Here is a 72,089-nt window from a genome sequence, read left to right as displayed (position 1 = left end):
ATAATCAGATTCACAAAGGCGGGCACTGTGGAGTAGAACACACAGCGAGAAGGTTTTGAACACTTGAAACATTTGGGTTGATGTCAAAAGCATCAGATATCACAGAGATTATAAACAAAGTAACTGTAGCTGACTGTGGAGAGGAGGTAGAGAAGACTTTGTTTCGGGCTTCCATAGATTTCATCCAGAGCACAGTAGAAAATATGTTAACATAGGAGGTAAATAAGATAACAAAACAGATTAAGGCAAAGCCAGAACTGCCTGCAAGAACCACTGTTTCGGGAAACTGCACAGACTGGCATGAAAGGCTCAGTATTTGAGGAAAGTCACAGAAAAACTGGTGAATGACATTGGATTTTGTGAAGGGCAGCCTGAACAAGGTGCCTGTGTGGATTGCTGAATATACCAGCCCACAGTCCCACGTGCCACCTGAGATCTGTGTGCACAGCCGTGGGGTCATGATGAGCTGATAAAGCAGAGGGTGACAAATGGCAACAAAGCGGTCATAGGACATGGCCACAAGGAAAAAAAAAACTGTGGCAGCAAATAAGATAAAAAGGAAAACTTGAGCCACATCTTCTCTGATAGAAATCACTTTACTGTCCATCAGAGAATTTAAAACTGATTTGGGGACAGTTACTGAAATAAAGCCAAAATCTAGCAAGGACAAGTTGGCTATAAAGAAGTACATTGGGAAATGAAGGTGCTTGTCTGTTATAATGACAGTGAGAGTTAGAAGATTTCCTGCCATGGATCCCAGATAAATCAGTAGAAAAAGCAGACTTTGCAAGATTTGGAGCTCTGGAGAGCTTGAGATGTCCATGAGGAGGAATTCTGTGATGATGGTGAGGTCTCCCTGGAATTAAATAATAAAATGATGCAGCCTACCAAACTGGATATTCTGACTATCTTCATAAGAAAATTACATCTCTTTAAAAATTTAGTCTGCTGTGTTTAAATTATAGTTTTTTAGTTAATAAATTAGAAAAGTAACAAATATTAGTAAATAATATAAGGATGAGTCTCCATATAGTAAACACAAATTAATGTAAATATATCTATTCACAGTATCTTTTTTCTAATTAATTGAAAAACAAAATATAACTCTCTAAAATAATGAAACACAATGATACCTGGGCACCATGCTTGAAGTGCTGTCCTCCCTCTCTTAATGTTGTTCTCCCTCATAAAATTCACTGATGGAAAGCCCAGCTCAGTGTTTTCTTTAAATCCTTTCAATGAAAATTCTCTCTAGAAGTTTATTCTTTGTCAAAGTTGCATATTTTAACTAAACCTTAAGAAATGATGTGTCTGATGCTCAATGATACCAATTCTATTTTGAAGTATTCTACTGTACTTATCAATTTAAATCCTCGCGGAAAGCTATTAATTGTAGCTTCCAGAAATATTAAGGCTCTTTCCTCATATAAATTCTGATCTATCCATTGAGATTAATCAGAGGCATTTATTTGAATTTTTAAAGATAACATTATAATAGATTTTTCCTAAAACAAGAAATAGCAAAATTTCCCAAAATATATTATAGGTTGAAATTCTTTCTCTTGATAATAGAATTAAACATTATTAAGAAATTTAGAATAATTTGTAGAGTTTTATAAATTAAAATACTGAATAAATATATTTAAGCATGTGTGTAAAGATGACTTATGAAAGGAAGATTGGTGTACTCACTTCAATCAAATACACTATACGTTTCTGAAACTACTTTGAAGTGTTTAGTAATGGTAAATCGCAAGCAATAAACGTGAAAGGTGACAGCAATAGAATGAAACATACCTTGTCTATTATTGAACTATATAAAATTCCTAATAGAAAATTTATACCACTCCCTGACTGAAGCTTTTAAGAGCATAGTAAAAGAAGTAGTAGATGATCTCAAGCTTGAGATGGTCTTGAGGAATCCCAAGATGATTTGAGTAGACACTAGATGGTGTCTGGCAAGCCGTATAATAGGGCCTGGTCTCACAAAGGCTTGCCTTCAAACAAGGAGCCATCTAAGTGAATCATCCACAAAATTATGTGGAAAAAAGCACATCAGCCTGTGAGATCCAAAGATTGTAAATTATAAAATCCCAATGTGTAGAAGGGAGTGGTGTCAGCTGGAATTGTGAACAACTGGTTTGCTAGTGCCATAGAAGACAGTGGAAGCCCAAATTCCATATCCAGGGTCATTAATCAATTAAGTTTATATTGATTTCCTCTCTGGCTAGGGGTCAGAATAGGCTTGCAATCATGTAGAGTACATTAGAAAGTGGATTTTGGGCGGAATATTTGTGGTTTTGGGTGGAATATTTGTGGTTTTTAGGGTCCACATGTTTGATTCAGACCCATAGTCACATTATGCACAAAAGAATGAAACACTGCCTTGCGAGTTGACATCTTTACCATTATTTCTATTCTTGAGCCGATTGTTACAGCCACTGAGTAATTATTTCTCCTTGAGGGATGATCATAAAAGACACATTTGAATTGTGATGCTGGCAAAGAATAGTGAAAGTATAATAGATGGCTCAAAGGCCAAACAGATCTGTCTCAGGAGGGATGCCACATAGAGAAAAGGATGGTGAGATTTTGTCTTACATATTTTGAATACATTGTCCAGAAAAGATCAATCCCTGGAGAATACAGCATGTTTGATAAAGTGATGTGGCACCCACCCCACCCCCACATCCCCCCAAAAGGAATACTATCAAGGAGATGGATTGACTCAGTGGCTTCAACAATGGGCTCACGTACAGGAATAATCATGAGGACGGCAACGATCAAGACAGTGCTTCATTCTGTTGTGCACAATGTGAAGATTGGTCTATATCAAACATGTGGACCCAAACAACAGTACTTCCTGCCCAAATCCACGTTCCAGTGTGCTCTTCATGACAGCAAGGCTACACCGATCCCTGGTCAGAGGGGAGTCACTGTAAGCTTAATCTATGTACTGACCCTGCAAATGGACTTTGGGCTTCCACTGTCTTTCATGGTCTTCTGCAAACCAGATGTTCACAATTCCAGTTGATACCACTCAATTTTTCAGATTTGGATTTTATTATTTACAATCATTCAATCACACAGGCTGATGTGCTTTTTCCATTTGGACTTAGTTGATACTTCACTTAGATGGCTTCTTTTTTGAAGGAAAGCCATTATGACCCCAGCCTCTATGCTCTCTGATAGCCAGGCACCACCTGCTTTCTCCTCAAATCTTTTTGGGAATTCTGGTGATCATCTCAGGCTTGAGACTATTTCTTATTTTAGTTCTACACTCGCAGAAGCATAATAAGGGAGTGTTTTAAATTTTATAGTAGAAGCTATACATATTTCAATAAAAGACAGTACATGTCCCTCATTCTATTGCTGTCATGTTTCAATTGTATTGCATGTGATTTACCATTAATAAATACTTTGAAGTTGTTTCAGATAATGATGGTGTGCTTGACTGCAGTGAGTTCATCCATCTTCCTTTCATAAGTCAATATTACACACATGCTTCAATATATTTATACAGTACTTTAATATATAAAACTCTGCACCTTATTCTATCTTTCCTAAAAGTGTTTAAAGTATTGCCAAGAGATGAGAATTTTGACCAAGAATTTATTTTGGAAACTTTTCCTATTTCATATCTTTCAAAAATTCTATTATACTGTTATCTCTAAGAATTCAATGAATGACTTGAATTACTCCCAATGGAGAGGTGCAAATATATAGGAGGAAGCAACTGTAGAAGGGCTTTATCTTTTCTGAAGGCTGTAATTAGTTGCTTTATCTGAGGATTTAAGGATATAAGTACACTAGCTTACTTCAAATTATAATTGCCATCACTGAACTTCAGACATATCACTTCATATGGTTTAGATAAAATATGCAACTAAGGACAACGAATAATCGACTACAGAGAACTTTCATTGAAGGGATTGTAAAAAGCACAGGGTTGGGCGTTATATCAGAGTACTGTCTGAGGGATAACAACACTAACAGAGAGAGGATAAAACTTCAAGTCTTGTGCTCAGATAAATTTGCTCCATTTTTAGTTTACTGATTTCTCTTGTGACTTTAATTAAATTGCAAAAGGTAATGGAAATACCTATATGGATATTAACATATTTGTATGTACTATATGCAGACTTTTGATTTTCTTATTCACTAATATTTGCTACCTTTTTACTTACAAAATAAAAAATTTCAATAAAATAATTATTTTAAATACATGACATTTTGTCAGAGTTTCAATGTCTGATGAGGATATTCAGAGTATATGTTTGGTAAGTTCCATAATTTTATCACTTTATCATTTCATTCTAGGGAGAGAAAAGAGTGTTAGCAGACATGGGCAACCTCACCACATCACAGAATTCCTCCTCATGGGCATCACAAGCTCTTGAGAGCTCCAAGTCTTGCAAGGTCTGCTTTTCCTACTGATTTATCTGGGATCCATGGCTGGAAATCTTCTAACTCTTACTGTCATTATAACAGACACGCATCTTCATTTCCCAATGTACTTCTTTATAGCCACCGCCCATGTGGATAGAGATAGAGGGGTCTCAGGCAAAACTCCGGAGGGAGGAGATGACCAGTTTAGGTCACCTAACCCGCTACAGGTAGACTACAATTCAGGTCTTTCGATTATCTCCACCAGGTAGAGAGAAGGGAACTACCAGATAAAGGAGAAGCTCTCTTAGGAGAGTGCTAGAATTGGGCAACTGCTTCACAGGTGTTCCACCAGAGCTGTGTGAGACTGCAGTAATTGGTGACTGCAGCAGCAGTGGTGCCTTGCAGGAGCAGCCTAGGTTGCCTAGCTGAGATGTCTCAAGGATTAGATCTCAGAACTGCTGGGGTTCCAGCTCAGGGCTTATGCATGAGATGGTTGCCTCGTGACTGGGGGAGGCACCGGGGGTTGTCGTACAGGGTCTTGTCACTCACGAGAATCCTCCCACTAATCCTCCTGTATACAAGACCTTGCATACATGAAAGAGTTCTCAGTATGTGCTTCTTAGTGGGCACCATCTTGACCCTATTTTTCAGCCAAATTTATTATAAAAACAGATTTATGTGTCCTATCGGTAGCCCATGATACTTTCAATATTGTATCCCAGCACCAAAATTCAAATACATCGATTCTCTTTCAGTGTTCCTGGTTCAATGTCCAACATTCATATGCATATAAAAATGGAAAATACCTTGGCTTGTTTTAGGGACACTTTATTCCTGAAAGTAACGTGCTTGCCTTACAATACCCTGAAGAGCTCCTAGGCAGCAGATTTCCCCATTGCTATGTTTCTCTTTACTGCTGCTTCTGTGACCAATGATTGAGGATGCAACAAAGTCAAAGTCTTTAAAATTTTTATTCTTATCTCAGTTCCTCATGATGTCAACTATTCATTCAGTTGTGAGGATTTTGACCTTCTTTATATTGAGTTGTAATCAATACTGGAGGCTTTAATTCTGGTTCTTCATCAGTGAGTGCTTCAAGTCTTCCTCACTTTCAACAAGCAAGTTTATGACATTTGTATATGGTTGGTGGTTAATAAATCTTCCTTCATTCCTGATGCCTCATTCTTCTTTATATAATCCAACTTCTGTGATGATTTACTCAGTGTATAGATTGAATACGTATGGTGAAAGAATACCACTATGAAGCGTAATGTTCCTGATCATTGAAACACCATGTACACTCTCCTTCTTCTGCTCACACAACAATGTCTTAATAGGTGTAAAACTTCCCCATGTATACAAGGAAGTATTCTGTAATCAGGAAATTGGGATATGCGGGTCAGGGAGTGATACTCAAGGGAGAAATGACCTCCTGAGCTGCTTTACTGGCCAGCTTTTATTTCCTGGTCAAAGGAAAAAAGTTAGAAAAGTTCAAATGCGGAGCCTATATCAAGGCACAACAACTTCAAGCTTACAATGGCATAGTCAATGAAATTCAAATAAATCTATGTTTAGTCTTCTGTGCTTTCAGCCATGATTTATCTGACATCCATAGTGCTTTCATTTTTTCACATCTTCTAAATTTAGCCTGATTCTCTAGCACCACCCTATTAATGCATTGCTGCAACTCTTTTTGGATAATCTTAAGCAAAAGTTTACTTGCATGTAATGTCAATAGTACTGTCCTGTATATTGATCATTCTATGTGTCAACATCTATGGAATGGGTACAAATAAGGATCTCTTCAAGTAAGTTTGTCAAGTAGATGTTCTACATATATCCTGGCACAGGTGAATATTTCCTTTCAGTAAGTAATCAGCTATTGAAACATTTCAGTTGGTATTTTCTGTACATTCTTGGAGGCTTATTTATTAGCTAATACTGTCAGTGTAGGAGGTGGTCAGCGGGTCAAGGTGTTTATTGGTGGGTGACTAGTCTCATGTGCCTCTGTTTACCTTGCAGCTAAAAGCATTGTGAGATAACTCAGTTATGCATGACCTCTTTAAGATTCTCTGGAACCCTGCATGTCATTGTACATATCTTGGAATATAGTGCTGTTATTATTTATGTGTTTAGAGAGTGTGATTAGTTAAGTAATATTTACATAGATAAGAAATGCAGAATGCTCTTTTCCTTAATATCAATTTCCTTGTTAATATACTGAGCAAGAAATTGTGGGATGTTGACTACTTCTTTTTGTTACAGTGACTATTCTTTCCTGCTTCTTTTGATGCTTCTTGGATATCTCAATATTTTGCCTGTCACATTCTGTCATGCTTACCTTCCCAACACAATCGCCGAAAACATAATGGGTGTGTAAGCAAATGTGGTGAAGAAAGCTGATGGTGCCCGGCTATCAAAACATATAGCATCTGGTGTCTTAAAGGCTTGAGGATAAACAAGTAGTCCTATAGCTAAAAAGCAATAAAGTCCACATTGAAGAAGCACAGCAGCCTCTGTGATCATGAGGTGTCCATGGGATAAGGTATCAGATATGAAAAACCCAGACCAAAAACCATCATATCATAGTGAGAGGGGGAGTATGGAGTGGAGACCCAAAACCCATCTGTAGACAATTGGACATCCTTACACAGCAGGGTCACAAGTAAGAGGCCAGTTAGTCAAGGTGCAGTATAGCACTGTAGAAACACAAAATTACTGTAGTTCTTTAATGGTTCCTACCCCTCACTATGATTCCCCATTCTACCTTGCAAATCTTGCTAGAGCAGAGAATGTATAGTGGTACAGGTAAGAGGTAGAAACACAGGGAATCCAGGAAAAATTAACCACCCAGGAACAATATTGATAGTAGTGATAGCAGGAGTGTAAGGGAAAGGTGGGGTGTAGGAGGCTACAAAGAGGGGAGTGATCACAATGATCTACAATGATATCAGGAGGGTAAGGAACAGGTAGGGGGTGGGGAGAGTGGTGGAAAAGAGGGATTGATCACAATAATCTACATATAGTCCTCTCCCTGGTGAACCGACAACAAAAAAGTGGGTGAAGGGAGACAATGGTTAAGTAAGGCATGAAAACACTAATAATTTACAAATTATAATTGGTTCATCATGGAGGGAGGGAAGGAGGGAGGCAGGGAAGGAGGAAGTGAGGGAGGGAGGGAGAGAGGGTAGGAGAGGAGGGAATATACTTAGGAGCTGATACCAAGGAATGAAGTAGAATGAAATGTATTGAAAAGGATGATGGCAACAAAAGTACAAATGTGCTTGACACAATGGATGTATGGATGGATTTTTGATGAGTTGTATGAGCCCCCGATAAAATGATTTTTTAAAAGCATAAACAAAATCCAAAACATAATAAAACAGTTTCAGATACATGAAAACCTCTTTAACGTTATATATATATATATATATATATATATATATATATATATATATATATATATATATATATATATATATATATCTCGCATGTTATTTCTAAAAGCAACAACACAAGGCTTTAATTTCTCTAGAGTTCTTTCAGTGTAAGATATGCTGAGTGCATTCTTCCTTTTTTTTCTAATTTTAGAGCGTTGCACATTTCAACATAATATTTTACATAGTCTTCTCGAGTGCCCTTTGACTTTTTCTCTCCAGCTCTTTGACTTCATCATTTCTTCTACTTGTCTTGACTTATGTAGGATTAATTGTAAGTTTGAGAGTCCCCATCAACATCCACTTTGATCTTTTTTTCTTTCTTATCTTTTTAATGGTTTTCACTTTTTAAAACAGTATTATTGGCTCTCCATCAACAAGTCATTAATTTAATAATGTAATCATATCAAGAAGAATTTTACAATTTTCACCAAATTTGATTCTAGAATATTGTCTTCTTCCTTGTACTCATTGTTATTTATCTCATTATTGTTTTCTAATTGTAACAAAAATTACACAGGAAAATTCTCCAATTCCACAACTTCTACATGCACAATCCATTGAAATTGATTATATTTCTCATTATGTCAATCGTTATTAAAATCCTTTTCCAAATTTTTTCACCCATAGTAACATTAACTTAATGTTTTGTAAGGAACAAATCTCTCTCCTTCATGCGTAACTATTGGTCAAGTTTGACTTCCTTTCTTATGAATGATGCTCTAGATGCTCTCCCATGGTTCTCCAGGTCTTCGGTCATTAGAATTTTTTGAAGTAAATCTCTTCTTGAGAAGTTCTCAAAGTTCAGGTGTTATAAATTCTAGATTAAATTTTTACTTTCATAGATTTGTTTTAGTTTTTTTTTTCAACTTCAAACTGAACTTATATGTGAACAATTGTTACAGAGCTAACTGCCGGTCTAGTTTTAGCTGTTGATATTAAACTTCTCCATCATCTCGTATTTCATCTGGAGAGGTCCATATAGAGAGTGACTGTATTTTTGGCAAAGGATGTATGTTATGAAGAAATATTTGACCATGCAAAATTTAATCATGTGACCTCCACTTTCATTGCTATCATCAAGTTTGATTTTCCAACTTCTGTTCCATTTTATCCCTTTGCAACATTGGCATTCTAACTACCAATTATTATCGATGCACCTTGATTGCATGTTCATTCAATTTCAGATTCAAGTCAATAGAATTCTTCAGTTTGTTCTTCACTAACTTTTGTGGTTGGTGCATAAATTTGAATAATTTCTATATAGATTTCATGACTTTGAGGGGAAAAGTTTTATCACAGACCACATTAAACTTCAAGATTAATTTTGCAATGTCCTTTTGACAACAAATGCTGCCCCATTCCTCTTTAGTGTGTCATTTCCTGCATAATTTATCTTATGACTTTCTGATTCAACATCAGCTCACTAATGTCTGGAATAGCCCATCTTGATGTGTTCCATGTCATTTTGGTGACTATTGATGTTCCTAGATTCATACTTCATATATTCCAAGTTAATAATTAGCAAATTTTTTCAACAACTTTCTTCTTCTTAGTTTGGAAACTCTCCTGAAGCTAGTTCACATTGGGTGACCCTGTTGACATTAAAAATATCAGTGACATAACTTTCTGCATTACAACAACACAAAAGTCACCACTCTGACAAACTAACAGACAAGTAGTAGAGTGTATTTATAGACTATATATATTTAGTACAGGAGTAGTAAGCTATTTAATGTGATTTTTCTAGTCAAAGTTTCTCACTCTGACCAAATTACCTTTTCCTGCATGGAATTAGTAAGAGTGGGGAGAAGATAATGATAGAATCCGCCTGTGATTAATTGTGAACAGGAGTTCCTGGAATGACATCTTGCTGTGTGTAATAAGAGTCCTCTGAGAAGCACTAGCATTACTAGAGGAGTCAGGAGTGGAGCAAGTCCTGTGAACACCGCATCCCTGCACAGTGAATTTTCTGGATCAAGCAACAGCTTTAACATCAGAAGAGCAGTAGCAGAACAAGGAGCCAGAGCATGGAACAGAGCCTGGGCTTCCCAAACCTTGGAGCAAGTCAAACTAAATGCTTCTGTGCTAGAGGCTGGTTTGTGCAGTGGAGTGCCTCTGGACATTTAATTGGGAAATATGAGCTGTGTGCCTTTGTTCTGAAGCTTACTGGAGTTGGGTGTTTCTGTACATTTAATACAGGGACTTGGTTTTCTTAACCCAGGGAGCTTCAGCAGAATGTCTTTCAGTGGAGGTTTGCAGTACAAAGATTTGTTCCTTTGTGAGATCTGAAAGAACTTTTCAATATGTCGTGCTCAACAATTTTCCTGAGCACTTCCCACTGATATTTCCATGTGTTAGCTTCCATAATAGAATTTTAAATCTTGGAACTTATCTGAGTCCTGTGTAGCTATATCAATCAATATTGGAATCTAGAAGAGTAAAATAGAGGAAATGAATTATCACCAGTTAGTATTAATTACTTGTTACATATTTAATAATTAATTAAATATAATTATCATTTATAATTACATTATTATTGCACATTTTGTATAATCAATTCAGATTACAAAACTACACATGAGAAGTTTTTGAAATGCTATTTTCATTAGAATGAAACAAAATCACTGCCATCAGCCAATGCTGACACAAAGCAGCCACCTGAGGATTTCCAAGAGCATTTACATTTTTAGAAAGCCCAACCTTTCTCCTGTGGAGCTGCAGGTAGTTTTGAACTGTGAACCATGTCACACGCATTATCTAACTAGTGCATGTCCAGGGTTCCTTATGTGTAATGAGATTTGAGTTATTAAACATAATTAATAAGCAAATGCAAGTAACAAATCACTCCAAGGTACATGAAAAAGACATAATGCTTTCTTCCTTAAAATGGAAGGTTTAGGCTGTGTTCATGCAGAAATTTCACTGGTACAAGAACATTCAGCAGATCTTTTAAGGACTGTATAGGATAGTTGATAGAGCGCCCCATATAAGACTGAGTTGTACCTTTGCTCATTCACGTTAGGTGACAGTTGAAGCTCTGTGGGCTTTGTTGCTTCTGAGCTCAATGGCTGCTTGTTTATCTTCAAGCCTTTAAGACCCCAGTTGCTATATCTTTTGATAGCCAGGCACCATCAACATTCTTCACCACATTTGCTTATACACACATTTGTCTTCAGACTTTCTCCTTTGGCCTGGTAAGAAAAACTGGCCAGTGAAGCAGCTCAGGAGGTCATTTCTCCCTTGAGTACCTCTCCCTGACACTCATAACTCAATTTCTGGATTACAGACACTTCATTGTACATATGTGGAATTAATACAACTCTCAAGATGTAGCTGAGTGAACTAAACAAGAAGTGTGCATGGTGTTTCGATGATCAGGAAAAGTATGCTTCATGGATTTATCCTTTCAACACACTTACTAAATTTAAATGCTGAGTAAATAATCACATAAGATAGGCTATATAAAGAATGATGAGGCATTAGGATTGGAAGAAGATTTATTAACCACCTACAATATGCAAATGCCATAAACTTGCTTGTTGAAAGTGAGGAAGACTTGGAGCACTTGTTGAAGGCCAAGGATTAAAGCCATCAGTATTGATTACAACTCAATATAAGAAGGTCCAAATCCTTACAACTGAATCAATAGATTACATCATGGGGAATGGAGATAAGATTAAAATTTTCAAAGATATTTTCTTTCTTCCATCCAAAATCAATGGTCCTGAACCCGCAGTCAAGAAATTCATTGCACTGGGAAATCTGTTGCCTAGGACCTCTTCAGGGTATTGCAAGGCAAGGATGTTACTTTCAGGACTGAAGAGGCCTGGACCCAAGCCAAGGTATTTTGAATTGCTTCAAAGGCATGTCAGAATTGGACATTGAACAGGGAAGACTAAAAGAGACTTAATGTATTTGAATTTTGGTGGTGACAAGAATATTAAAAGTATTCTAGGCAACCAATAGGACAAATAAATCTGTTTTATAAGAAATATGGCCGATAGATAAGAGTCAAGATTGTGTCAATGTAAGTAGCACATGCTGAGAGTTCTTTCAGATATGGAGGGTCTGGTGTCCAGGAGGACTAGTAGGAGTATTCTGGTGAGTGAGAGAACCCCTATGACAAGCCTGGGTATCTCATCCTGTCACAAGAAAACCCAGGATATCTGAGATCTAATCCTTGACACATCTTCACTCAGCCGGCTGGGCTGCCCCTGCATCACTGCCACTGCCGCCGTGGTAACGCCATCCCAAAGTTTGATTGCCACTCCATGAGATGCTTGCCTGCCCTTCCTAAACCGACACAGCTGTGGTGTGACCACCGTGCAGCAGCTGCGCAAATGCAGCTCCCCCCTAAGAGAGTTGCTCCTTTCTCCTGCAGGTCCCTGCTCTCTACTTGGTGGGGATCTGCCACCAAGCTTGAGTGTCCCACTCTATCGCCCCGGACCCTATGAACCAACCAGCAGCCTATCTGTAGCAGGTTAGGTGACCTGAAACTGGGGGGCTCCTGTGCTCCCACCATTGCCTGAGACCCCTCCATCTGTGTCGCCAACCACAGTGTCCTATGCTGCACCCTCACACCACAGTACGCCACCCCCCCACCTGTTTCAAGCCCTCCATGTCCTGCTGATACTTCTCCTGCCCTCACCAGCTCAGCGCTTCCCTAGTGTCCCAAGCCCACAGCAGAGGGTAGTATATCCTTGGTCCAAAGAGCATTCTTTCCCCACACAGAGCATGGCTCTGGAGCCCATGGAATAAGAGACCTGGATCCAAGGGCTACCCAGTTCACACTGACCACACTACTTCAGATCCCAATGTCATCATTGTCAATAATTGGCCTCCCTCACCCTTTTCGTTGCCCATGGGGCTCCTCCACTGTTACCAACCACTGCAGTAGTGGCCTGACCAACGCCAGTGTGACACTCCCCAGTAGCAGATATCTTAGCTGACCCCACCAGTGCCAGTCATCCCTGTGCTGTGGTGGCTCTCTCTGGGCACCAGCACCGAGGAAGTGGGGTTGTTTTTCCTTCAATCTACTGCCCCTTCCATTGCAGTGTGACCTCCCACACCTTTGCCTATCATTAGGCAACTTTTTTTGTGATAAAGATACTGGGAGGTTGGAGGGAAGGTGGGGCAGGAAAGGGGAATAGATCATAAGGATCAATATATAAACTCCTCTCTGGGGGACGGACAACAGAAAAGTGGTGAAGGAAGATATCGACATTGTAAGATATGACAAAATAATAATTTATAAATTATTAAGGCTTCATGAGGAAGAGGGGACCAGGGAGGGAGGAAAAAAACGAGGAGCTGATATTAAGAGTTCAAGTAGAAAGCAAATGTTTTGAGAAAGATGATGGCAACAAATGTACCAATGTGCTTGATACAATGGATGGATGTATGGATTGTGTTAAGCATTGTATGAGCCCCCAATGGCTTAAAAAAACAAAACCAAGAAACAACCACACAAAAAACTAAGCCAGCAAGACAAAAGAAAAAGGTATGAATATGCAATAACTGTCTTTACTGTGTATAAATACTTTACTGTGTAAAAAAACTTTAAAAATGAAACACTCTTGGGCTATTTAACTTTAATTCATCTTCCATTGAGGATTTTTTTGATCAGCAGCATCCGAATGATCATAAAATATAATGAGGCCAAAGTTTTAAAGTTTGGGTAACCATTCTATCAAATCAAGGAAAGTAATTTAGTAATTAATTTTTGTATCCATCTGAAACTAAAGGAGCTGCTGTGTTTAATTACAATATAAAGCTTGGCTTCATCCAGAAAAAGTAGTTTAAATAAACAAGAGAAAAGGCTGCTAATCATGGTCTGACAGCCCAATCGAAAGCAGCCCAGGAGCATATATAGGCTCCAGCCCCACTTTAGTCAATTTAACTCATCACCACTGTTGCTAATGAATTGCCGTAGAACCTGCCTACATGTTAGTCTGACCCACTTATTCAATAGGTTACAGGCAATCCCTAAAAGCACTCCTTTCAGTAACACAGAGAAAGAACTCTTGACTCCTATTTCCCAGACACATGGTACCTACCTCAGCAAAGGGGTCAAGAAAGCAGTCGAAACCATATCACTCTCAAAAAATCCAGAGGGCCAAAACTTAATAGCAAAGTTAATGACACTCATAGTTCAATCAGACATGGTTCAGTCACAAAAAGAAATCTTAGGAGTAATACAGGAGTTGAGGGAAGCAATGCAGAATAAGGATGCAATGTAGAGGAGATGAAGTCCACAGCTGAGTGGATGAAGTCCATGCACAAAAGGGAAATACAGGTGCTAACAGATGAGGTAGCAGGAGCTACAAACAAGATCATAGAATTTATTATTAGACTACAGGAGGCAGAGAACTGTATCAGTGATTTTGAAAACACTCAGGCCGACATCAAAAATGGAGAAGGAGAGTCAAATAGGATAACAGAAAAGGTGGAAGATAACCTGAGCTCAATAGCAGATGCTATGAAGAGGAACAATACTAAAGTAATTGGCCAACCAGAGCAAGACACAATGAACAAGTCAATTGCTAAAATAGCAAAGGAATTACTGAAAGCAAACTTTCCCATCTTAGTGAATGGGAATCAAGTACCCATACAGGAAGCCTAGAGGACACCAAGTAGATTAAACCTCAATAAGGACTCACCAAGGGATATAATAGTTAAAATATCCAACTTTGAGAAAATTTTAAGAGCAGCAAGGGAAAGAAAATGGTCATAGACAAGGGAGCTAGGCAAGAATATGCTCAGAACTATCAGTAGAGACTATGAAGAGGAGGAGAGAGTGGAACTACATCCTCCAAAAGCTGTAACAAAAATAAGACTGACCAAGAAAACTCTACTCTCCCAAATTATCCATTAAATTAGATGGGGAGATATGGGTCTTCCAGGGCATGAAAAAAGTCAAAGAATATGCTGTAGGAAGCCCATATCTGTGGAAAATGCTAGCCAATTCATATCGCCAGAGGACTACCATCACCTAGCGCAAGCGGAAGACCACCATATAGCTCAACTCCATCTAAAAACCAACATGCAGACAATTACTACCAAAAGAACAGGACCTCAAAGGGAAAAGAAGACAAAACTGATTCTCCCCATATAAATACAGAACACTGATAATAAGGGTTATAGAAAAACACAACGCACTAGATGACAGCAATTAATCCACAGATCATGATCACGCTGAAGTCCAAAGGTTTCAATTCATACATTAGAAGAAAAAGGCAAGAAGACTGGTTCAGAAGACATAATCCAACAGTCTGTTGTTTGGAGGAAACACACCATAAGCACATGGACAAAAATGAACAAGAATAAGATGTTGGCAGAATGTATACACCAAGAAAACAGCAACTGAAAACCCAGCAGGGAGGGCATTCCTAATGTGTGACAAAATTGACTTCAAGGTTCAAATCATAAAAAGAGATAATGAAGGGCATTTTGTAATGTTCAAAGGATCAGTAAATGAGGAACCAGTAAGCATATGGAATATTTATGCTCCTGACAATGGACCGGTAAGATTTGTCAAACAAACTATTCAAAAGATGAAAAAAAGCAATGCCAGATTTAATAATCATAATATGTGATTTTAATACATTGGTATCAGCGAAATGTCACTGGGAAACCAATTCAGTCAGGAGTCTATAGAGCTAAATTATAAAATTAGGCAACTTGACCTGGTAGACGTTTATAGAGCTTCCCATCAAATTGCAAAGGAGTTCACATTATTTTCTAGCCCACATGTTTCAATTTTGAGCATAGACCACATGCTGGGACAAAGGTCAAACCTGAATAAATTCAAACACATCGAGATTATTCAGATGTCTCTCAGATCACCATGCTATAAAGCTGGAGATTTATAGAAGGTCAACCAGAAAAGCAAAAGAAATTGATTAGAGGATGAACAGTGATATTCTGCGACATGAATCAGCAAAAGGCCTAGATTAGAGAGGAGATTAGAAAGTTTCTAGAAGCTAATGAGAAGATAATCAATGTTTCAAAACCTATGAGAAACTGTGAAGGCAGTTATCAGAGGTATCGAGATCAGTAAATGCATATATGAAATAATAATAGGGGTTTATGACTGTTATATTATCCCAAAACGTCCAGCAAGTACAACAGAGTCAACAGAACAACCCCTGTAATAGAAAAAGAAGAGAAATAATAAAAATATTGGCAGAGATAAAAAAGTGGGAAGACTAAAGAATGATGCAAATGATTAATGCATTCAAAAGCTGGTTTTATGAAAGCATCAGCAACATTGACAGAGCGCTGGTGGACCTGACCAAGGAAAGGAATGAGGAAAAATCAAAAGCCAAGATGAGGGATGAAAGAGGGGAAAGCTCAACAAATGCCAATGAGATTAAAAGAACAATCACAAAGTAATTGAAGAACTGTAATCTAATCAATTAAAAATGTGAAAGATGTGGATAAATACTTGGGAAAAGAGTCCCAGACAGAGCTCAAGAACCTCAACAAACTCATAGTGAAGGGAGAATTATGTATGGTTTTCAAGAAGCTACAGAGGAAAAAGGTCCAGGAGCAGATAACTTCACAGGGGAATACTGCAAAGCATTCGTGGAAGAGTTGACACCAAACCTCCACAAAATTATTCAGAGTAGAGAGAAGGATGGCAAACTCATTCTACAAAGCAAGTATAACTTTGATACCCAAACAGGACAAAGACCACAAAGTTATAGTGAACTAAAAATCCTTAACAAAATATTGGCCAATAGAATACAAAAGTATATAAAAAATACTATCCACCTAGATCAGGTAGGATTCATCCCAGCATTGCAGGGATGGTTTACCATTCCCCAAAAAACCCATCAATATTATATATCGCATTGATAAGGAAATATATAAGACCAACATGATACTATCAATAGCTGTAGAAAAAGCATTTGACAGAATCGAGCATCCATCCTAATTAAGACACTCATGAAGATAGGAATGGAAGGAAAATCCCTTAAGTTAAAACAAGCTAGCTATGAAAAGCCAACAGCCAACATTATAGTCAATAGAGACAAGACCAAAACAATAACACTGAAAAAGGGAAGCAGACGAAGATGCCCTTTGTTCCCCCTTTGATTCAATATTGAAATTGAGATCCTAGCAAACAATATAAGACATCCAAAGACATTAAAGGTTTACAACTGGGAGAGGAGGAGTTGAAAATATCATTATTTACAGACAACTTGATTCTATACATTAAAATCCCCAAAGCTCCATAATGGGTGTAATTACAAAGATAAAGGTATATGGAAGAGGAGCAGAATACAGGATCAAAAACCAGAAGTCCCTTGGTTTTCTATATAATCTGACAAGAGCAAGGAAGAGGATATCAAGAAGGCAGTACCCTTCACAAAAGCCAAGAACAAATTGAAATACCTAGGAATATATTTAACAAGAAAAACTAAAGACCTATACAAGGAAAACTACAAGACCATGTTACAGGAATCCGAAAGTGACATCCATAAGTGGAGGAATATCCCAGGCTACTGGATTGGAAGACTGAACACAGGAAAGATGTCAATCTTACCCAAAGCACTTTATAAGTTTAATGCTATGCCTATTCAAATACCAAAAATTTCTTCCAGGAATTGGAAAAACTGACCACCGATTTCATGTGGAGAGGGAAGAATGCCAGAATTAGCAGATAACTCCTCAAGAAGGAGGACTCGCTTTACTTGATGTTAACACCTACTACACCGCTGCAGTGCTCAAAACAATGGGGTACTGGCATAATGAGATACTAAGGCCAGCAGAAAAGAACAAAAAGTCCAGAGTGAAACTATCAGCATAAAGACACCTGATGTTAATAAGACGCCAAAAGCATCAAGTCAGAGTTGGATGCCTTCTTTAACAAGTGGTGCTGTAAACGGTAGATATCCTCATGTAGAAAAATAAAACATGAAGTTTACCGCCTCCCCGTGCACAAGAAACTAACTCAAGGTGGATCACGGAACTAGAAGTAAAACCCCAAAGCTTCAGGACCATAAATGATGCAATCGGGACTAATCTAAAATCGTTGGTCCTGGGAAATACATAGGCTAACCACAATAGGGAAGGGTATATACACAGGTGAACTAGAAATCAACATATGGGATTTAATAAGAATTAAACATCTGTGCAAATCAAAAGACTTCACCAAGAGGGTAAAAAGACTGCCCACGGGCTGGGAGAGGATTTTTAGCAAAGTCACATCAGACAAAGGGCTTATAACTAAAATGTGCAATATCCTCCTGGCCTGCAAAAAGAGGAAAACAATTAGCCCCCTGAGGAAGTGGGCAAAAGACCTGAAAAGAAGCTTCAATAGGGAGGAGAACTGTATGGCCAATAAACACAAGAGAAAGTGTTCCTGATCATTAGCCATAAGAGGCATGCAAATTAAACAACCAATAGAGACCATGTAAGACCCTTGAGGTTAGAATAAATCAGAAAATCAGAGAGCAACGAATGGTGGAGGGAATGGGGTGAGAAAGGAAATCTCCTCCACTGCTGGTATACCTGTAGATATGTATAGCCACTGTGGAAAGCAACCCAGTGAAATTGAAATAAAATGGAAATTGATCTACCTTAAGATCCAACTATCTCTATACTGTTAATATCCCATAAAAGGTAAGAAATAAAACACGGCCAGTCGTATGCATCCCAATGTTTATTGGGACAAAATTAACTATTGCAAAAAGTTGGAAACAACCTGAATTTCCATCAATAGACGAGTGGATTAGTATCCTCTGTCGCACACACACTCACACGCACCAAAAAGTGTGGGCGATCACATGAAACATGTCCTTTCATGGGAATAGTTGAAAAAAATGATGCTAAGCGAGGCCAGCCAATCACAAAAGGATAAGTATAACCTGAGTCTCCTGAGGTAAGTATAACCAATACAGTAGGTACAGGAGAAAAGACAGTTATTTCACAATATATGGGTAGAGGCACATGTAGATGGGTGGAGGTCAGCCCAAACCCAAGGAGGTACCTGTGATTCCAACATAAAGAATGGGATGTGGCCGAAGAAGGAAGGAGAAAAGGCAGTGGAGTGAAGGAGGGAGAAAAGCTGGGCAGATGACTGAGATGATGGCATGGGCATAGCAGGGCATTAACCATCCCAGGAGGAGAATATTGGTTGTGTCTCCACAGAATTGGCAGTGTGCATACATACCCCACAACGGTGCACCAAACCAGAAGGACAACCTAACCAAATGGAGGATTGCCTGAAAAGATTGGGCTACCAGGCCAGCCCAAACAGAGCCAAACTTACCCCCACCATAGAAGTATGTGCCATAGAGAACAATGCTAAACCTTTAGGTGGGGGAAAGGAGTTGACTTAGAAGACCCACATGGAAGCAAATCAAGAAGGAAAAAGAAAAAGGGACAGTCGACCTAGACTCCATTTGATACACCAAGATCAGAGGACGATGTCCCTCCATCGATTTAGTAAGGAGCAGGGAAGGCTATAGGACCACCAACAACTCAAGACATGCTGTTCCCTAACTGGAGCATACTGCGACAGAGGACAATAATGGGGACATACAGTGGGGAGATAATGTGGCCTGAATCCCCTCCTCCAGAAGGACAAACCAAGAAGAGAGCATAAATATCAGCAATGAGAGCAAAGCCAATCCACAAAGCCCCTAAATGGTCCCCCAAATAGATTTCATGCTAGGAGGGGCCTCCCCTGGAAAATCCTAAGGACCATAGAGGATATATTCATAAGGCCAGCGGACAGACTTTGAAGTATGCATGTTTCTTCCTTCTCTCCTTTTCTTTTAACAAACTTTTGTTTTCTTATGGTTTGTACTGGAACATTGTTGGTTTGCCTGCTTATATCAGAGAGACATGGGAAGCAAGCTCAGGGAGAAAGCAATGGAGCCAATGGTCCTGGAGAGTCTTGGCGGGAGAAGGTGGTGGGGGAAAGTGTGTGGTGAACAAAAAACAGCACAGACAGGGGAAAAGCTAGGAAATTAAAATCAACATCTAGGAGATTGTAGAGATCTTGTGGGTATTAGAGCAACACCAATCAAGCTAAGAGGATGTACTACGAGTTGGAAGAAGAGGAAACGTGGTGGTGGAACTGGAGGAGGCAAAAGGGAACAGAGGAAAGCTGTAGGAAGCAAATTTATAGATAGAAATTTTAACAGAGGTGTATGTTTATGTACGTACATTAATTAATAAAAATAGAAGCCTTGGCCTATGTACATATATTTATAAGGCTCTGGATGAGCCTTAGGCCTCCACTCTAACCTCCCTCAATACATTTTAACAAAATGGCATTTTGTGATGCTAACCCATCTGCCCCATCCCTGATGTGATCGCTGAAGGCAAAATGGGTGTGTAAGCAGATGTGGTGAAGACCGAAGCTTGTGCCCAGCTATTAAAAGATGTAGCATCTGGCGTCTTAAAGGCTTGAAGTTAAACAGGCTGGCCTGCAACAGTGAAGCAACAAGCCTAAGTGGAAGAAGCCCACTACCCAGTACCAACATGAGGTTGACTGGGACTGGGTTAAAGGCATCAGAAACAACAAACAAACAAATAAAAGCACATTGTTGAGAAATAGGGGGTTGTAGTGGAAAGCCAAAGCCTATCTGTAGACTATGGAACATGGCCCCACAGAGGAGTTTCAGATGACTCAATCAGAGTGCAGTAGACCACTGATGGGTCATGAAGTACACCTCTGGTTTATTCAAGCTATCACATCCCGAACTCTCATCACCCCAGTGCTGCTTCCCACTCTGGACTGGAATGGAGCATGTGCATAGGTATAGACAAGACATAAAGCTCAGGACACACCATACCTAGGAACGAGAATGGGAATCGCAATACCAAAAGGGTAGGGGGAATGTGTGGAGAAAGTGAGGACCGATCACAATGAATGGCACATAACCACCCCTCACCCGTTCCTGGGGGAAGAACAACAGAAATCAGAGGAGAAGGGAGACAGTAGGTGGTGTGAGATATGAAAATAATAACAATATATAATCTACCAAGGTGCCACGAGGGTGGGGGTTGTGGGAGGGAAAAAAGGATGAGGTGAAACTAAAGGCTGTGTAGAATAAAAATGTCTAGAAAAGAATGGTGGTAATATATGTACTATTATGTCTGATATAATTGATGTATGGATTGTAGCGAAAGGTTAAGAGCCCCCAATAAAATTGTATAAAAATAAATATGGACAGAATGCTCCATAGAAACAAGCATGGCAAGACTTTATCTCTCATACATTGGACACGTTGTCATGAGAGTCCAGATGAGATATGTGCTTGGTAAATTAGAGGAATAGTGAAAAAGGAAGAAGGCCCTCACAGAGAGATATTGACAGTGGCTGCAAGTATACGGTCAATTGTGATGGTAGTGCAGGACCAGGAAATGTTTCCTTCTGGTGTGCCTCGGACCACTAAGGGCTGGAAAAGAATGGATGGCACATGAGAACAATAGGTTGTTCAAGGAGGTCTACTGGCCTAGTTGGTTTTATCCTGGACCACTAAGCACAGGTGAGCAGTTTGTAACCACCAGCCCAGCAGGGGGAGAGAGCGAACCGTTTTAACTCTTATAAAATATACATTCTTGGAAACCGCAACAGAAAATTTTATACTGTCCTACAGACACACAATATGTCATTCCTGACTTGATGTGAATAAAATATTGTTCAGACTTATCTACTCAGTTACACTATTGTAAAATGTTCTGCTTCCCTTTATTATGAGTTATTATTTGTTTCTCCAGTTTTGTTTTGTTTTGTTTTTTAACCCTGCATAGGTATTGCTGTTCCTCCAGTTCCTCCTCTGTGACACCCAGTTGGTTCTAATTCATCACACCACATTGTACCCAGAACAAAGCAACAACAAGTCCTGCACCATTCTCATCATTGTCGTCATGTGTGGACCCATTGTTACAGCCGCAGTGTCCATCTATTTCACTGAGGATCTTCTCTCTTTCACTGTCTCTCTGCTATACCGAGTACAATACGTAGCCTTAGTCCAGCCACTCTATCTCTCTCCCAGAGTACATTGAGCTTCATGATTAGTTAACCTTATAAAGACTAGCATGAGGAAAGGGATGTTATTTAAAATTATTTCATTTTTATTGCGCTCAATTTCTAATAGAAACATAATAGGGTATAGAGAATTAATAAAAGTTAATTCAGTTGATTATAATTATTATGATTTAAGTTCTCTATTGAGTTAGTCACACAGAACTATAGTCAATGAAATAATATGCAGAATTGTGCTCAATATTGCTTATCACTAAAATATGTGGAGAATTTCAACACAAAACTATTTATAATAATGGTAATATGGTGCAGTTTTTCTGTTTTCATTTTTTATGTTGATGACCAACAGTTCTTTAGTGTACTCTTAGGAAAAGTTGTTTGGAACGAAAATCCAGGTACCACTGCTAGCAGCCTGCAACAGTAGACTGAATTCTCACAACAGTATTTTGAAATGCGCTCATTCTGAACTTGTTCTGAAAGGCTCCTTCACAGCTTCCAGTTGCAGTGTTCATGAAACCCCAGCCCTCAATCTGTAAACTTTCTTCAGCCATAAAATGGTAAATATATTTGTATATCTTTGTTCTCCAATAAAATCTAATACCATCCTTAAGAGGAGGCCAGATGTCAAAGAAAGTTGATTGTTATGCAGATGCTTCTGTTGCTGTAAGGTGACATAAAGTTGTATGTGACTCAGAGACCATATGTTCCATGAAATAGAACATTATGTTGCAGCCAATTACTACATCCAATGGGTCCATCCATCTCATTGACTTTCTTCCTCTTTTTCACTTACAGTAGTTTATCAGGCTTGTTGTCAATGCAATGAATTGGTCTCCAAAATGTATAAGTTGAAATTTTGTCATCCTTATTCTTAAGGAGGAGCATTCTGGTTGCATTTTAAAGATAGATTGGCTTGTTTTCCTGGGAATATGTGGTTCTTTCAATATTCTACATCAACACCATAACTCAAATGCCACACTTCCTATCCAGTTTTCCTGGTTCACTATTCACCTTCACACACACACTCACACACACACACACACACACACATTAGAAATTGGAAAAGCAGCTGGAGAGGAAAAGTTTACACTACAAGTGGAAGGTAAAAACCCGGCTTTCTTATTTGCTTTAAATTAATATACAGTCCAGAGATTGGTAGCCAAGTTTTAAAATGTAGAAATTCATAAAATATGGATACCTTTTTCCTTTCATGTTGGCATAAAATTTTTTGGTGCAAACAATTTAAATGATATTTCAACCCAGAAAATTCACAAAAACTAATTTTATTTGTTATTCAAATAAATTTGTTCTTACAGAGGGGGTAGTTTCTCTTCCTTGCAATATACAAAGAATACACAAAGAATATGAATAGAGATACATATCAAATTAATAAATATAATCATAAAATCAATATAGAGAATACAAAAATTTTTGAGAGACTTTCCACATGATACTCAAATATGAGAAGTTCTAATCCACTAACTCAAAAAACAATCTCTAAATCTCAAACTCACTGCCGGTAAAGTCAATTTCATCTCATAGCAACACTATAAGACTAGGTTGAACTATTGCCATTGGATTTCAAGTATAATTCTGTACAGGAAGAGAAAACTTCATTTTTCTTCCAATCCAATTCATTAGTAACTGGAATAATGCAGCAGAGACAAATGTGACACAGCTTTAACATGCAAATGTCAATAGACACCTGGAATTTAGCTTGCTTTCACAGAAAATGTAAGGAAGCACAAAGTGATAAATTGCTTATGTGAACGCACATGTGTGATAAAGATTGTATATACATTTAGCAAACTGAGATTTAGAATGATTTATGCACACCAGGATTAAGACATAGTAAATAAATTACATCGTTTTAAGAGACAGTGCAGCTTTACTGATCCATTCGAATTAGACAAAACAAAATAAAATCTACACTCTTTCCATTTATTATTATTAGTAAAGATACTGAGACAAATATGCCCAGATGTCCATATTGAATATGAATTAATCCTTACGCAACAGTTAGCTTAATAGGAAAACTACCTGTGTGCTTTGTAAATAGAGACTCTTATCCTGACTGTTACTACTATTTCAACTCAAGATTTTATTAGTTGAAGTTTACAAATATTAGAAGAAAAAGGAAAATTGGCAACTTTTAAAACTATGAATACATTTCCTCAAATTTTAGCATAAAGCCATTTAGATGCATGCCAGCTTCAGGATATAATACACAGACATTCTAAAGGAGACTCTTAAGGATATCACTATAGGAGTGTCGACATAGGAATCATGGATATCACATTAAATTGTACTTTCTAATAACAGCTCTCATTTCTACCAGCTTGTATGAGTTGTCAGATGTTTACATTAGCAAAACCCACAAGCTATTTGAATCATTGTTATTATCTAATCAAAGCATCATCTGTAATATTTCTATTCTTCATCCCTCCAGAGAATTATTTACAATTATATGCAATTTTGTCAAAAGCAGGTGTCCAATAATAGGTCCTTATATGTATGGTACATCTTTTTCTATGAATGCAAACAGTAATTTATGCTCCTAGTGTGTAAACCAAGTGTCTTTTATTATTTCTACTATTAAGTTTTGAATTGGAAATGCAGAAATCACCATTTAGAAGACTGAAATAAAGAGTTTCTTGGTGACGTGTTTCTCTCTGCAGTTACATAAGAAATTGCAACTTACAAAAATATGCAATTCAGGCATATTGAAATATATAGGTATTTAGACAGGGTTCTCTAGAGAAACAAAACCGGACACATATGGTTATATATGTATATATGCTAGATAACATAAGAAGCAAACAATTAGTCCATAGAGCACTGCAAATGGCCCAGTGCAATGCACTCCCGTGAAAGAGCTAATATGCTGGTAGTTCTGCAAGTCTTGAGGGCCACTGGGTAGTCCTCTGTAGAGCAATTCAGACTCTCGAGCCACAGGGAGCAAACAGCAAAGCAGGTCACCAACATTCAGTCAGATGACAGAGTCCAACATTCCCCAGCTGAAGTGAATGGAGAAACAGGTCTTGATGGAACCTCAAACTACAGTGACACAATCCACGGGTTAGATATGCCACAAGTAGTGTAGCTTGCAAATTGAGGCATAAAAGAAGCTAAGGCAGCCACACACGGTCTGATCATCAAAAAGCCAAGACAAGAAAGGTGAGGCTCGCAGAGACATATCTCTCTGCTCTTCAATCAATCCCATATGTGTTCATTGGCCAGGTTGGCACAATAAACCTACCTATTACAATAGGAACATACACAGTAGGCATATTAGAAAAAAATCCGATCACAATTCAAATATACAATCAAATAAATATCATTCAATAAAAAGTGTGACATTGAAAAAGTACTTCTAAAGAAACAAACAAACCAACTTCACATACAAAAATAAACTTTAAGTAAAAAAACAAAGATTGTCAACAATAAAGATTCCACTGAAAAGCATCTATATGAGAATGAAATGCAAACTAAAACAATCCCAATAAGTCCATTTTGACTCATAGCAACCATAAAGTGTTGTTGACATCGTAACTCTGCGTGAGCAGCTAGTCTCATCATTCTAGTGTGTTTTAACATACTAATCTTATGGTTAGCAGGCATCACCAAGTAAGTTGAACCAGAAAATGACATCTTGGGTGAGTGAGTCAAAATTAATAAAAGTGAAACAACTTCAGCAAAAATTACCACAGTGTAGAAACAAAGTAAAAATATATGATAAATTTCCATGAAGGTTATGGGTAGAAATTTTTAACTTAGAGCATGTGTACATTTTTAAAACTAAGAAAAAAACAGTTGAATAAATTTGAGTTTTCATCAAAACATGATCAAACAGTAATAGAATGCAATAGAGTATGATTTAATACCCAAGTATTTTTCTTCATGGACAATACTACTACTGGATTATTAAAATGTCACTATCTATTCAATATTTAACATATAATTAATATTTGTAAAAGTGTCAACTAGTAATAATAAAACATAGAATTTAAGTAAAGTTTTAAAATAATTAAGTACTGCTTATTTATATATTCCCCATATTTCTCAAATAACAAAAAGCTGAAATTTTTAACTTTATCTGAATGTCAAAGTTAAATACTATGTGAATGAAATGTTAAATCCAATCAAACAAAGGGGCACAAAAACACATAGCAGGAACAAAAATCCTTAGGGGAACTTGGAATATCTAAACATCATTCTGCCATGAGCACTCTTGATTTCCTTGTACCTCAGGCTAAAGATAAGTGGATTCACAAAGGCAGGCACTGTGGAGTAGAACACAGATGCAATAAAGTTTTGAACAGCAGATACATTTGATTTGGGGCACAAATAAGCAAATATCCCAGAAACTAGAAACAAAATAACTGTAGCTAGCTGTGGGGTGCATGTAGACAAGGCTTTGTTTCGGCCTTCCATAGATTTCATCCGGAGCACAGTAGAAAATATGTTAACATAGGAGGTAAATAAGACAACAAAACAGATTAAGGCAAAGCCAGAACTGACTACAAGAACCACTGTTTCAGAAAACTGCACAGACTGGGATGAAAGGCTCAGTATTTGAGGAATGTCACAGAAAAACTGGTGAATGACATTGGATTTTGTGAAGGGCAGCCTGAACATGGTGCCTGTATGGATTGCTGAATACACCAGCCCACTGGCTCATGTGCCCCCTGAGATCTGTGTGCATAGCCGTGGGGTCATGATGAGCTGATAGTGCAGAGGGTGACAAATGGCAACAAAGCAGTCATAGGACATGACCACAAGGAGAAAAAACTCGGTGGCTGCAAATAAGATAAACAGGAAAGCTTGAGTCACACATTCTCTGAGAGAAATCACTTTACTGTCCATCAGAGAATTTAAAACCGATTTGGGAACAGTTACTGAAATACAGCAAAAATCTAGCAAGGACAAGTTGGCTATAAAGAAGTACATTGGGAAATGCAGGTGCTTGTCTGTTATAATGACAATAATGGTTAGGAGATTTCCAGCCGTGGATCCCAGATAAATCAGTAGGAAAAGCAGACCTTGCAAAACTTGGAGCTCCCGAGAGCTTGTGATGTCCATGAGGAGGAATTCTGTGATGATGGTGAGGTTGCCCATGGCTGCTAACACTCGCTTGTCTCCCTGGAATGAAATGATAAATTAGGCAGCCTACCAAAATGGATATTCTGGCTATCCTCATAAGAAATAGAGTCTCTCACAATATTTAGTCTACTGTTTCTAAATAATGTTTTTATTTGGTAAGTAATTAAGAAAAGTAACAAATACTAGTAAATAATAAAATGAAGATTCTCTATATAGTTAACGCCAATCAATATAAATATATCTATTTACATTAACTTTTTTCTACTTATTAAAAATTAAAATATAAATCACTACAGTAATAAAAATCCACCATACCTGAGCACCATGCTTGAAGTTTTATCCTCTCTCTGTTAATAATGCTATCCCTCATAAAATTCACTAATGTAAAACTCAATCCAGTGCTTTTTTTAATCCCTTCAAAGAAAATTCTCTCTAGAAGATTAGTCTTTGTGATAGTGGCATACTTTATCTAAGCACTAAGAAGTGGTGTGTCTGATGTTCAGTCATGGCAATTCTATTTTGAAGTTCTCCTGTGTACTTAAATCTTTAAGTCATCAGGGAATGCTATTAATTGTAGCTTCCAGAAAAGATTCAGGCCCTTCAATAGCTGTTTCCTCATATATATTCTGACCTATCCATTGTGATTAATCAGAGGCATTTATTTGAATTTTTAAGGATAACATTGTAATAGAGTATAATAAAACATGAAATAGCAAAATTTTCAAAATTAAATCTAGGTTGAAATTCTGTTCTTTTGATAATAGGATAAGCACTCCTAAGAAAAACAGAATAAGTTGAAGAGTTTTATAATATACTAAATAAATATATTTTATAAATATAAGTTTATTTTATAAATATACTAAATAAATATATTGAAGCATGCACATAAGAATGACTTATGAAAGGAAGATGGATGTACTCACTTCAGTCAAATACACCATCTTTATCTGAAACAACTTCAAGGTATTTATTAATGGCAAATCACAAGCAATAAACTTGAAAGATGACAACAATAGAATGAAAGACACATTGTCTATTACTGAAGTATATAATGCTACAATTATAAAATTTTGACCACTCGCTGACTGATGCTTCTGAGAAGATAATATAAGAAGTAGTAACTTTTCACAAGTCTGTGACGGTGATGAGGAATTCCAACAAGATTTGAGTAGACACTAGATAGTGCTTCGCAATCAGTAAGTATAGGGCCAGGGGTCATAAAGGCTTGTCTTCAAAGAAGCAGCCATCCAAGTGAAGCATCACCTAAGTCCACGTGGAAAAAGCACATCAGCCTGTGTGATGCAAACATTATAAATAACAAAATCCAAACCTGAAGAAGGGAGCGGCATCAGATTTAATATCGAACATCTGGTTTGCAGAAAGCCATAGAAGACACTGGAAGCCCAAATTCCATTTGCAAGGTCATAACATAGATCAGAATAAGTTTACAGTAAATCTCCTCTGACCTGGGTCAAAATAGCCTTGCTATCATGAAGAGAATGTTGGAAAGTGGATTTTAGCGGGCTCTTTCTTGTTGTTAGGGGTCACTGCTGCCCACACCACACCCCCATTCAAGAAACGGTACTTTGGTCAGAGTTAGAATATTTGTATGGAAAAATTACATTAAATATTTACTACTCCAGCATTAAATATTTATAGTCTATAAATGGACTCCACTATCTGTTTGTCATAGTCTGTCAGTTTGCCATAGTGTGGTAGCTTTTGTTTTGGGGTAAATGTCAGCATGGTCACCCAAAGCAAATAAGTTTCAGTGGAGCTTTCAGACTAAGAAGAGACAATGAAAAAAAGTTGCTGCAAAAATTTGCTAATTATCAGAACTTGGAATGTGTGAAGTAATAATCTAGGAAGATTGATAGTCATCAAAATGAAATGAAACACATCAAGATGGCTATTCTAGGCATTATGGAGCTGAAAAGGACCGGTAATGACCATTTTGAGTCAGAAAATCATATAATATAGTATTCAGGAGATGACACTATAAAGAGAAATGATGTAATATTCATTGTAAAACTGACATTGAAAAATCAGTCTTAAAGTGAAATGGGGTCTGTGATATATTTTTCCCTCTCAAGGATATGCACCCAATTTGACAACTTCTATTCAAATGTATGTACTAACCACAAAAACTAGTGATGAACACATTGAAGAATTCTATAGACTTGAGTGTGAAATTGATGGAACATGCAATTAAGGTGCATTGATAATAATTGGAAGTTGGAATGCCAAAGTTGGATAAAGAGAAAATGGAGCAGTAGTTGGAAAATTGAAACTTGGTGATAGAAATGAAGGTGGAGCTCACATGAATGAATTTTGGGTGGTCAAAGATTTGTTCATAGAAAGCAACACTCTTTAACAACACAATCAGTAACAATATATAAGGATATCTCCAGATGAAATATGAGATGATCGAAGAGTTTATGTCCCAACACCTAAAAGTAGGCCAGCAGTAGGCTCTGTAACAATTACTCATATGTAAGTTTAGGTTGAAGTTGAAGAAAATTAAAACAAATCCATGAAAGCAAAAATTTAAATTTGAGTTTATCTCAACTGAATTTTGAGAACATCTCAAAAAGGGATTAACTGCAAAAAACTCTAATGGCAGAAGACCTGGAGAACTAAGGGAGAGCCCTGGGAGCATCATTCATAAGAAAGGAAAAAGGAAGAAGTATAACTTGACCAATAATTATTATGTGTCGAGAAAGATTTTTCCTTTAGGAGTAATGTAGTTTTGTTCTTGGTGGTGGTGGAATAATTTGGAGGATCTCAATAATGATTCATGTAAAAGGAAGTAAAATCAATGACACTCAATTAGACATTGAGAATTTGTGGAATTGGAGAGTTTTCCTGAGTAATTTTTGCCCAAATTAGAGAAAAATAAAAACAATGAGTACAAGAAGAAGAAAATTTCTAAAATGGAATGTGGTAGTAATTGCAACATTCTTCTTTGTGTGATTGAATTATTGAATTTATGACATGTGGATGAAGTATTAATAAAACTGTTAAAAATGAAGAGATCATTAAAAAGAAGAAATGAACAAAAGATCAAAGTAGATCAAAAAGATCAAAATCAGAGGAGACCCTCAAACTTACACTTATTTAAAGACAAGCCAAGGCAGTGGTATAAACGGTGGTTGAAGAGCTGGCAAAAATGTCAAAGGGCATCTGAAAGACAGAGTAAAATGTTCTAAGGAAACGTGAAAAGCCCTAGAACTAGAAAACAAAAAGAAGAACACACTCAGCATGTTTTTAGCTGAAAAAACTCATGAAAAATTAAAGCCTGTGATGCACATTTGGAAGATACGAGGGGAAATAGTGAGTTATTCAGAAAGCAGCAAAAGAACACACAGAGTCACTGTACCAAAAAGACCTAGTCAACAGTCCACATTTCTTGTTCAGCAAATGAAAAAGGAACAAAAGTTGAAGTGGAACTGAAAGCATTAGCTAAAAAACAAGGCTCTAGGTATTTATTGAAAATATCAACTGAAATGTTTCAATAAGTCTATGAAGCACTGGAAGGATATAGTTACTTGTGCCAAGACATTTGGGAGACACATACCAGCCCAACTTACTAAAGAGATCCATGTTTGTTCATATTCCAAAGAAGATCTCCCAGTAAATTCTCACCATAGGGGACAATATCAGTGATATACATGCATTAAATTTTTTGCTTATTATCATTCAAAAATAGCTGCAGCAAAATATCAGCAGGGAGCTGCTAGAGGATCAGGTCAGATTTAGCAGATGTGGAAAAATGATAGATACTGTTACTACTGTCAGATGGATCTTGGCTGAAAGCAGAGAAGACCAAACACATGTTTACTTGCATTTTATTGACTATGGCCAGACATTTGACTGTGTGGATGTCCTTGAGTGTAGGGAAACATTTCCCTGTTTCCCCTGGAGAGTTACTTGGGTGCAAAGACTCTGATTAAACTTTGAGTGGATGACTGTTTGCAAGTGTCAGGAACAAGGCACAGACAGTGAGTGATAAGGGGATTCCTTGTTGTAGCAACAGGACTCTCCCTTAGGTCAAATGCGATCATGTTTGTCAGTTATCAACCATGAGAACATCTTAAGCCTGGAATTGCTGTGCCCTAATATAGACTCCGTATTTGAACTTTGTAAGCTTCCTTCTTTGCATCCTCCTTTGATGTGCTTATAAACACTGGCCCATGGAGAAGCTCAGGAGGTTTTCTCTCCCTTGAGTATCTCTTCCTTTCCCGCATAAATCAATCTCCTATTACGGGTCACTTCATTGTACACATGTGGAACATATACACTGCTCCATAGTGAGTGGTAGTTACATAATCTGGTGTCATTTGGGGGTTTAAGAGAATAAGAGTGAAGGACTGGAGTCTAGTCTGTAAATCCTGTTACAGCCAATGAGGCCTCTGTGTGGACATAGCCTTCTTCTTAGGATTCTGGGAACGCCAGTATTTCCTCTTGAGACAGAAGACGTGTTCTCTCTAGGCTCCCTTCCTCTGAGACATTTCTGAGGAGCAGCTCAAGAAACAACCCTGATGCAACCAGAAGCCTGGCAGCGGGAGAACCACCTGGGAACCCTGCCAGCCCCAAGATGTTTACAATGCTACTGGATGCAGAAAACTTACTACCTACTGGCCTGTGATCTGCCTGAATTTGTTGTAATTGCATGTGTCCCATGAGTCTGAAGAGAGCTTTGTTAATTGGTATCGGAAATATGGGCTAATATCAGACTTATGAACTTGATCTCTACTAGACAAGGATGTTTCCTTTCAATATTCAAGTGCTCTCATATATATACTGCTTTCTTATACACAAATGATTGTGTCCATGAATTTGTTTCTCTCGTCTTCCAGGACTAACGCATAGTGCATGTTTTAAAACCAGGAAAAGTATGTTTCATATTTGTATATTTTCACCATGTTAATTCAATCTGCATGCTGAGTAAATCATCACAGAACCTTGATTATATTAAAAAAAGAATGTGACATCATGATTGGAGGAAGGCTTATTAGCAACCTACAAATCACAGATCCCATAAATGTGCTTTTTGAAAATGAGAAGTACTTAAAGTACTTGTTGATGAAGATCAAGGATTACAACCTTCAGTATGGATTACAACTCAATATGAAGAAGGTTAAAATCCTTACAACTGAATCAATAGATGACATCATGGGGAATGGAGATAAGATTACAATTTTGAATAATCTATTCGTGCTTGCATCCACAGTCAATGGTCCTGGAAGCAGCAGTCAAGAGATTCATGGCACTGGGGAAATCTGCTGCCTAGGACCTCTTAAGGGTCCTATTGTAAGGCTAGGGTGTTACTTTAAGGACTAAGGTGCCCCTGACACAAGCTAAGGTATTTTCTTTTGTTGTTGTTTTTTAAACAAAAGAAAACATTTTTTGTTACTTTATCCACATATCATAAAATTCAATAGTTCAACCATAGCAGGAGGAGTCATACAATCTTTCCATTCTTTTTTTTTAATTAAAAGATCATTTTATTTGAGCCTCTTATAACCTTTTTTGTTCTTTTCTTTTTTGCCCCGCCCCATCCTCCTCCCTTTTTTAAATAAAATTTTAATCATTTTATTTTGTACAATTGTTAGAACAATCCATACATACATCCATTATGTCAAGAACATATGTACATTTTTTTGCCATCATCATTCTCAAATCAATTGCCTTTTCTGCTTGAGCTCTTAATATCTGCTGCTCATTTCCCCCCACATCACCCTACCTCAGGAACCATTCATCATTCATAAATTATTATTATTTTGTCATATGTTACACTGCCCGACATCTCCCCCACCTTCTTCCCTGCTGTCCCTCCCCCAGGGACGAGGCCATACATAGATTCTTGTAACCAGTTCCCCCTCTTAACCCCACATTCTCTCCGCCCTCCAGGCATCGCCACTCTCACTGCTGGTCCTGGAGGAGTCATCTGTCCTGGATTCCCTGTGTTTCCAGTTGCTATCTGTGCCGATGTACATCCTCTGGTCTAGCCAGATTTGTAAGGTAGAATTGGGATCATGATAGTGGCGGAGAAAGTATTTAAGAACTAGAGGAAAGTTATATGTTTCATCTTTGCTACCCTGCACCTTGCCTGGTTCATCTCATCCCCACAAGTTAAGGTGTTTTCAGTTGCTTTACAGACATGTGAAAGTTGGACATTGAAGAAGGACAACTGATGGAGAACTGGCTCATTTGAATTTTGGTGCTGTCAAAGAACACTGATACTATCATGGGCTACCAAAAGGATGCACAAATCTGTTACAGGAAAGATCGCCAGAGTTCTCCCTAGAGGCAAGAGTGTCAAGACATCATTTAACATACAATGGACATATTGTCAGGAGAGAATAGTTCCTGCTGGTACTCTTCTTGGTAGAGGAGAGGAGTAAAAAAGAGGAAGGCCCTTACAGAGATGTGTCGGCAGAGGGCCTGTAAGGACTGGGACAATTGTGTAGGTGGTGGGGGACCAGGAAGGGTTCTGTTCTGGTGTGCATATGGCCACTTTGGGTCAGAAACGCAAGGGTTGCACATGAAGACAATAAGTTCTTCAAGGAGTTATCATAGCTTAGGGGGTTATACCTTGGGCCACTAACCACAGCGTTAGCAGTTTCAAAACTCTGACCTCTTCAAGAAATAGAGAGAAGCTATTTAACTCTTGTAAGATGTTACATTCTTAGAAATCCAAGCAGAATGTTCTATGCTGTCCTATAGACACACAATTGGCCAGTACTCACTTTATGTTAGTAAAATATCCTTCGGACTCATCTATAGAATTTCACTACTAGAAAATGTTCTGCATCCATTTATACTATGAGTTATATTATTTGCATCTCCAGCTTTTTTTTTAACGATAGAAAGGTGTTGCTGTTCCTTTTAGGTGCCATCCAGTCTGTTCAAACTGATAGCACCACATTGTTCCCCAGAACAAAGTACCATGAAATCTTGAAGCATTCTCGCCATTGTCTTCATGTGTGAACCAATTGTTGCAATTACCATGTCGATTTATTTCACTGAGGATCTTTCCCTTTCTTATGGATTCCCTGCTGTACGACGTGCGATACATAGCCTTAATCCAGCCGTCTCCATCGGTCTCCCAGAGGATGTTAGTTTCAAGATTATGTACCGTTATGAAGATTACCATGAGGAAAGGGAAGTTATTTAAAATGATTCAATTTTTATTTTCCTTGCTTTCTAACACAAACATAATCGGATATAAAGAATTCATAAAATTAGTTCAGTTTATTATAATAATAATAATTATTTAAGTTCTATATCAAGTTAGGCACAAAAATTATAAAACAATATTTAGGATTGTGCACAATATCACTTATCTCTAAAATATGTGGAGAATATTAACTTGAAACTAGTCAATAATTAGTAATATTATCTTAGTTTTCCATTTTTCACTTTTGGTATGGATGACAAACCATTCTTTCATATATTCTTTGGAAAAGCTGTGTGGAAATAAAATCCAGGGAACCACTGTTAGCAGCCTCCAACACTAGACTGGATTCTCACAATAGTAGTGTTTACAATGCGCTCATTCTGAACCTTTGTGAAAGGTTCCGTCACAGCTTCCTATTGCAGCGCTAACTCAAGTGATCTGCAAGAAGCCTCAGGCCTCACTCTGTCAACTTTCCTCACCCATGAAATGGGAAATATATATGTAACTTTCCACGCCCCTCCAAATAATTTAATACCATCCTAAAGAGGAGGCCAGATGCCAAAGAAAGTCGATGGTTTAGCAGATGTTACTGTCATTGTAAGGTGACATAAACTTGTTTCTAACTCAAAATGACTTCATGTGCAATAGAATAAACCTTGTCCAGGAATGTGACAGACTCACAATCTTCATGTTTGATCCAATTAGTTCATCCCCTGTGTTAATCCTTCTCTGTGAATTCTCCCTCTTTTTCACTGATCCTCTACTTTACCAGGTTTGATGTCTCTTTGAAGACTTGTTCTCCAAAGTGTCTAAGTTGAAGTTGTGTCACCTGCATTCCCAAGGAGCATTTGAGTTTGTACTTTTTTCAAGATAGATTCCCCCCCTCCCCGAGAATGTATGGTCCTTTCAATATATTACTCAGTATCATAACTCAAATTCCACAATACTTTCCAGTTTTCCTTGTTCACTATACACCTTTCACACACATATCAGGGATTGAAAGAAAAAAACATCTAGTGAGGGGAACAATGGATCTCGAAAATGGTAAATGACAAAAACATATATTATTATTTTGCTTTAAATTAATATATAGTAGAAAATTTCAAAGGAAAAATTAAAAGATAATAATGCAGAAAATAGAGGTAGCCTTAAATTTTTATTTTGATGTAAACTTTCTAAATGATATAAAAACCCACAATGCAATACATAATTTTATTTTATCTTCAAATAAAATTAAGTCTTACAAATGTGGTTATATCTCTTCCTTCAAATTTACAAAGATACACAAAGAATGGAATACAGATACATATCAAATTAAATAAATACAATCAGCAACTCAATATGTAACATACAAAATATTTTTGAAACAGAATAATTTCCACATGACTATTGCTTTTGAGAAGTTGTATTTCAGTAAACTCCAAAACTCAAACTCACTGCCTGAAAAGTCAATTCAAACACATGTTGACACTACAGGACAGGGAAGAACTGCCCCTGTGAGTTGTCAAGAGAGCAGTTCTCCATAGGAAGAGAGAGGCTCCTTGTTCTTCCAAACTATTTATGAGAAACTCGGAAAAGGCAACATAGACAAATGGGACATATAGCTTTAAAATAGAAGAATGTCAATTGTTAGACAGCTGGGACGTACCTTGCTTTGGCAGAATATTTAGGTGTATAGAATTTTGCATTACTAATATGTTTAAAAGATTTAATATAAATTTAGTAAAGTGCAATTTAGAATGGTTCGTGCAATCCTGGACTAATAAATAAATACACAATTTGTACTGTTATAAGAGGCGGTGCAGCTTTACTGATACATTTTAATTAGACAAAATGAAATTAATGTCTCCTAATATTTACTACAATTAGTTAAAATACAGGTATAATGTACATGAATATCCACATTAAATATGGATTCAGCCTTATGTAACTGTTATATTTTAGGAGAACTACTTGTGTGGTTTGTAATTAGAAACTCCCATCAGTCCTGACAGTTACTATTTTTTCAATTCAAGATTTCTTTAGTTCATGTTTCTCAGTATCTGAAAATAAAAGAAATAATGACAACTTTTAAAACTATATATAAATACCCTCAAATTTTAGGATTAAAGCTATTTAACTGAATGTTGGGTTTAGGATACTGTAAATAGGCATTCCAAAAAGTGACTCTTAAGGCTATTACTATAGGAGAGTCACCATGGATAAGCTGGTAAATATACTTTCCAGTTGCAGCTCTCATTTCTACCAATGCCAGACCATTATATTCACAAACTCACAAGCTAATTTGAAACATTATTAGTATCTAATCTCGCATCATATGCAATATTATTATTCTTCATTCCTCAAAATAATTATTTATTTTAATACACAAATTGCCAGAAGCATTTATCCAATAAGAGGGTTTTATAATTATGGTACATCTCTTTATTTTCCCCATGAATGCCTTCCTTTTGTGTACACAGAGTATCTTTTTATATCTCTAGTATTAAATTGTAGATTGTAAATGTTGAACTTTAAATCTCCATTTAGAATTCTGAAATAGAGTTTCTTGATGATGTATTTCCCCCCAGTAGTTACCTAAAGAAAATGATAACTTACAAGAAGAACCAATGCATGCATATTGAAATATACAGGAACATACACAGATGTATTGTTATATACAGGAACATACAGTGCAGGCATATTGGAAAAAAGGATAACAATTCAAATATGCAATCAAAATATAATGAAATAAAAGTGCAACATTGAAAAAATACTTATATAGAAACAAACCAACCTACTTTAAATGCAATATAGAGTTAAAATTTTTTTTAATGTCATCATCTTTTAGAGAAAAATATGCCATCCAAACACTGCCATGAGTACGTTTTCACTCATGGGTACCATGAAGGGTTCTTGAGGTTGTAGATCATCATGTGCGCAGCTAGTCTCATCATTCTGGTGTTTGCACCAACTAATCCTGTGGTTATCAGCCCAACGCTCACCAGACGGCGCGACCCAGTAAGCTGAACCAGGTAATGAAGACTTGGGTGAGTGAGTGTAAATTAAAGAGAGTGAAAAACTTGAGCAAAAATAACCACAATGTAGAAACAAAGTGAAAATATCTGACAAATATCAGTGAATGTTATTTGTAAAAATGGTTAAGTTGCAATATACTTTGAAGTGTATCTTTTTAAAATTCAGAAAAATGTGCTTAGATAATTTTGAGTTCTTATCCACGCTTTCACAAAGAAATAGAGAACACATGAGAATATGATGAAATGCCCTAGTATTTTTCACATGGACCACACCACGGGATTAGAAAATTGCTCAAAAGATCCAATATTTAACATGGAATTTTTAATATTTACCCAAAGTGTCTACTGGTAAAAAATAATTCATTGAATGAGCGAGTACTGCTTATTTATAGGTCCAACCCTTGTTTATCAAATAGCAAAATGTCTAGATTTTTAGCTGTATATCAATGTCAAAGTTAAAGACTGTGTGATTGTAATAATATTTCTTGTCAAAACAAGGAGCATACAAGCACATTACAGGAACAAAAAGCTTTAGGGGACCTTGGATCTAAACATCATTCTGTGAAGAGCACTCTTGATTTCCTTGTTCCTCAGGCTAAAGATAATCGGATTCACTAAGGCGGGCACTATGGAGTAGAACACTGATGTGAGAAACTTTTGAACAGCTGATACATTTGAGTTGGGGCTGAGAGCAGCAAATATTGCAGAAATTAGAAACAAAATAACTGTAGCTAGCTGTGGGGAACAGGTAGATAAGGCTTTATTTCGGGCTTCCATAGATTTCATCCGGAGCACAGTAGAAAATATGTTAACATAGGAGGTGAATAAGACAACAAAACAGATTAAGAGGAAGCTAGAACTGACTGCAAGAACCACTGTTTCAGAAAACTGTACCGACTGGGATGAAAGACTCAGCATTTGAGGAAGGTCACAGAAAAACTGGTGAATGACATTGGATTTTGTGAAGGGCAGCCTGAACATGGTGCCTGTATGGATTGCTGAATACACCAGCCCACTGGCCCATGAACCCCCTGAGATCTGTGTGCACAGCCGTGGGGTCATGATGAGGTGATAATGCAGAGGGTGACAAATGGCAACATAGCGGTCATAGGACATCACCACAAGGAGAAAAAACTCAGTGGCTGCAAATAAGATAAACAGGAAAACTTGAGCGACACATTCTCTGAGAGAAATCACTTTACTGTCCATCAGAGAATTTAAAACTGATTTGGGGACAGTTACTGAAATACAGCAAAAATCTAGCAAGGACAAGTTGGCTATAAAGAAGTACATGGGGAAATGAAGGTGCGTATCTGTTATAATGACAGTAAGAGTTAGAAGATTTCCAGCCATGGATCCCAGATAAATCAGTAGGAAAAGCAGACCTTGCAGGACTTGGAGCTCCCGAGAGCTTGTGATGTCCATGAGGAGGAATTCTGTGATGATGGTGAGGTTGCCCATGTCTGTTAACACTCTCTTCTCTCCCTGGAATGAAATGATAAATTGATAAAATTATGGAATCTACCAAAACATATACTCTGACTATCCTCTACAGACACCGAAACTCTGACAAAATTCATCAATTCAAAATAATTATTTTATTTAGTAATTTTTTTTTATTTTGTAAGTAACAAAGGTAGCAAATATTAGTGAATAAGATAATGAAGACTGCATATAATATACACAAATATGTTAATATCCATATAGGTATTTCATTTTTCTTTCGTAATTTATGTAAAATCACCAGAGAAATCAATAAAATAAAAATGAAGCAAATATACCTGAGCACAAAGCTTGCAGTTTTATCCTCTCTCTTTTAGTATTATTATCCCTCAGACAGTACTCTGATATAAAGCCCAACCCTGAACTTTATAATCCATTCAAAGAAAATTCGCTGTAGTAGATTATTCTTTGTCCTTACTGTCATATTTTATCTAAACCATAAGAAGTTATATCTGTTACTTTTAAGTGATGGCAATTGTATTTTGATGTCTGCTAGTGTACTTATATCATTAAATCCTTAGGGAAAGCAACTAATTGCAGCCTCCAGAAAAGATAAAGCCCATCAATGGCTGTTTCCTCTTACTTATTCTCACCTCTCCACTGAGAGTAATTAGAGTCAATTATTTGAATTTTTAGAGATAACATTATAATAAAATTTTTGAAAGATATTAAATAGCAAAAGTTTCCAAAATAAATTCTTGGTTGAAATTCTTATATCTTGAGACTAGTATTAAGCACTCATAGTAAACATAGAATAAATTGTAGAGTTTTATAAACTAAAATACTGTATAAACATATTGAAGCATGCGTATAAGAATGATTCATGAAAGGAAGATTGATATACTCATTCAGTCAATACACCATCATTATCTGAAACAACTTCAAAGTATTCATTAGTGGTAAATCACAAGCAATAAACTTGAAAAGTGACAGCAATCGAATGAAAGATATGTATTATCTTTTATTGAAATATATATATAGCTCCTACTATAAAACTGAGAACACTCCCTGATTAATGCTTTTGAGAGTGTAGAAAGTAAATAGTCTCAAGCCTGAGATTATCACCAGGATTATCAAAAAGATTTGAGGAAGAAGTAGATGGTGCCTGCTTATCAGAGAGTATAGAGTCTGGAGTCATAAAGGCTTTCCTTCAAACAAGCAGACATCTGAGTGAAGTATCTATCAACTAAGTCCATATGGAAAAAGCACATCAGCCTGTGTGATGGAATTACTGCAAATAATAAAACCCAACTCTGAAAATCGGAGTGGTATGAGCTGGAATTTTGAACATCTGGTTTGCAGAAGACCATGAAAGACAATGGAAGCCCAAAATTTTTTTTGCAGGATCATTATATAGATAAAGTTTACTGTGAAACCCCTCTGCCAAGGGATCGGACTAGCCTTGCTATCACGAAGAGCACACTGGAACATGGATTTTGGTAGGAATTTTTGATGTTGTTCGGGTCCACATGTTTGATTTAGACCAATAGTCACATTGTGCACAAAAGAATTAAACACTGCCTCGATTGTTACCATTCTTATGATTATTCCTACACTTGAGCTCATTGTTGAAGCTACTGAGTCAATCCATCTCCTTGACAGTATTCCTTTTTTGAGGGGTGTGGGTGGGGTGGGTGCCACATCACTTTACCAAACACACTGTATTCTCCAGGGATTGATGCTTTCTGACAACATATTCAAAGTATGTAAGACAACATTTCACCATCCTTTCCGCTATGGAATATTAGGTGGCATCCCTCCTGAGACAGATCTGTTTGTCCTTTCAGCCATCCGTGATACTTTCACTACTCTTTGCCAGCATCACAATTCAAATGTGTCTTTTATGATCATCTTATTCGATGTCCAACTCTCACATATCCATTTAGCTGTTGAAAATATTATGATTTTGTGTCAGGTGCCCTCAAGCCCTCAAAGTAACATGTTTGCTTTTCGACAGTTGAAAGAGATCTTATGCAATAGCTTTGCCTAATGCTATGCACCTTTTGATCTCTGGACTGTTGCTCTCATAAGCACTGATTGTGCACACAAGCAAGAGAAAATCTTTCTGTACTTCAAATTATTCCTTATTGATCATAACCATACATGTTTCTCTTGTTGTGGGGGGGGGTTCTTTTTTCTTTTTAATTGCAATCTATACAAAAGGCTGCAATCTTTGATCATCATGGCAGATGTAGATAAGTATAAATTGCACAACTTACCAATGAACTCTGTACCCATTTTAAGTTGTTTTCATTTCAATTGAGATAATTTTCACTATTTTATTTTGTAATTCTTGATAGCTTTTTTGGTTTTTATGTTTTTTTATGTATGAAATCCAAGATAGGAAAATTTCTAGAGACAGTAACTGGATTAATTGTTCTCAGGTTACATGAAGGGAGTTGATGGAAATGTGGTGCTAATAAAAATGAAAGGGAGACATGTCCTAAAATTGATTAAGGTAATGATTGTTCAACTTGATATTATTGAACTATTGAACTGTATAATATGTGGTTTCCATAGGCATAAAACAATTTTTGAAAGTATAAAGCCAAGGGAATTAAATAAAAAAGAATTGAATAAAAACAAGTAGGATGCTCAATCGTGACAAAGTAACCTGATAAATGCTACAACTCAGGGCATAGATCCCAAAGACACCAGTGAAAAGTGAGGAGAGATGGCTTCACCAGGAAAATACACGACTGCACACAGCGAAGGGAGAAGAGAGCAAACAGAATGAATCAACTTGTAATTCTGATGAAATAATTAGCTTTTGTTAGGTTTCTATGTTGAAAATCATAGTAAAATATTAATGAATATATATACTTAAGAATAAAATACTTCTGTAACCATAGACTTTGACTGTTACCTAATGTGAGTGAGCCAAGGGGTCACACAGTGCTACATCACGATGCTCTGTCTCAGCATCATGCACCATCTGTACAAGATCTCCTGATTGTTCATGCCCCAGTGAAATCACTCTGCAGGAACACATCTTGAAACTTTTGTTTGAGGAAGAAAGTTCTATGTGGTTTCTACTTCCCTTGGAAATTTTGCTACTCTCATTTGCTTATTAATTGCTTCTTAACTTTAACCTCTTTATCACTGCAGAATACCTGACCATGTGGCGGTTATGCATTGGGGATCACGTATCCACAGTTCAAAATGACCTGAAGCTCTATAGGACGAAATTTGGACTTTCTCCTCCTGTAAATGGTCTTGGAAGCACACAACTGGTTAACATAAATCAGCACTTGCTTGATATCAGTGAATTTGATTTTTCTAATTAAGGCAACATCTCCTTAATAGGTTCTTATATATAGTATTTGTGATCTCTATTGATTATACTAAGTGCACAAAATTTATGTATTTTTAATTAATAATTATACGTGATTAATAAATAAACATACAATGAGCAATTAATGCTAACTGGTAAATGATTAATATCCTCTATTTTACTCCTCCAGCTTATAATATTCATAGAAATGGCCACATGGATCTCACAGTATATCCATGATATAAAGATATGGAAGTTTCCTCATTGAAAGATCAGTGAGAAATGACTCAGAAAGTTGTTTATCCCGACATTTTACAAAGTTTTATCAGCTCTGCTCACAAATCCCCAGAGGAGCATAAGATTCCACCACAAGCCTCAACAGGAAGGCATTCTACTCCAGCTCCCTGGGTGAGTAAACACAGACCCTGGATTAAATGCACAGAAGCACTGGACTTCATTAAGGCTCAGCCTAAAGACACTCAACACTAGTTAAGAGGTCCAGGAAGCCCAGCTTTCCCAATTAAATGCCCAGAGGCTCTCCACTCCACAAACCAGCCTCCAGCACAAAAGCATTCAGTGTTACTTGCTCCCTGGTTTGAGAAACCGATGACCCTGTTCCATGATCTGGCTGCTTGTCTGTTTTTGCTCTTCTGATGTAATAGCTGTTTCTGGATTCGGGAAGTTCTAGGTGCAGGGTTCCAGGCTTTGCAGGACTTGCTCCACTCCAGGCTCTTCTAGTAATGAGATCCCTTCTGATGTTTCTCAGACGGCTCATTGGATACAAAGAAGGGAATCTGTTCAGAGTCACAGGTGAATTGTATCAATATTCACCCCATCTCTGTGCCCAATCTTACTAAATCCATGCAGGTAAAGGTAATTTGATCAGAATTAGAGAATTTGTCTAGAAGTATCACCTTAAATAAGTTATTACCCCTGTACTAATTATGTGTAGTCTATCACTAGATTCCACTGATATTTGGCCAATGTATCTTAGTTTGGTGGTTTTTTGTTGCTGTACTGCAAAAGCTAAGTCGCTGATATTTTAAATGTCAGCATGTTTACCCAAAGTGAACAATTTTCAGTTGAGCTTCCAGACTAAGAAGAGTCATAGAAGAAGAATGTTGCTGCAAAAATTTGCTAATTATCACAACTTTGAATGTGCACAACATGGTTCCAGGAAAATTGATAGTCATCAAAATGAAATGAAACACATCAAGATGGATATCCTAGGATCATAAGTGAGCTGAGTAGGACTGGTCATCACTATTGAATCAGACAATCATGTGATATGGTGTGCAGGAGATGACACTATAAAGAGAAATGGCATAGCGTTCATTGTCAAAAAGGTATTGCAAAATTAGTGTTGAAGTACAATGAGGTCCGTGGTATATTTCTCCCCCTTCAAGAATATGGAATTAATACAAATATTATTCAAATTTCTACACCAACCACAAAAGGTAGTGATGAACCAATTGAAGAGTTCTAGAGACTTGAGTGTGAAATTGATGAAACATGAAAATAAGGTGCCTTGATAATAATTGGCAGAAGGAATATCAAACGTTGGAAAAAGGAAAAAATGAAACAGAGGTTGGAAAATTGAAACTTGATGATAGAAATGAAGGTGGAGATAACATGATTGAATTTTGCCTGGTCAAAGATTTGTTCATAGACAATATCCTTTTTCAACTGCACAAACAGTAACTATGCATATAGACCACTCAGGAAAAAATATGAGATCATGGAGAAGAGTAATGCCAACAGCTGAAAGTAGGCCAGCGGTTAACTCTGGAAATATTGGTCATAGGTAAATGAGGTTGAAGTTGAAAAAAATTAGCACAGGTCCATGAAATCAAAAATTTCAACTTCAGTTTATCCCAGCTGAATTTTGAGAACATTTCAAGAGAGATTGACTGCAAAAAACACTAATAAGAGAAGACCTGGGGGGCTATGGGAGAACATCAAGAGCATCATCTAAAGAAAGGAAAAAGGCAAGAAGTCAAAATTGACCAGTAATTATTATGTGTGAAGGGCAAATATTTTTCTGTTAGGAGGCATTGAATTTATGTTCTTGGTAATGGAATAATGATGTGGAAAAGACATCAACAATGATTCATATAATCAGGAGTATCATCCATGGCCCTGATTTATATACATATAGAATTTGTGGCATCAGAGAGTTTTCCTGTGTAATTTTTGCCATAATTAGAAAAAATAATGACATGAATAATAATGAGTACAAGGAAGAAGAAAATGCTCTACAACTGAATGTGGTGCTAATTGTACTATTCCCATAGGATTGAAGTATTGAACTCATGACATGCAGATGAAGGGCTAATAAAACTGTTTAAAATAGTCAAAGATCATTAAAAAATAAGAAAGAAACAAAAAATCAAAGTGGATGTCACCAGAGACATGCTGTGTATGTCAAACTTATAGTTAATCATAGATGAGCCAAAGCAAATAGGAAAAAAAATGAAGTCAAAGAACTGAACAGAAAATGTCAAAGGGTACTTGAGAAGACAAAGTAAAAAATTATAATGAAACTTGCAACATTTTATTCCAGAATTGTTAAATTCAAAACAAAAAGAATGCACTCAGCATATCTTTAACTGAAAGAACTCAAAAAAATTTAGAGCCTTGGGTTGCAACTTTGAAAGATGGGGAAATAGATCTACATGCATATATTTATAGGTTTAGTATTAAGGCAACTGATGGGCATTGTATTTCCACTCAAGTTCTTTCTCAATGCAACAACACTTTCTTCGATCAAATTGGCATTCTGTGATGCACAGCTTCCAGACACAATCTTTGAAGACAAATGTGTGCATAAGCAAATATGGTGAAAAAAGCTGATGGTTTCTGGCTCTCAGAAGATACAGTGTCTGGGTCTTTAAGGCTTGCAGGGAAACAATCAGCCATCTATCTCAGAAGCCACAAAGTCAAAATAGAAGAATCACACCAGCCTATGTGACCACAAGGTGTCAAAGGAATCAGGTATCAGGCATCAAAGAATAAAATCATCTTATCATTGTAAATTAGGGGGAGTGCAGAGTGGAGACCCAAAATCCATCTGAAGCTAAAAGGACACCCCCTTGCAGAAAGGTCACAGGGAGGAGATGAGCCAGTCAACGTGCAGTGCAGCAACAATGAAACTTACAACTTTCCTTTAGTTCCTACATGCTCCTTCGCCACTCCACGCCCAATATCATCATCCTAATTCTGCCTTTCAAATCTGGCTAGACCAGAGGATATACACTGGTACAGATACAAACCAGAAACACAGGAATCCAGGATGGATGTTCCTGGACCAGTAGTGAGAGTGGCAATACAGGAAGGTGGAGGGAAGGTAGTGTAGAAAGGGGGAACTGATTATAAGGAACTACATATAACCTCCTCTTCGGGGGACTGAAAACAGAAAAGTGGATGAAGAGAGATGTAGGACAGTGTAAGATATGACAAAATAATAATAATTTAGAAATTTTCAAGGATTCATGAATGAGGGAGAGGGAAAAAATGAGAAGTTGATACCAAAGTCTTAAGTGGAGAGCAGATATTTTGTGAAATATGAGGGCAATAAATGTACAAATGTGCTTGCTATAAATGATGCATGTATGGATTGTGATAAGTTGTTTGATACCCCAATAAATGATTTTTAAAAAGAAAAGAAAACTTTGACATCCAATGTATTGAGTTATGTATGAAGCATCACAAGAAGAGGGAAAGAATACACAGTCACTGTACCAAAAATAACTTGTCAACATTTCACAATCCCTTGCTCAGCATATGAGCAAGGAATGATGGTATTCAGGAAAAAGTTCAAGCAGAACTGAAAGCATTCGCTAAAAACAAGCCTCCAGGTATTTACAAAAAAAAAAACAACTGAAATATTTCAATAAACTGATGATGCAATGGAAGGACATATTCACCTGCACTGGGAAATTTGGAAGACACTGCTTTTCCAACTTAATGGAAGAGATCCTTATTTGTACATATTTCAAAGAAGGTAACCCAATAGAATGCTCAATATACAGGACAACATGGTTGGTATTACATGCAAGTTAAATTGTGCTTAGCATCCAAAATCAGTTGCAGCAATACATTGACAGGGAGCTGCTAGAGAATCAGGCCAGACCTAGAGGAAGATGTGGGAAAATGACAGTGTTACTGATGTCAGATGGATCTCAGCTAAAATCAGAGAACAAGGATATGTTTATTTGAATTTGATTGACTCTGCCAAGGCATTTGACCGTGTGTATCCTAACAAATATGGATAGCATTTAGGCTAGGGATGTATTGTCCTGTTTTCTTCTGGAATGGTCAATTTTATTAAACCTAAAGTGGGTGACTGCATGTATAAGGGACTTGGCTCAGACAGTGGGTGAGGAGAAAACTTGTTGCAAAAACAAGACTCTCAAGGAGGTCAGGAAGTGATAATGTTTGTTAGTTATAAACTAAGAGAGCAGTTTAAGTCTGATGTTGTGCACTAATTTAGGGCCCGCATTTGAACTTTTGTAAACTTCCTCCATTGCATCCTCCTTTGATGTGGTAATAAAAATGGACCAGTGGAGCCACTCAGAAGGTCTTCTCTCCCTTGAGCACCTTTGCCTTTCCCTCATAAATCAATTTCCTGATTACAGAATGCTTCATTGTAGACACTTTTCCACTGATCAAGAAGTAGTTGTGTGAACAGAACAAAGAGAGAGTGCACTGTTTAAAATCAGGAAGTATACTTCATCGTTGTATCCTTTCACCATACTTTTTCAATCTGTATGCTGAGTATGGTAGTTACATCATCTAGTGTCAATTTGGGACTTGAGAGGATTAAGAGTGAAGGGGTGGCATCTAGTCCATCAATCGGGTACCAAGCCAATGATGGCTCTCTGGACGTGGTCTTCGCCTGAGGCTCCTGGGAAAACTCAAATATTTCCTCCTTGGAGGCAGGAGAAAGTATGTCTCATAACTTCACTCTCTTGGAGACTCTACTGACAAAGTTGACTCCCTCTGATTCATCCCATAGGTAGAAGTTACATGGACCTGCCTTGATGCAACAAGAACCCTGTATCTGGAGAAACCACACGTAGACCCCTGCCTACTCTGAGATGCTTATAATACCACTGGAACCAGAAGACTTTCTACTCACTGGCCTGTGATCAACCTGCATTGGCATCATCGCATGTGTTACATGGGTGTGAAGAGGATTATGCAGATTGGTATCAGGCTTACGGGATAATATCAGATTTATATGGTTGGACTGGATTGGGATGCTATTTAATATACAATTACCCTTTACATAAAACTGTTTTATACATATATGTGTGTTTATGAATTTGTCTCTCCAGTATACATGAACTAACCCACTGATTGTATCATCACTGAAGCTGGATGACATAAATAAGAATATGGCATCAGGTTTGGAGGAAGGCATATTAACAACCTACGTTATGCAGCTGCCATAAGTTACTTTCTGAAAGTGAAACTGAACCACTTGCTGATTAAGATCACGGATTACAGCCTTCAGTATGGAATTCAAAATCCTCACAAGAGAGTCAATAGATGACATCATGGGGAATAAAGATAAGACAGAAAATTTTCAAATATTTTTTTCTTGCTGGCATCCACAATCAGCAGTCATGGAAGCATCAGTTGAGAGATTCATAGCACTGGGAAAATCTGTTGCCTAAGAGCATTTCATGGTATTGAAAGACAAGCATGTTACATTCAGGGCTAAAGTACTGTGCCCCTGACACAAGCCCAGGTATATTCAATTGCTTCATAAGCATATCAAAGTTGGACCTTGAACAAGGTAGACTGAAGGAGAATTGATATATTTGAATTTTGATATTGGCAAAGAACATTGAAAGTACCACAGACTATGAAAAGTCACCAAAATCTATTTCATAAGAAATATGACCGAGTTCTCCCTAGTGGCAAAGATGGCAATACTTCATCTCAAAGGGTGTTATTTCTATTCCTTCAAATTTACAAGGAATACACAAAAATATCTACATAGATACCTATCAAATCAAATAAATATAATCAGCAACTCAATAGAGAAAATACAAAATATTTTTTAAACAGAAGAATTTCTACATGTCTCTCAATTAGGGAAATTTCTGATTCTCTAACTCAAAACACAACCTTCAAAACTCAAACTAATTGCCTGTCAAATCAATTACAACTCATGGCAACACTATAAGACAGCCTTCAAATGACCCTGTGGGTTCTCAAGAGGACAGTTCTTTACAGAATGAGAACACCTCATTTTTCTTCCAATTTAATTCATTAGTAACTGGGAAAATACAACATACACAAACGTGACACAGATTTGAAACATAAGAATGTCACTTGTTAGACATTTGGGTGTAACTTGCTTTGATATAATATCTAAGTGAACACAATTTTGCAGTTCTAATATGAATCCACATATGTGTAAAAATCTAATATACTATAAATTTAGTAAACTCGAAATTAGAATGATTTGTGCATTCCTGGATTAATAAAGAATAAATATATAAATTGCACTGTTATAAGAGGCAGCTCAGATTTACTGATAACTTTGAATCCGACAAAACAAAAAGGATGTTTATAACTCCTTTTATTTTTTACAAGTAGTTAAAATACAGGTAAAATATGCATGTATATCCGTATTAAGTATGGATTCAGCCTCATGGAAGTTATATTTATAGGAGAACTACTTGTGCAGTTTGTAATTACAAATGCCTATCTCTCCAGTCTGTTACTGTTTTTTCAAGATTTCATTAGTTCGTGTTTATCAATATCTGAAAATAATATTGACAACTTTTAAAACTATGTATAACTTCCCTCAAATTTAGCATAAAACTATTTAACTGAGTGCTGGATTCAGGATACTATAAACAGGCATTCTAAAAGTGACTCTTAAGGATATTATTATAGGAGAGTCAACATAGGAATCATGGATAACAAAGTAATTAGTACTTTCTAGTTCCAGCTCTCCTTACTATCAAAAGCCAGACCGTTATACTCACAAAATGACAAGCTGTTTGTAACATTATTAGTATCTAATCTAGACATCATACGCAATAGAATTATCCTTCATCCCTAAAAATAATAATTTATTTTTAATATACAACTTGTCAGAAGTGTTTGTCCAATTATAGGTTCTTATGTTTATGGTACACCTCTTTTTTCCCATGAATACAAAACAGTAATCTGCCTTCTGTTTGTGTACCCCAAGTATTTTTTATTATCTCCAGTATTAAATTTTGGATTGGAAATGTTGAAATTTAAATCTCCAATTAGAATTCTGAAATACATAGAGTTTCTTATTGATATGTTCCTTGCTGGAGTTCCAAAAAGTTTTAACATACCGGAGCATAAAATGCAGGCATATTGAAATACACAGAAACATACAGTGCAGACTTATTGAAATAAATGATCACAATTCAAATATAAAATGAATATGTGGTGCCATTAAAAGTGTAACACTGACAAAAAATACTTGTATATAAACAAACCAACCCACTTCACATACAAAAATAGAGTTTAAAAATAAAGAATTTCATTAAATATTTCACTTTAAAAAATTATCCATATGAGAACAAAATGCTAAGAAAACACTACCAATAAATACATTCTAACACATAGTTACCATAAAGGTTTTTGAGGTTGTAAATCTTCCTGGGAGCAGCTAATCTCATCATTCAGGTGTGTTTGAACCAACAAATCTTGTAGTGAGCAGTCCAACTCTCACCAGATGGCACCACCGAGTAAGTAGAACCAGAAGATGAAGTTGTGGGTGAGTGAGTCTAAATTAATGAGAGGGACACAACTTGAGCAAAATTACCACAATGTAGAAACAAAGTGAAAAATCTGACAAATACTAATATATGTTAACATAGAAAATGCTTTGATGTATACAATTTGTAGATTAAGAAAAATATAGTTCAAGAATTCTGATTTTTCAACCAAGCTTTATGTAAAAGTTAGAGAACACATGAGAATATGATTTAATCCACATGTATTATTATTTATGGAAAGACTATGGGATTGGTAAAATATCACAACAAACTTAATATTTAACATATACTATTTTATCTCATAAAAGGCTACTAGTAATAATAGTTCATTGCAAAAAAAAACTTTTTCAGATGATTAAATACTGCTTTCTATATATCTCCCTTGTTTATCAAATAGAAAAATGTCTAAAATTTTTAGCGTTATCAGAATATCAAAGTTAAACACTATGTCAAAGGAGCACACAAATACATAGCAGGAACAAAAATCCTTAGAGCAACGTGGAATATGTAAAAACCATTCTTCCAAGAGCACTCTTGATTTCCTTGTTCCTCAGGCTAAAGATAATTGGATTCACAAAGGCAGGGACTGTGGAGTAGAGCACAGATGCAAGAAAGATTTGAACAGTTGATACATTTGAGTTGGGGCACAAATAAGCAAATATCCAAGAGATTAGAAACAAAATAGCTGTAGCTAGCTGTGGAGAGCAGGTGGATAACTCTGAACATGGTGCCCATATGGATTGCTGAATACACCAGCCCACTGGCCCATGAGCCACCTGAGATCTGTGTGCACAGCCGTGGGGTGATGATGAGGTGATAATGCAGAGGGTGACAAATGGCAACATAGCGGTCATGGGTCATGACCACAAGGAGAAAAAACTCTGAGCCGCAAATAACATAAACATGAAAGCTTGAATTGCACATTCTCTGAGAGAAATCACTTTACTGTCCATCAGACAATTTAAAACCCATTTGGGGACAGTCAGTGGAATACAGCAAAAATCTAGCAAGGATAAGTTGGTTATAAAGAAATACATTGGGAAATGAAGGTGCATGTCTGTTATAATGACAGTAAGAGTTAGAAGATTTACAGCCATGGATCCCAGGTAAATCAGTAGGAAAAGCAGACCTTGCAAGACTTGGAGCTCCCGAGAGCTTGTGATGTCCATGAGGAGGAATTCTGTGATGATGGTGAGGTTGCCCATGTCTGCTCTGTCTGCTAACACTCTCTTCTCCCCTGGAATTCAATGATAACATAATTAAATGATGCAACCTACCAAAACGGATACTCTGTCTATTCTCCAGAAACATTAAATCTCTGAACAAATTTGCTCTACTGTTTTAGAATAATTTATTCTATTGGAAAACACATTTACAAAGTAGCAAATGTTAGTAAACAATAAAATGGAGATTGTGCATATGTAAACACAATGTATTCTTATCAGTTCAATTAACTTTGTAATTTCATTAAAAATGAAAATTGAAAACTCTAAAATAAAATTGAAACAACCACATCTGATCACAAAACTTGAAGTTTTATTTTTTCTCTGTTTATATTGTTATCCCTCATAAAATTCACTGATGGAAACTCAAACCCCATGTTTTCTTTAAATTCCTTGAATGGAAATCCTCTCTAGGAGTTTATTTTTTGTCATGGTGTCATAGATTTTCTAAACCATAAGAAGTGATATATCTGGTTTTCAATAATTGGAATTCTATTTTGAAATATGTTGGTGAAGTTATATCCTTAAATCCTTAGGGATTGTGGTGGGAATCCTCAGAGAATGCTATTAATTGCAGTTTCCAGAAAAGATCAAGGGCCTTCAATTGCTCTTCCCTCATATATTTTCTGACCTATCCATTGTGATTAATTAAAGACATTTATTTGAATTTTTAGAGATAACTTTATAACAGAATTGTTGAAAAATATGTAAAAGCAAAAGTTTCTTAAAATAAATTCTAAGTTAAAATTCTTATGTATTGATGACAGGATTAAGCACTCTTAGAAAATATAGTATAATATGTGAGTTTTATAAATTAAACTAAAGAATATATTGAAGCGTGTGTGTAAGAATGACTTATGAAAAGAAGACTGATGTACTCACTTCAGTCAAATACACCATAAGATCTGAAACAACTTTGAAGTGATTACTACTGGTAAATAAATGTGAAAGGTAACAGGAATAGAATGAAGGAGGTATTGTCTATTATGGAACTATATAAAGCTCCTAATATAAAAGTAATACTTTGCCCTGCCTGATTGAAGCTTCTGAGAGGGTAGTAAAAAAATAATTGTCTCAAACCTGAGATGGTCACAAGGATTCCAAATAAGATTTGAGGAGAAACTAGATAGTGTCTGACTATCAAAAAGATTAGCTAACCACTGAGGTCATAAAGGCCTGCCTTCAAACAAGCAGCAATCTAAGTGAAGTGTTAATTACCAGATGTATTCGAATATAAACTGACCCAAGTATAAGCCAAGGTACCTAATTATTACCTGGGAAACCAGAAAAACTGATTGACTCTAGTATAAGCCTGGGGTGGGAAATGCAGGATGTGAATTAACACAGAGACCAGAGGGGCGATATGGAGCACAGACACATCCTTAACACTTCAGCTGCCAGCTTAAGTGAATCACTTATGGGTGCTTATGCAAATTGGGGACATCCACTTCATAGGATGGCTCTCTGATTGGTTAGATGTGAGTAAACAAACATTCAAACATTCAAAGACCTGCAGTGTCAGTGGGGCAATGAATGAACAGCAGAGGAACGGCAATCATCCACAAGATGTTACACCTCACTCGGGTACCACTGGCCTGTGTATAAGCCGAAACCATTTTTTGTGCTGAAAAATTCGGCTTATACACGAGTATATATGATAAGTCCAGGTGGAAAAAGCACATCAGCCTATGTGATCCAAGGTTGGTAAATAATAATATCCAAATCTGAGGAAGGAAGTGGTAGCAGCTGGAATTGTGAGCATCTGGTTTGGAGAAGGCCACAGAAGACAATGGCAGCCCAAAATCCATTTGCAGGGCAATTACATCGATTAAATGTAGAGTGAATCCCCTCTGACCAGGGTCGGAGTAGTCTTGCTATCATAAAGAGTGCATGGAAAAGTGGATTTGGGCGAGTATTTTTGTTGTTAGGGACCATCTGGTTGATTCAGACCCAGAGTCACACTGTGTACAACAGAATGACACGCTTCCTTGATCTCTGCCATCCTCACAATTGTTCCTATACATGAGTCCATTGTGCAGCCACGGAGTCAATCCATCTCCTTGAGGGCCTTCCTTTTTTCACTGCCACACCACTTCAGCAGACACAGTGCATTCTCCAGGGATTCATCTCTGCTGATATGTTCAAAGTAGGTAAGACAAAGTGTCGCCATCCTTCTGTCCTTAAGAAGCATTATTAAAATATTCCTCTCAAGACTGCTCTGTTTGCCCTTTAAGCAGTTCATGATACTTTCAATATGCTTCTCCAGCACTACAATTCAAATGCATCTGTTTAATTCAATGTCCAAATTTCACATATCCATGGGGCACTTGAAAATGCCATGATTTGGGCAAGGTGCACCTTAATCCTCAAAGAAACATCCTTGCTTTTCAATGCTCTAGAGAGATCTTATCTTTATACTCCAAAGAGTTTGGGCGAATGCACTACATCTTTTGATCACTTTACTGCTGCTCCCATGAGTATTGATTGTGGATCCAAGCAAGACAAAATCCTTGATGACAATCATAATATTACCCATTGGTCTTGCTGTGGGGGCTTTGGTTTTCTTTATATTGAATTGTAATCTATACATAAGGTTGCAATCATTGATCCTCATGGCAAATGTAGATACGTTCCAAATTCACAACTTAGCTATGATCTAGCTTTTGACCCATTTTACATTTGTTGTAACTTTGAGTATTTTCGACTTTCTTTTCAATTGAGATATTTTCCGGAATTTTATTTCATAATTGTTAATAGGTTTTTGTTTTGTATCTCTTCCTATATTTGAAATTCAAGATATGTAAATCTCTAGAGACAGTAACTGGATTTATTGTTTTGCGGAGTGCCGGGAGGTTGATAGAAAGGCAGTCCTAATAACAATAAAAGAAGAAAATGTTCTAAAATGTATTAAGGTAATAATTGTACAACTCAGTCAGATTAAACTATTGAAATATATGGTTTATATGCCCATAAAAATTATTAAAAAGCACTGTTGGGGGTAAATAAAAATGAATAGAACAAGTAGGGATCCTAAATCCTGAGAAAGTAAATCTGATAAAACTACCCCTCTGGTCAGGGACCCCAAGGATACCTGTACAAACAAGAGGAGAGATGGCTTAACAGGTTAACACACCACTTCTAACAGTGGAGGGGGAAGTGTGAGAACATAGTGGATAAACCTGCAACATCTAAAGCCAACTGTCAAAACATGGCAAAATGAATACATTTTGGAAGAGGTTTTTATGCTGAAAATTGTAATGAAGTATTAATTAATATTGGTACATCTATTAGCCACAGAGCTTCAACTATTACCCAATGTGAATGAGCAATGGGATAACTAAGTTCACCCTAGGACGCTCCAGCACAGCGTCATACACATTTTTTTTAATCTTCAAAATTTTCCTTTTCCCAGTGAAATCACTCTGCATGAACACAGCTTGAACCTTTTATTTTTAAGCAGGAATGTTTTGTGTGGTTTCTAGTTACCTTGGAGAGATTTGTTCATCTAATTTACTGATTTATTTTGTTGATCAACTTTTTTTTAACATTTTATTAGAGGCTCATACAACTCTTATCACAATCCATGCATATACATACATCAATTGTATAAAGCATATCTGTACATTCTTTGCCCTAATCATTTTCTTTTTCTTTTCTTTTCTTTTTTTTACATTTTATTAGGGGCTCCTACAACTCTTATCATAATCCACACATATACATACATCAATTGTATAAAGCACATCCGTGCATTCTTTGCCCTAATCACTCTCAAAGCATTTGCTCTCCACTTAAGCCCTCTGCATCAGGTCATCTTTTTTTTCCCTCCCTCCCCACTCCCCCATCCCTTATTAGTCCTTGATAATCCACAGATTGTTATTTTGTCATATCTTGCCCTATACGGAGTCTCCCTTCCCCCCATTCTCTGCCGTTCATCTCCCAGTGAGGACGTCACATGTGGATCCTTTTAATCAGTTCCCCCTTTCCAACCCACTCACCCTCCACTCTCCCAGCCTTGCCCCTCACACCCCTGGTCCTGAAGGTATCATCCACCCTGGATTCCCTGTGCCTCCAGCTCCCATATGCACCAGTGTACAATCTCTGCCCTATCCAGTCCTGAAAGGTAGAATTCGGATCATGGTAGTTGGGGGGAGGAAGCATCCAGGATCTGGGGGAAAGCTGTGTTCTTCATCGGTACTACATCACAAGCTGACTGACCCGTCCCCTCTCCTACACCCCTCTGTGAGGGGATCTCCAGTGGTCAACACTTGGGCCTTGGGTCTCCACTCTGCACTTCCCCCTTCATTCACTACACACACACACACACACACACACACACACACACACACACACACACATATATATATATATATATATATATATATATATATATATATATATATTCTTTTTTTTTTTTTGCATGATGCATTTTACCTGGTCCCTTTGGCACCTCGTGATCACACAGGCTGGTGTGCTTCTTCCATGTGGGCTTTATTGTTTCTGAGCTAAATGGCCGCTTGTTCACCTTCAAGCCTTTAAGACCCCAGACACTATCTCTTTCGATAGCCGGGCACCATCAGCTTTCTTCACCACATTTATTTATGCACCCGTTTGTCTTCGGCGATCGTATCATGGAGGTGTGCAGCCAATGATATGATTTTTTGATCTTGGATGCCCGATAACTGATCCCTTTGGGACCACGCAATCACACAGGTTGGTGTGTTCTTCCATGTGGGCTTTGTTGCTTCTCAGCTAGATGGCCGCTTGTTTATCTTCAAGCCTTTAAGACCCCAGGTGATATCTCTTTTGATAGCCGGGCACCATCAGCTTTCTTTACCACATTTACTTGTTCACCCGCTTTGGCTTCAGCAGTTGTGTCGGGAGAGTGAGTATCATAGAGTGCAAATTTAATAGAAGAAAGTTTTCATGCATTGAGGGAGTGCTTGAGTAGAAGCCCAAGGTCCTTCCGCCACCTTAATACTAAACCTATAAATATAGACACATAGATCTATTTCCCCTTCCTCCTATATATATTTGCATGTACATGTCTTTGTCTAGACCTCCATAAATTCCCCATCCTTCCTCCATCTCCCTTGACTTTCCTCTTACCCCACTACCATGCTAAGTCCCCACCTGGGCTACAGCTATACCTTTTCTCTACGCAACCTTACCCTTGATCATTCCCCACTAGGCCTGCCACTCCCCGCTCACTACCATTTTGTTTCCCGTTTTGTTCCCTTGTCCCTGTGTTTGTTAACACGACTTCCTTACCCCCCTACCCTACTCCACCCCAAGTCCCCCTGGAACTGTCAGTCCCGTTGTTTTTCCTCCAGATAGTACATCCAGCCTGGCCTATTCAGATAGACCTGTGGAGACACTAACATGCACGAAAACAAGACAGAGGAAAACAAAGCAACAGTATACAACCAGACAACAAAACAACAAAAACAAACCACTGACAAAGAACAAAACAAAACACTTCACAAAAGAAAAACTTGTAGTTCGTTCAAGGATCGTTTGCTGGCCCTCAGGAGCGTTTTCAGTACAGTCTGTTGGGGCACCATGCTCTGGCCCCAAAGTCCACTTTCAGCATTCCCTGGGGACCTTGCCACTCCATTCCCTTGCTGTTCCGCTGCACTCCCCCACTGCTTTGCCTCAGTGTGGTGGGATAAGGTCAGGTGCAATTCCCACACTGTGTCTCCGGGTCTGTCCCCTATATCGCTCTTAGTCACTGGGGGGCATCATCTCTCATAGTGGGGCCAGCCATGTTGTTCTCTCTGTGGACTGACTGCTCTACTCAGGAACATCATCCTCACGGCCTGGTGGGCCAGGCTGTATTCCACTCTCTCCTCCTGCCCCTTCATCTGCTCCCGTGTGATCTGATCAGATATGTCCATTTCCTGGAGCTGCAGAATCAATGTCGTCCTTTGAAAGAAATTGTTTTCGGGTGAGGGGCAGGAATCCACTTAATTTTTGGTGCTGGGGCCAGCCTTCCAGACCTCTCCAATGGTTCCCTACTCCACGCAGGAATATTGCATTCACACATTGCGGCACTGGGTTGAAGTCTGGTCCCACTTTCCCTGTGGAGATATAAACAATACCCTCCCCTTGGGTGGATTAGTGCCCCATGTCCCCATTCACCTTTTCTTCCTTATATTCATCCTTTTATTTTCTTTTCCCCACCTCCTCCACCATTGTCTACCATGTGCATCCCTGGTTTTGGTCTGGTCTCTGCCATACTACATAGTCTTCACCCCAAAAATGTTAGTATATAGTACCTTTTTCCCCTATGCCACTTTTGCATTAAAAAAAATTTTTTTTAATACTTACCTCAGCGAGCTCATGTTGTACTTGTCCTTTTGTGCCTGTTACTTCGCTCAGCATGATTTCCTCCAGTTCTTCCCATGCCACTATGTGCCTCATACGTTCATCACTGCTTTTTAGTGATGCTTAGTACTCCATTGTATGTATATACCACAGTTTTTTAATCCAATCGTCTCGTCAGTTGATGGAAATTTGGGTTGCATCCAGCTCCTTGCAATAGTGAAATGTGCTGCAATGAACATTGGAGCACAGGTGTCTGGTCTGGGTTTGTTTCTTGTCTTTTCTGGGTATATGCCCAGTAGGGGGATTGCTGGGTCATATGGTAACTCTATTTCCATGTGTTTTAGGTATTGCCAGATTGAGTTCCATAGTGGCTGTACGTACTTACAGGCCCACCTGCAATGAATGAGAGTTCCTGTCTCCCCACAGCTCCTCCATTTGTTGCTTTCTGATTTCTTGAATTGGGTTACCTTTGAGGGTGTCAGGTGGTACCTCATTGTTGTTTTAATTTGCATTTCTCTTATGGCTACAGATCGGGAACATTTTCTCATATGTTTGTTGGCCATTCGGATTTCTGTCCCTGTGAAATTTCGGTTCAAGTCCTTTGCCCACCTTTCAAGTGGGCTACTGTTTTTTTTCTTCTTTTTGGAAGCTAGCAGAGTATTGTAGATTTTAGTAATAAGGCCTTTGTCTGATGTGTCATTGCTAAAGATGTTTTCCCAGTCTGTGTATCCACTTAAAACTCTTGGTGAATTCTATAGATGTACACAAGTGTTTTATCTTCAGTATATCCCATTTGTCAATTTGTGCCTCCTCTGTGTTTGTGTCCTTCCCTATTTCTGATAGCCTGTGTATTCCCTGCACCAAAGTTCTTAAGTTGGTTATAATTCTCTCATTGATGGCCCTAATTGTTTGGAGTTTAACTTCAAGGTCTGTGATCCACATTGAGTTTATTCTTGTGCATGGAGTGAGATGAGGGTCTTCCTTCATTTTTCTGCATGTTGATATCCATTTTTTCCAGCACCACTTGTTAAAGAGGGCATCGGCTTCCCATTTGGTATTTTTGGGGCCCTTATCAAAGATCAGCTGTGTGTATGCTGATGCTTTTATTTCTGGGTTTTCAGTTCTTTTCCATTGGTCTGAGTATCTGTCATTGTACTAATACCATGCAGTTTTTGAGAACAGTGGCTGCATAGTATGTGCCAAAGTCAGGTAAAGCAAGCCCTCCCACGGTGTCCTTCTTCTTGAGGAGTTCTCTGCTAATTCTGGGCTTCTTCCCTCTCCATATGAAGTTGGTAATCAGTTTTTCCATTTCTTTGAAGAAAGAGGATTGTAATTGTATTGGGATGGCATTAAACTTATATAGTGCTTTTGACAGAACTGACATCTTAACTATATTAAGTCTCCCAATCCAAGAGCATGTGATATTCTTCCATTTGATGAGGTCGCTCTTGGTTTCTTGTATAGTGTTCTATAGTTTTCCCTATGTAGATCTTTTGTTTTTTCATTCAGGTGTATCCCTAGATATTTCAATTTGTGTTTGACTATTGTGAAGGGTACCACCTTTTTGATCTCTTCTTCTGTGGCCTTATCTGATGTGTATAACAGTCCGATGGACTTCTGTTTGTTGATCTTGTATCCTGCCACTCTGCCAAACTCCTCTATTGCTTCCAGAACTCCCCTTGTGGACCTTTTGGGATTTTCCATATATAAAATCATATCATCTGCAAATAAAGATAGTTTCACCTTTTCCTTCCTCAGACGAATATCTTTGATGTCACTTTTTTGCCTTATGCTGTTAGCAAAAACTTCCAGCATGATATTAAATAGGAGTGGGGAGAAGGGGCATCCTTGTCTGGTTCCCTTTTTCAGTGGGATTGTGTTAGTCTTTTCTCCATTACTTTGGCTGTTGGTTTTTCATATATAGCTTGTATTGTCGTGAGGAACTTTCCTTCCATTCCTATCTTTGCTAGTGTCTTAAACAGGAATTGGTGTTGTATGTAGTCGAATGCTTTTTCTGCGTCTATTGATATTATCATGTGATTCTTATACTTTTTCATGTCAATGTCACGAATAATACTAATGGTCTTTCATATGGTGAACCATCCCTGCATCCCTGGTATGAATCCCACTTGGTCATGGTGAATTATTTGTTTTATATACTTTTGTATTCTGTTGGCTAGTATTTTGTTAAGGATTTTTGCATCAATGTTCATTAGGGATATCGGTCTGTAGTTCTCGATTCTTGTGGGATCCTTGCCCGGTTTGGGTATCAGAGTTATACTAGCTTCATAGAAGGGGTTTGGGAGTTTGCCATCTTTTTCTATGTTCTGGAAAAGTTTGTGTAGGATTGGTATTAGTTCTTCCCTGAATGCTTGGTAGAATTCTCCAGTGTAGCCATCTGGTCCAGGGGATTTTTTTGTTGGTAATCCCTTGATAACCTTTTGTATTTCTTCTATTGCTATGGGTCTGTTGAGATTCTTCATGTCTGCCGAGGATAGTCTAGGGAGGGATTGTTTTTCCAGGAATTTGTCCATGTCTTCCAAATTGTTGAATTCATTGGAATACAATCCTTCATAGTACCGTGTAACTATCCTTTTGATTTCCTTAGGGTCTGTTGTAATGACCCCTCTTTCATCCCTTATTCTTGCTATTGAGGTTTGTTCCCTCCTTTCTTTGGTTAGGTTTGCCAATGGTCTATGAATCCTGTTTATCCTTTCAAAGAACCAACTTTTAGCGATATTAATTTTTTCCATAATTTTTTTATTTTCCCTCTCCTGAATCTCAGCCCTGATTTTTATAATTTCTTTTCTTTTGCTATTAGTAGGGTTGTCCTGCTGACTGTGCTCTAGTTTTTGTAAATTTTGTGTCAGCGTATCCATCATGAGTCTCTCTTCCTTTCTTAGGTGTGCTTGTATTGCTATGAACCTTCTTCTGATGACTGCCTTTGCTGTGTCCCATAAGTTTTGGTACGTCGTGTGCTCATTTTCGTTGGTTTCTAGAAATTTCCTGATTTCATCTCTGATCTGCACGAGTATGCACTCCTTTTGCAGTAGAGAGTTATTCATCCTCCAATTATTTGCTCTTATTTTCTTTGTCTTCCTTTTGTTGATTTCCAGTCTTATGGCACAGTGGTCAGAGAGAGAGGTCTGTATTATTTCAATGTGCTTAAATTTATGTAGATTTGCCTTATGCCCCAGCATGTGGTCTGTCTTAGAATATGTGCCATGGGGACTTGAAAAGAATGTGATTTTTTTTTTTTATATTTGGATGAAAAGCTCTGTAAATATCTATTAGGTCAAACTGTCTAATTGTGGTGTTAGCTCTCTAGTCTTTTTGTTGAGTTTCTTTCTCTGTGATCTATCTTTCTCAGTGAGTGGTGTGTTGAAGTCACCCACTAAAATTGTCGAGTCTGTGATTTCTTTTGTAATCTTTTGGAGTGTTTGGTTGACGTATTGAGCTGGTCTCTCATTCAGGGAATATATGTTTACATTGCTTAGTGGTTCATTGTCTATGATTCCCTTGAGCATTATATAGTGTCCCTCCTTCTCTCTTTTTATGGTTTGCACTTTGAGGTCAATTTTATCCGAGATTAGGATTGCAACACCTGCTTTTTTTGTATTGCTGTTTGCTTGGTAGGTCCTTCTCCAGCCTTTGATTCTCAGCCTATTTTTGTCTGTAGCCTTGAAATATGTCTCCTATAGGCAGCAAATTGATGGGTTGTGTTTTCTAACCATTATGCTAGTTTCAGTCTTTTAATGCCTGAGTTCAGGCCATTGATATTCAGGGTTATTATCGCCATGTGCGGACTCTGTGATGCCATTTTATACCTTTTGTGTTGGGAGTTTTCCTACTTTCCTTTATCATTAGTGTGTGTTTTGTGTGTATATCCTTCTTGACCTGTTTCCATCCTTAAGCCATTGCTATCTTAGGGTCTGTTTTCTCTTTGTTGTGCTCTGGGTGAGGTTGTTCCATGTGTTGGTCTCTTATTTGTGCTTAGTGAGTGTTGTTCTTCTGCCCATACTGAGTTGGCGAGGATCTTTTGTAAGGCTGAGTTTGTTGTAACGTATTTTTTGAGTTTTTCCTTGTCTGGAAAGACTTTTACTTCTCCATCGATCTTGATCGATAATTTGGCTGGGGAGAGTATTCTTGGATTTGCGTTGTTTCCCTTCAATTTTTGGAATGTGTTACTCTACTCTCTCCTTTTATTCATAGTTTCTGTTGATAGGTCTGAGTATATCCTTATGTGGAAACCTTTATATGTGATTGCTTGTTTTTCCCTAGCTGCTCTCATGATTTTCTCCTTTTCCTCAAAGTTGGATAGTTTAACTATTATGTGCCTTGGTGATTTCTTCTTCAGGTCCCGTCGTGCTGGTGTTCTTTCAGCCTCCTGGATGATTGCCTAGTTTTCATTCATGAGGCTGGGGCACTTTTCCTCCAAGAATTCTCTCGCTATTGTTGCAGATGACTTCTTTGTTGTGTCTTCCTCCGGTAGGCCAATAATTCTAATGTTGTTCCGCTTCATAGCATCAGACATAGCTCTTAGGTTTTCTTCGGCTTCTCGGATGCTCTTATTAGACTTTTGTTCACGTTTATTAAAGTCTGCTTGGCTGTCCTCCAAGACACTGATGCGGTTCTCTGATTCCTCCAATTGAGAAACATGATTCTGCTATTGTTTTTCGTTATCTCCTCGCTAAGTTCCCATATTTCCCTTTGGTGTATGACTTTTATCTCCTCTATCGTTTCATCCTTTTTCTGTATTGTTTCCCTCATATCCTGCATGGATCCAAGCAGCATTCTGAGAGTTTCTTTGTATGGCTTCTCAATGTCTGCTTCTTCTATGTATGTTGCTATGTTCAGGATATCTTCTGCCTTTGTCTTTTGTTTCTCCTGTTTTTTTCGTTGAGCTCGTTGGGTCTGAGGGCTGTTTGCATTGAGTTGTTTTTGAGGGACCAGGTGCCATTTTCTATTCTCTCTCTGGAAGATTTATAGGACTGGTTCTTCAAACTGCCTACAGCTGATTTTGTTATGGGATTAACCTACCACTTTATCTTCCTGTGGCTTCCCTATTAGGGGAGTGCCCCAGATCACAGGTCGGCTGCCTGCCCCAGTGTTGCAGAGGCTGGGCTGAAGTTCCTGCTATTGTTTTGATTATTGATAAGTATTGGCTGAGTTGCCTATGTCCCCAGGTACACAGGCAGGAACTCCCTGGTGAGAAGTCCAAGGAGTATCCCCTGGAGAGCAAGCAGGCCTTTCCCTAGCCTTGGGCTATCTATGCAGGGTGTAGCTCACCTAGCTGGGTGTGGCCCAGGCACAAATTCCCTAGGGCAATGGGAGTGCCCTCTAAGTCCACAATGGAGTGTGAGAGAGCAAGGTAAGAATAAGAGGGGGAGAAAAATTAAAAATTGAGACTAGACTGTGCAGGGGTATAGGAAAGTGAGGGAAGCAAATGCAACTATGTAGCTGAGTTCCACTCCCTGCCTGTGTACCTGCAAGGGCTTACTCCTTGCCTCAAGCCCCAGCTGCAGTCCACAATTGAGCCCAAAGAAGAGTCACAAGAAAGCTGCTTAGCATCCCCCAGAGAAGTAGGGGGACAGAGAGCAGAGATGTTAACAGACGCTGCAGTGTAGCTGAACCTAGATCCCTGCCTGTGGAGCTGTGGGGTTTGGGTTTAGTCCCTGCTCAGACCACGTGGGGCGGCAAGCTGTGGCTGTGCCTTGAAAAAGCCCCTGAGCAGCCCTCCAAGGCTGTGTGGTAGTAGAGAGCAGAGAAGCAAACAGAAGCAACAATGTAGCTGCAGCCTGATCCCTGCCAGTGGAGCTGCAAGTGTCCTGTCCCTGCCCTGAGGCAGGTAGGGGAAAACTGTGGCTGTGCTGAGATCAAGCCCTGCTACAGGTTCCAAATGGTCCCGGCTCTGGCAAATACAGCGGCTAGGCTAGGGTCAAGCCCCAGCTGGCTTTCACTGAGGTAAGCCCAAAGCCCTCAACCCCTTAAAACCCCATGGATCTATGCCTACTTATCTTTATGATGCGCCTCCTGTGACCCGGCGACGTTGAACTTCCCTCTAAACAACTCTCCTGGGCTGGATTCTGTGTCACTCCATCACCATCTCACCGGAAGTCTCCTTGTTGATCAACTTTAACCTCTTTTTCCCACCAAGAGCACTGGTCATGTAGTGGTTATGCATTGAGGGTCCCCAAACCACCAGCAGCTCCTTAGAACAATGGTTGGGCTTTCTACTCTTGTAAACAGTCTTGGAAACCAACACAAGCTTCCTATGGGTCATCACTGGCTTGATGGCAGTCAATTTGTCTCTTACTGTTTATGACACCAGCTTTTCCACAATTTCTTATATATAGTTTTTGTTACCTGCATTTTTTATGCTAACTGTGTAATACTTTATGTAATTTTAATTAATAACTATATGAAATTAAAATTAAATGGGTACTGACCAATTAAGAATTAAATGTTAATTAATATTCTCGATTTCACCTCCCTAAGTTCTAAATTTCATTAAATGGCGAAATGGAACTCTATCAAACACAGAATTAAAAAGGTTTTATGGATGCTTTCACATTTTAATGCCAGTTAGAAATGCTCATGAAAGTTGTATATCAGGACATGTTACAAGTTATTTCTGATCTCCCAAAGTAGCACATCATTCCACAGAAATCCTCAACTGAAAGACATTCTGCTCAAGCTCCCTGGGTCAGCAACCCAGTTCCTGAACTAAGTGCACAGAAGCACCCCATTTCAGGAAGCCACAGCCCAAAGACACTCAGCTCTACTTCAGAGGGCCAGGTAGCCCAGCAGTCCCAATTCAATGTCCAGAGGCGATTCTTTCCACAAGCCAGCCTCCAGCACAAAGCGTTCACTTTTACTTGCTCCCCGGTTTGGAATGCCCAGGACTCTGTTCCATGCTCTGGATCCTCGTTCTGTTACTGCTCCTCTAATGTTATAACTGGTTCTGCATCCAGGTAGGTAGCTGAGCAGGGATATAGGGCATACAGTATTTGCACCATGCTGGGCTCTTGCTAGTAATCAGATTTCTCCTACTGCTTCTCAGAGGGCTCATTTTGTACACAGCAGGTTGTCATTTTAGGGCATCTTGTTCACAATTAATCACAGGTGAATTCTATCAATATATCCCCCATCTCATTCTTACTAAGCCCATGCAGGAAAATGTAAATTGGTCAGAGTTAGACACTTTGTCTGAAAGTTGTTCTCAACCTTCCTAATGCTGTGACCCTTTATTACAGTTCTTCATGTTGTGATGACCCCCCCAAAACCATAAAATTATTTTTGCTGCTATTTTATAATTGTAATTTTGCTAATGTCATGAATGGTGCAACCCTCTGTAAGCGTCGTTCTACCCCCAAAGGGGTCGTGATCCACAGGTTAAGAAGAGTTGCGCTAGAGGTATCACATTAAATAATTTCTAACTTGCACTAAATATGAATAGTCTATAAATAGACTCCACTACTATTCTGTCAGTTTATCATAGTGTGGTGGCTTTGGTGTTGCTGAAGTGCTATAAGAAATGTAAATGTCAGCATGGTCACCCAAAGTAAACGAGGTTCAGTGGCACTTCCAGACTAAGAAGAGACAATGACGATGAAAGCTGCTGCCAAATTTGCTAAGGATCAGAATTTTGAATGTGTAAAATATGAATCCCGGAAATTTGATAGTCATCAAAGTGAAATGAACACATTAAAATGGATATAATAGGTTTTAATGAGCTGAAATGGACTGGTATTGGCCTTTGAATCAGAAAATAATATGATATAGTATGTAGGAGATGACACTATAAGGAGAAATAATGTAGGATTCATTGTCAAAAAAGCATTGAAAAATTAGTCTTGAAGTAAAATGCTGTCTGTGGTATATTTTTCACTTTTGAGGACATGCAATCAATAAAACCATTACTCAAATTATACACCAACCACAAAGTTAGTGATGGACAAGTTGAAGAATTCTATAGTCTTAAGTGTGAAATTGATGAAACATCCCATTAAGGTGCAATTGTAATGATTGGTAGTTGGAATGAGAAAGGTGGAAGAGGAGAAAATAAAACAGTTGGACATTGAAACTTGATAGTTCACATAACTGAATTTTGCCTGGTCAAAGGGGGGGATTTGTTTATAGCAAACTTCCTTTATCAACAACACAAACAGTAACTATACATATAGACCTCACAGGATGAATTATGAGATGAGGGAGATATTTAATACCAACGGTTAAACTAGGCCAGTACATAATTTTTCATATGTCAGTTCAGGTTGAAGTTGAAGAAAATTAAAACAAGTCACTGAAAGCAAAAATTTAAACTTGAGTTTATTCCAGCTGAATTTTGAGAACATCTTAAGAAGAGATTGACTGCAAAAAACACTAATGGCAGAAGACTGGGGGAGCTGTGGGAGAACAGCAAGAGCGTCATGCATAAGAAAGGAAAAAAGGCAAGAATTCTACCTTGACCAATAATTATTATGTGTGAAGGAGAAAGATTTTCCCTACTGGAAGCCTTGAGTTATGTTCGTGGTGGTGGAATAATTTGGAGAAAGCGATCAATAATGATTTATATAATCAGGAATATAAACCATGATGCTGAAATGTACATGTAGAACTTGGGGCATTGAAGAGTTTTCTTGAGAAAATTTTGCCTGAATTAGAAATAAATAAATACATGAATAACAATTAGTACAAGTATAAAGAAAATTTCTAAAATTGAATGTGATAGTCATTGTACAATTCTTCTTGACATGATTGAAATACTGAATTATAACATAGGCTGAAATGCTAATTAAACATTTTTAAAAAGTCAAGATCATTAAAAGGATAAGAAACAAAAGACCAAACTGGATGTTAGAGGAGACTCTCAAACTTACATTGAATCATAGACAAGCCAAGGCAAATAGAAGAAATGAAGAAGCCATAGGGTTGGGCATTAAATGTCAAAGGGAACCTGAAAAGAGAAAGTAAACTATCGTAATGACATTTGAAAAGTCCTAGAAATAAAAACGAAAGGGAAGAAGACACATAGCATAACTTTAACTGAAAGAAATCAAGAAAAACTACAGTTTTGTTTTGCAACTTTGAAAGATACAACAGACAAAATATTGAGTTATACATGAAGCATCAAAAGAAAAGGGAAAGAATACAGAGTCACTGTGCCAAAAGGAACTTGTCAACATTCCACAATTTTTTACTCAGCTTATGAGCAAGAAACAATGGTATTAAGGAAAAAGTTCAGGCAGAACTGAAAACATTAGCTAAAAACAGGGCTACAGGATTTTATAAAAATATGAACTGAAATGCTTCAATAAAGTGATGAATCACTGGAAGGACATATTCACGTGTGCTAGGATATTTGGAAGACAACTACGTTTCCAACTTACTGGAAGAGATCCATCTGTGTACAAATTCCAAAGAAGGTGACCCAATAGAGTGCTGAATATATAGGACAAGATCATTGATATTACATGTAAGTTAAATTCTGCTTAGTATCATCCAAAATCAGTTGAAGCAAATAATTGACAGGAAGCTCTTAGAGAATCAGTCCAGATTTAGAAGTGGAAAATGATAGTGTTACAGATGTCAGATGGAGCTCAGCTAAAATCATAGAAGAACAAAGGTAGGTTTTTATGTATTGTAAACACTACTATTGTGAGAATCCAGTCTAGTGTTGCAGGCTGCTAACAGTGGTCCCCTGGATTTTATTTCCACACCGCTTTTCCAAAGAAAATAAGAAAGAATGGTTTGTCATCCATATCAAAAGTGAAAAATGGAAAACTAAGATAATATTACTAATTATTGACTAGTTTCACGGTAATATTCTCCACATATTTTAGAGATAAGTGATATTGTGCACAATCCTAAATATTATTTATAATTTTTGTGCCTAACTTGATATAGAACTTAAATCATAATAATTATTATAATCAACTGAATTAATTTTATGAATTCTTTATATCCGATTATGTTTGTGTTAGAAAGCAAGGAAAATAAAAATTGAATGATTTTAAATAACATCCCTTTCCTCATGGTAATCTTCAAAAAGGTACATAATCTTGAAGCTAACATACTCTGGGAGAGCGATGGAGACGGCTGGATTAAGGCTATTATCCCACGTGGTACAGCAGGGAGTCCATAAAAAAGGGAAAGATCCTCAGTGAAATAAATCGACACGGTAATTGCTTCAATTGGTTCACACATGACGACAATGGTGAGAATGCTGCAGGATTTTGTGGTGCTTTGTTCTGGGGAACAATGTGGTGCTATCAGTTTGAACAGACTGGATGGCACCTAAAAGGAACAGCAACAACTCTCTATAGTTAAAAATAAAGCTGGAGATGCAAATAATATAACTCATAATATAAATGGATGCAGAACATTTTCTAGTAGTGAAATTCTATAGATGAGTCCGAAGGATATTTTACTAACATAAAGTGAGTACTGGCCAATTGTGTGTCTATAGGACAGGATAGAACATTCTGTTTGTGTTTCTAAGAAAGTAACATCTTACAAGTGTTAAATAGCTGCTCTCTATTTCTTGAAGAGGTCAAAATTTTGAAACTGCTAACTCTGTGGTTAGTGGCCCAAGGTATAACCCCCTAAGCTATGATAACTCCTTGAAGAACTTATTGTCTTCATGCGCAACCCTTGCGTTTCTGACCCATAGTGGCCATATGCACACCAGAACAGACCCCTTCCTGGTCCCCCACCACCTACACAATTGTCCCAATCCTTACAGGCCCTCTGCCGACACTTCTCTGTAAGGGCCTTCCTCTTTTTTACTCCTCTCCTCTACCAAGATGAGGTCCAGTAGGAAGTGCTCTCTCCTAACATGTCCATTGTATGTTAGATGATGTCTTGACACTCTTGCCTCTAGGGAGAACTCTGGCGATCTTTCCTGTAACACAGATTTGTGCATCCTTTTGGTAGCCAATGATATTATCAGTGTTCTTTGACAGCACCAACATTCAAATGAGCCAGTTCTCCATCAGTCTTCCTTCTTCAATGTCCAACTTTCACACGACTATAAAGCAACTGAAAACACCTTAGCTTATGGGGAGGAAATGAACCAGTCAAGGTGCAGGGTAGCAAAGATGAAACATATAACTTTCCTCTAGTTCTTAAATACTTTCTCCCCCACTATCATGATCCCAATTCTACCTTACAAATCTGGCTAGACCAGAGGATGTACATTGGCACAGATAGCAACTGGAAACACAGGGAATCCAGGACAGATGATTCCTCCAGAACCAGCAGTGAGAGTGGCGATGCCTGGAGGGCGTAGAGAATGTGGGGTAAAAAGGGAGAACTGATGACTAGAATCTATGTATGGCCTCCTCCCTGGGGGAGGGACAGCAGAGGAGAAGGTGGGGGAGATGTCAGGCAGTGTAACATATGACAAAATAACAATAATTTATGAATGATGAATGGTTCATGAAGTAGGGGGAAGTGGGGGAAAAGGAGCAGCAGATATTAAGGGCTCAAGCAGTAAAGGCAATTGATTTGAGAATGATGATGGCAAAAAATGTACATATGTTCTTGACATAATGGATGTATGTATGAATTGTTCTAAGAATTGTATGAAATTAAATGATTAAAATTTGTATTTAAAAAAAGGAAGGAGGATGGGGCGGGGCACAAAAAAAGAAAAGAACAAAAAAGGTTATAAGAGGTTCCAATAAAATGATCTTTTAATTAAAAAAAAAGAATGGAAAGATTGTATGACTCCTCTTGCTATGGTTGAACTATTGAATTGTATGATATGTGGATAAAGTACCAAAAAAAGTTTTCTTTTGTTGTTGTTTAAAAAAACAACAACAAAAGAAAATACCTTAGCTTGTGTCAGGGGCACCTTAGTCCTTAAAGTAACATCCTAGCCTTACAATAGAACCCTTAAGATGTCCTAGGCACCAGATTTCCCCAGTGCCATGAATCTCTTGACTGCTGCTTCCAGGACCATTGACTGTGGTTACAAGCACGAATAGATTACTGCAAATTTTAATCTTATCTCCATTCTCCATGATATCATCTATTGATTCAGTTGTGAGGATTTTAACCTTCTTTATATTGCGTTGTAATCCGTGATCTTCATCAACAAGTACTTTAAGTACTTCTCATTTTCAAGAAGTACGTTTATGGGATCTGCGATTTGTAGGTTGCTAATAAGACTTCCTCCAATCATGATGTCACATTCTTTTTTTATATGATCCAGTTTCTGTGATGATTTACTCAGCATGCAGATTGAATTAACATGGTAAAAATATACAAATGTGAAGCATACTTTTCCTGATTTTAGACATGCACTATGCGCTAGTCCTGGAAGACGAGAGAAATAAATTCATGGACACACTCATTTGTGTATAAGAAAGCAGTATATATATATATATACACTTGAATATTGAAAGGAAACATCCTTGTCTATTGGAGATCAAGTTCATAAGTCTGATATTAGCCCATATGTCCGATACAAATTTATAAAGTTCTCTTCAGACTCATGGAAAACACGCAATTACAACAAATTCAGGCAGATCACAGGCCAGTAGGTAGTAGGTTTTCTGCATCCAGTAGCATTGTAAACATCTTGGAGCTGGCAGGGTTCCCAGGGGTGCCTCCCGCTGCCAGGGTTCTGGTTGCATCAGGGTTGTTTCTTGAGCTGCTCCTCAGAAATGTCTCAGAGGAAGGGAACCTAGAGAGAAAACGTCTCCTGTCTCAAGAGGAAATACTGGCGTTCCCAGAATCCTAAGAAGAAGGCTATGTCCACACAGAGGCCTCATTGGCTGTAACAGGATTTACACACTAGACTCCACCCCTTCACTCTTATTCTCTCAAACCCCCAAATGACACCAGATTATGTAACTACCACTCACTATGGATCAGTGTATATATTCCATATGTGTACAATGAAGTGAGCCTTAATAGGAGATTGATTTATGTGGGAAAAGAAGAGATACTCAAGGGAGAGTAAACCTCCTGTGATTCTCAACGGGCCAGTGTCTATGAGCACATCAAAGGAGGATGCAAAGAAGGAAGTTTACAAAGTTCAAATGTGGAGTCTATATTACAGCACAGCAATTCCAGGCTTAAGATGTTCTCATGGTTGATAACTGACAAGCATGATCGCATTCTGACATAAGGGAGAGTCCTGTTGCTGCAACAAGGAATCCCCTTATCACTCACTGTCTGTGCCTTGTTTCTGACACTTGCAAACAGTCATCCACTCAGTTTAATCAGAGTCTTTGCACCCAAGTAACTCTCCAGGGGAAACAGGTCAATGTTTCCCTACACTCAAGGACATCCACACAGTCAAATGCCTGGCCATAGTCAATAAAATGCAAATAAACCTGTGCTTGGTCTTCTCTGCTTTCAACCAAGATCCATCTGACAGTAGTAACAGTATCTATCATTTTTCCACATCTGCTAAATCTGACCTGATCCTCTAGCAGATCCCTGCCGATATTTTGCTGCAGCTTTTTTTGAATGATAATAAGCACAAATTTTAATGCATGTATATCACTGATATTGTCCCCTATGGTAAGAATTTACTGGGAGATCTTCTTTGGAATATGAACAAACATGGATCTCTTTAGTAAGTTGGGCTGGTGTGTGTCTTCCAAATGTCTTGTCACAAGTAACTATATCCTTCCAGTGCTTCATAGACTTATTGAAACATTTCAGTTGATATTTTCAATAAATACCTAGAGCCTTGTTTTTAACTAATGCTTTCATTTCCACTTCAACTTTTGTTTCTTTTTCATTTGCTGAACAAGAAATGTGGACTGTTGACTAGGTCTTTCTGGTACAGTGACTCTGTGTGTTCTTTTGCTGCTTTCTGAATAACTCACTATTTCCCCTCGTGTCTTCCAAATGTGCATCACAGGCTTTAATTTTTCATGAGTTTTTTCAGCTAAAAATATGCTGAGTGTGGTCTTCTTTTTGTTTTCTAGTTCTAGGGCTTTTCACATTTCCTTATAACATTTTACTCTGTCTTTCAGATGCCCTTTGACATTTTTGCCAGCTCTTCAACCACCATTTATACCATTTCCTTGGCTTGTCTTTAAATAAGTGTAAGTTTGAGGGTCTTCTCTGATTTTGATCTTTTTGATCTACTTTGATCTTTTGTTCATATCTTATCTTTTTAATGATCTCTTCATTTTAACAGTTTTATTAATACTTCATCCACATGTCATAAATTCAATAATTCAATCATACAAAGAAGAATGGTGCAATTACTACCACATTCCATTTTAGAAATTTTCTTCTTCCTTGTACTCATTGTTATTATTTTTTTCTAATTTGGGCAAAAATTACTCAGGAAAACTCCAATTCCACAAATTCTCAATGTCTAATTGAGTGCCATTGATTTTACCTCCTATTACATGAATCATTATTGAGATCCTCCAAATTAGTCCACCATAACCAGGAACAAAAACTACATGACTCCTAAAGGAAAAATCTTTCTCAACACATAATAATTATTGGTCAAGTTAGACTTCATCCTTTTTCCGTTCTTATGAATGATGCTCCCAGGGCTCTCCCTTAGTTCTCCAGGTCTTTTGCCATTAGAGTTTTTTGCAGTTAATCCCTTTTTGAGATGTTCTCAAAATTCACTTGAGATAAACTCAAGTTTAAATTTTTGCTTTCATGGATGTGTTTTAATTTTCTCCATCTTCAACCTAAACTTACATATGAGTAATTGTTACAGAGACTACTGCTGGCCTACTTTTAGGTGTTGGGATTAAACTTTTCGATCATCTCATATTTCATCTGGAGATATCCTTATATATAGTTACTGATTGTGTTGTCAAAAAGTGTTGATTTCTATGAACAAATCTTTGACCA

Source organism: Tenrec ecaudatus, chromosome 2, assembly GCF_050624435.1.
Source record: "Tenrec ecaudatus isolate mTenEca1 chromosome 2, mTenEca1.hap1, whole genome shotgun sequence".
NCBI classification, from domain to species: Eukaryota; Metazoa; Chordata; class Mammalia; order Afrosoricida; family Tenrecidae; genus Tenrec; species Tenrec ecaudatus.
This window is presented reverse-complemented; position numbering follows the sequence as displayed.